General features: G+C 37.8%; 1 long non-coding RNA gene across 1 annotated transcript; it reads right to left on the bottom strand.

The window, feature by feature from the left end:
- Positions 1-29,937: 29,937 nt before the first annotated feature.
- Positions 29,938-68,303, bottom strand: LOC118353745 (uncharacterized). The gene is made up of 3 exons (XR_004813142.2): positions 67,982-68,303; positions 30,458-30,594; positions 29,938-30,224 (listed from the first exon to the last, which is right to left on the bottom strand). It is a non-coding gene; the product is annotated as an uncharacterized LOC118353745 (long non-coding RNA).
- Positions 68,304-72,089: the final 3,786 nt, after the last annotated feature.

Below are 72,089 nucleotides of genomic sequence, written 5' to 3'. Positions count from 1 at the left end.
CTATGTTATTGCTGGGCTCTCCTACCCTCCTTTTCCTTCTCCTTACTCCTCTACCTCTCTTCATATCCCTTTTAGCCAGTGTCTGAGACTTGGCCCCATCCCCATCATGATGAGAGGAGTCTGGATACTTAATTCAGGAAAAAATGATTGGTTGAATTGTTTTGAATCTCAGTTTGACCTGTGAGCCAGTAAGAATAGTGGGTACTGATAGTTTATTCCTATATACTTTTTTCCTTTCCCCTGAGGGAGCATAGGAAAGTAATTTAAACAGAGAGGGTCCAGAAGGTGGCCTGTGGGCTTGGACACTCTTGAGAGGCTGAGAGGTGTAAAGGTAAAGGCTGTACTGAATTTCCAATTCTTGGCAATTGAGGCCCATGAGGGATCTTTGACATTTTCTTAGAGGCTACAGCTGACTTTAGTTCTATTTGGTTGTTTAGATTCATTGAAGGGAATCTGATGTTGGAGGTATAAGAAGGAATGGAATAGCAGACCTGTCCATGAACTGTTGACTCTGGGCCTCTTTGGTGCTGGCCAGCAGAGGTCTGGAGTGGCTGGCTGGCTTTTAGCCCCAGCCAGCCTGCGGCGTTTGCTTTGGCCCTTGGGGGAAAGAGCACTTTGTGGAAAGCCAGCCTTCCCAGCCAAGGGCCTATTTTCATCTTGAATCGGTTGAGTCCAGTCTGAAGTCTGGGTCCAGGATCAACAGAGGCCATGGAAAATGGGACTGGATGCCTGGCAGCCAGAACTGTGGGCTTTGTCTTCCTGACCAGGGCTTTTTGCTGTGAGCCTATGAAGGTAGGAATGATGGGAACCTGGGGTCCTTGTGGTATCAGGGCCAAAAAGAGCTCTTTGTATGGTCATTGAAGCCCAAGATTGACTATAATATATCACTAGGCCTCATCCCTTCTTAGGTCATCGAGTCTAGGAAGGTGGATGTGTAGCAAGAGCTGACATAGCTCCCAAAGTACCTGAGCTCCCTTAAATGGGGTCCTCCACACACTGTGGGACCACTAGACCACTAGATCAATATCCTTACCAACCAACCATATACCACGGGAACATAGAGAGGTATCAATTAGGATCCATTTTTTTCTGAGGTCTTTCTGGAGAAACAAACCATTTTCATGAAGAGTTACTTTTAGTACTAGACAGGGTAGAGTGAGGCTCATGTGAGTAGCACAAAGAAGTGCTAAAGGAGTTCAGAGGAGGGCAAGAGTGCTAGGAGAGATATGGGTTTAGTTGGGTCCTGAAAAGTAAGAATGAGATAAAGATGTTATGGGAGTTTTCTTATGTTCCTAAGGGAGAAATCCTTTGAAACTGACTCAAAATACATCTTTGATTTACTGTAGTATCCTAGTCTCAAATCAGATTATATTCCTTTTAGGATACCAGCATTGAGATGGTTCTGAACCTGAGTGACCAAAAGGTTGTGAACTTCTCAGACACTACAACTTGTCTAGAGCTGGAATAGAACTAGAGTGATGTCTGGAAGCATGAATAATATTTCTCAAGTTCTTCCTTTACCCTGTTGCTCAACTGTATCCTGACCTGAAACTGAATACTGGCTCCTCCATTGCTTTCAGGATGGTCAAGCAACTGTATTTGGCATTCAAAGGCCTTTCACAGTCTGATCTTAACCTTCCCTTCAAACTGTTCTCCCATTCTTTTTGGAGACTCCCAGCAATTTCTTATCGGCTAAATCTCCTTATCTCCTGAAGCCCATGAGAAGTGGCTTAAAGTTATTTATAGACTCAGAAGACTTTGGTACCAGTCCCCTTCATCTCTTTGAGAATTTGGGATTCTTTGTGAGGTCTTTTCATTCTCTCTCATATCTAACATTATCATTACATTCTTACTTAAGCAGAGTCCTATTAAAAACTGATTCTTTGTTTCTATAGATCAGGAGTCAGCACGCTTATTCTGTAAAGGGCCAGATAGTAAATGTTTTAGGCTCTGAGAGCCACAGTGTCTTGGATGCAGCTACTCAACTCTGCCATGGTAAGGAAAGCAGCCATGGATAATATGTACATAAATGAATATGGCTGTGTTCCAATAAAACTTTATTTATGGTCTGAAATTTGAATTTCATATAATTTTTCATGTCACAAAATATTTTTCTTTTGATTTTTTTCAACCATTTTAAACTGTAAAAACCATTCTTAGCTCACACTCTTCACAAAATAGGTGATGGTTGGATATAGCTTGCAAGCCCTACTTTGTTTTTTGTTTGTTTGTAAAGATTTTATTTATTTATTCATGAGAGATACAGAGAGAAAGAGAGAGAGAGAGATAGAGAGAGAGAGGCAGAGATAGAAGCAGAGTGAGAAGCAGGCCCCATGCAGGGAGCCTGACGTGGGACTCGATCTGGGGTCTCCAGGATCACACCCTGGGCTGAAGGCAGCACTAAACCACTGAGCCACCAGGGCTGCCCAACAAGCACTACTTTGATAACCTCCACTCTAGAAGACAAAACTTAGAATACTGGGTGGAAATTATGGGGGAGTGAGTTTGGCCCAAAAATTTTAAAAAGGATCAGAATTATAGCAAAATGTTATAAATTCCCTAAGAAGTTAAAACTACTATTTTTTTCACGGAAGATATTAAAGCACCACTGGTTAGGGATGTCATAGGAGGACTGAAAGATTTTGTAGGCACTTGGACTTGATGTTTTTTTAAGTCCGCAGAACTGTGCTTTTGTGAGTTTTTCTTCCTCCACATAACCAGCATTTCCCAACTACTTGCTGTCTTTAAGTTTTGAACCTCTGTGTGGTTGTCTCCCAGTTTTCCCCACCAAGCATTTGATGATACTGTTTCAATTTGCTCCCCATCGTTTTCATATGTGTGCATATTGTTTCCCTTCCAGAAACCCAGGGGTTAATGTCAAAAGGGCAAGGTTCTTCAGGCAGCAGATATACTGTTGCCTAGAAACCATCAGGGGCAGCTGCAAATTACTGCAGAGGCCTTTTGGGGAAGATGGTTTGACCCAACCTTCAGGGCAGAGTAAAGAGCAAAAGAGATAATAAATGCAAATGTACTTTATTTATTATGTAAACGGAGTCTGATTCCATTTTAAAGAATATAATATCCCTTTTTTTACTTTACTAAAAGGAATCTAAATTTGCTTCAAGAAATTTCAGCTTCTTTTTTGCTCCCCTCCCTTCCACAGTGGTTTGATCCTGCTTCTTAGACTAGCATCTCCTTTCTGCCACTTCACAGTAGTCTGATCCTGTCTCAAATTCTACTAGGCCCTTTATGTTCTTACTTTGCTTTCTCCTTCTTTCTAACCCTACCCCGGAGTGGTTTGATGACACCTTATAGGATAACATCCCTGTTTTGCTTCCTATAGATCTCAGTGGTTTGATCCTGTCTGGAGAACATCAGCATCTTTTCCCCTTCTGTCTCACACCAATAATTTGATCCTACGTCATTGAGCATCAATTTCTTTTAGCTCCTCCCCCGGGGTCTACAGTGGTTTGATCCTACCTCGCAGACTATTAAGTCCTCTCTGATTCCCCCTCTAGCATCGCCACCACAAATGGTATGGTCCTTAGCATCAGGTCCCTTTCGTATCTCACACTGGTCTTCGAAGCAGATTGAAGCTGCTTCATCTCATTCCTGATTCTAATTGATCCCTTCAGTGGTTCGTTCTTGAATTAGCAACATAGAACTGGCCCAAATGGGTTTAAAGTGGTTAGAACTTGCTCATGACCAGTTAAAATCTTTTCTCACAAAGAAAAATCAGTTCTGACCAGTTCAAATCTATTTTGACTAGTTTAAACTAATTCTGCAGAACTGGAGCCTGAGGTCGGTAAACTCAGAAAGATGGCTGAAGACGATGCTGATCCGAGCCAAAGCAAGGAATCAGGTACTTACAAAAGTTGAAATTGGGCTGAGAGCTAGGAAAGAAAATAGATCAAATGAGAGAGGAAAATACAGGAGTCAGGGTTGGTTGAGGAAGGCTCAAAAAAGATTAGTTGCTCCCAAACCTATTTTTTTTTGAAAGGTGAGAGGCCATTTTGAGGAGGTAATGCAGGATTTTGGATTCTTCCTTTGTATGTCTGGGAAGCAGTCTGGAAGCTGATACAATCTAGCAGCCCCATCCAGCTGGAGCTGAGACTAGGTTGTATGTGGCCCCAGTAAAACCTGGTTCTGCTATTCTTTTTGTTTGGCTTCATCTCAAGTTGAAATTATTAGAGTCCCAAACCACAAATGACAGCCTTCTCACCACTATAGCTGTGGATGATGATGATGATTTTTAGCAGTTTAGGGGTGCTATTTAGGTTAGAAGAAGGGATTGGTAAGCCTTGAAGAAAAAAGCTAATTACAGTAGGTAACTCATGAAGTGAATAACTCAGTTAATTAGAATTGAGTTGAGGACTATACCTTGAAATTTTTTAAAGGAATGTGTAAGAGAAGGTGATAGGTTGAAAATAGTATCTAATCTTTCACCTGTGGAACTGGTTATCTATCTCCTTATTGTTGACTGAAGTAAAAATTGGCCTGTGTTGTCTGAATTTCTCCCAGGTGGTTGTCCTGTCCTTTGCGAGGACTAAAGTAGGTATTGAGCAAAATGAAAATTTTATAGATTGTAACATTTCCAGTTTGTGCAAAATTCCTGCAGTGGGACAGTGAGCAGAGGCCAGATGCTTTGATGATGAGTGACAGAATGCTGCAAGATTGAGGGTGGGGCTCTGGTTTGTTGCAGGATATCTTAACATCTTTGGAGATGGATGAGGCTTTATGGTTATTTACTTATAAGGTAAAAAAAAAAAAAAAAAAGAAAGGTTTCTTAGAATGGCATCGGAATTTAGCTGCCAGGGAGGGAAATTGATCCTTTTGTGAAAGAATTTGACTTAGGATCCTGTAATTTGAAAGATGTCTTTTAAGAAGATAGATTCAACTAGCCACTGCCTATTTTTTGACATGGAAGAAAGGTGACCATTTTAGTTAAGGTAGTTGAATGGCACTTCCAAATGTCAAGGTAGAAAAAAAATTGGAAGATCTGGAGTCAGATAACCCAGGCTTTAAATCCTGTTTCTGCTATTTACTATATGGCTCTTGAGCAAATTATTTAAACTTCCAAAGACTTTCCTCATTTGTGGACTAAAGTTAATATCATCTGCCCTAAAAAAAAGAACCTTATTGTTTAATGCCTTTTGGAACAAAGTAACTGCCATTCAGCATTTTTGTATGAGTGAACTAAATTATGTGACATAGGTTATTTTTGTGTGTACATCGGGAAATAATACATATTTTAGCTTGATAAAGACAGTTTTAAAAAGGTTTTCAGCAATGTCACACCCAAATGAAGCTATTGAACTATAATGAGGAGCAAAAGAGAAATTATTCCTTGAAGTACTTTATAAAGTGCAATATAGATGTTAGAAATTGTTATTTTTTATACTAATATACTGATGATCATTAAAGTGACATTCAGAAAAGCCACAGCATAAAATGGCTTCCAGTGTTTCAGACTCATAGATACCTCTGGTTCTAGATTAAGTTCCCACTTCATCCTTGACTATGGCCACTAGAAGCCCTGAGATGTGGTATGCACCATCATAAACTGTGGTGACACACATTGGAATAAGAGATGGAGGAATCATGTCAGAAATATAGGAGATAGGTGTGGCCCCTTGTAAACAGGATGGGGTGTAAACAAACTGTCCTTTAGCCACAAACATCTTGAAATTATTTATTGCAAGGCAAGCCTGGATTACTTCACCTGGATTCTGTCACTTTCCCTGAAAACAGCAGGATTAGGTAAAGGGGCAACAGGAAGGGCAATAATGTGAACTTTCATGAATATGGATATCCTGCCATTCATAGTTGAGGGGAATGGGAGCCAGGTCAGGCAGTAGAGTTGAGCTGGAAAAAACATTAAATTTCAATATACTTTTGGCCCTACTGGCTCCATTAGGGAGCTGTGTCTTGTGTTCAGATTCGTGGGCTTGAAAATATGGCTTTTTTTCCCCAAAGGTTTATTTATTTATTCATGAGAGACATAGAGAGAGAGGCAAAAGCAGGCAGGCTCCCTGCAGGAGCCTGATGCGGGACTCAATCCATAATTCCAGGATCACACCCTGAACGGAAGGCAGACGCTCAACCGCTGAGCCACCCCGGTGTCCCTGAATGTGGCCTTTTGGATAAGGTTGTTTGACTAGTAGATGCAAGTATGTGATAGCTACAGTGTCTCTGTATTACAGCAAAGGTGCATGACAAAGATTTTTATTTTTATGATATCCTGGTTAACAAGATAAAGAAAAGATGAGCTCTAACATTGTTCCTTTAGTTGGAATCTGAAAGTTTTTTTTTTAAAGTATACTATTTATTGAGCACTTACTATATACCAAGCATTGTGCTAAGTACTTTATGCATTAATCATTTAATCCTGACAACATAGATCATACACGTATGATCTATGTGTAATTAGCTCCATCATACAGATGGGGAAACTATTTACAAAGGGCACTAATAATTAATTCTATGTTTCTCTGGAGCAGAAATTCTTGAGAAGTGTGTGTGGAGTGAAAGGGAAGATGAAGGCACATTTTCTGAGAGGTTTAGCAGAATCACCTGGATGAAAGTTTTTCCAAACCACATAGGCCTTTCCCCCATTATAGTACTTCCCTTAGTAGGCCTGCCCCTCCTTGGATATTTTCGATGTTTTGTGAGTTACTGGAATTAATGTGAATGGGTGGTAGGAAGGGCCCTATGGTGTGTTGAAAGCAGGAAAAATGTTGAGCTTCAGAATTTCAAAGGGAGATCCTTGTTGGTAAGGTGTAGGGTTCTGTACCTGGTTATGTCTTGGTTCAAGACATTTTAATTAGTGATTGGATGGAGATGTAGAAAAGTGCACTCATCAAATTTTAAGAAAGAACTGCAGTGGGTGGGGAAGTACATATACTGGATACCAGAACCAGGAATCCAAGAAAAAATTATGAGATTGTAAGATGGTTCAAAAACAACAGAATTAATTTGATAAGAATAAATGTGATATCTTGCATAAATTTGATAAAATTAAAAAGTATAGTAATTCTATAGGATGGATATATGTTTAATATGGCTGCCAGAAAAGTTAATGCAAACTCAATCTACATTAATAGTATAGTAGAAAGTCTACAATGAGGGAGCTTTTCTAGGTTTGTATGAACTACACCTCAAGTACTGTGCTTAGTAATGGTGGCTATCTTTTTAAAGAGGGACAAAGACAAAATAGAAGTTAAGAAGAGAAGCCTGAAGGGTGCAAGTGGGACCTGATTGCTGTCTTCCAGTATCTGCCAAGCTGTCATAAGAAAGAGGATTTTATCTGTACAATGTGATCCTAAGGGACAGAATTAGGATTGTTAGGCGGAAGTTATGGCAGAGCTGACTAAAGATGAAATGGGCTGTGTTGGAAGGGAATAAGTTCCCTATCATAGGGAACATTTAGGCAGAAACTAGCTGACTACTTGCTAGGGATTTAAGTTTTATTACAAAACCTCAAATGCAGCCTTAATTGCTACAGTTCAGTGTATTGAGAGAATTGCCATGAGCATTTTTTGAATATTGTCTGGTTAATGGAGAGGGTGGTGATCAGAAAGGTATAGGGTAACCCTGATAATATCCAGTTAATCTGAGGAAACCCTGGCATTAGCTGGTGTGGCTCAGCCAAGGATGATACTGAAGAAATAAAAGCACCTGGTGCTTTTTCACACATTATTTATTAATTTTCACAACAATCAGGTGAATTATATATCATTAACATTTCTTTTACAGATGAGAAAAAGGAGGCTTAGAAAGGCTAAGTGACTTACCCAAATTCATGCAGCTAGTAAGTGGCTTTGGGGGAGCATGTTAGAACCCTGTACAGGGAAAGCTGTGACAGAATTTCTGCTTGTTACCTGATCACTTCTCCAGTTGAGTAAAGAGTTGGTATTGCCAGAGGCAAGTCAGAACTGTGTGGACAAGTGCGTCATGCTGGGCTGGGTGCCTGGAGTAGATGAGAATATCATAAAGATATACGATCAGCCTCTAGTCCAGCAGGTCCTGGAGGATGGTGTTGGAATGCAGCTGAGCTATTACACAGGCTAAATGGCATGACTGTTTAGTCATAATGTCCATACCTTATAAGGAACTGAATGGCATAGCTATCAAAGGACATAAAGATCTTCAAAGTCCAGACAAGCCTATCTATTTTGAAGAAGAGAAAACTGATCCAGGGAGAGGAAGGACTTTTCAAACCTGTTCCACTTAGTGATTTTGCTCCTGATATTGCCAAGGAACTTATTTTTAAATATTTAATTTATTTTTTTTAAATTGTATTTTAGCAAATTTAGGATTAGAGCTTCTTAGAGCAGATTTGGTTTTCAGAAAGGACCAACCCCCCTGTGAAATGTGCTACTCTGCTTCAGAGCTACAAGATAGATATGTAATGTTCTGGTTTCTATCTGCCCTCCCCCTAATATAGAAATCAGCATCATAGAAGTTGAAAGAGCATAAGCTTTAGAATCAGACAAGTTGGATTTAATTCCTTTACTGGAATCCATGGGAAATTCTTTAGTTTCTTTGAGCCTCAGATTCATTATCTATGAGAATGGAAATAATAATAGCTTGATTTTAACCATGTGGAGTTTGAGGTGCTTGTGAAAAATCCAGGTGGAGAGATTAAGGAAGGGCTGAAGCTCAGGAGAATGACAGGATCCTGAGATACAGATTTGAGAATCAACAGCCAAAGAGAAGATACATAAAGCCACATGCATGGATGGCATTGCCTAGCAGAGGGATTTATTCTATAGGATGACTCTAGCTATTTGAGGTTGACAATCGTGTTATCCTAATTATTCAATTCTCTAGGCTTGATGACCCTAGATCAAAAATATTTCTAAATGTCTTTAACTCCAGCCTCTTTATCAGCCAAACTGTTCTTTTAAGGACATACCATAGTTTGGTTTTATCAGTCTTGAGGTATGGTGTTCTATAACTAAACAGTGCTACTGGTATGTGGAGTAAGAGCAAGACCCTTAACTTCTTCATTCTACGCACTATACTTTTTTGGTGACTCTGATGCAGGTTGTGCTTGACAGTATCCTGAGAAATACTGTCCTATGGCATAGAAAGAACTTCGTTTGAACCATTCTAGTCCTTGGCATTGATTTGGCTTCTAGCTCCCTGCCTGGTCTTGCTTCACTGCAGAATGCAGGCTTGAAGTGTGGAATTCACCAGCCCCATCTCATTTCTTTATATACAACACTTGGATTTAGTGGAAAAGATAAAACATTTTTTCCTTGCTTTTTCATTTTTTTGAAACTTCTTAGATACTCTGGAACTGGCTTACCTGTATTTAGAAGGGTACTTCATTAGGAGCCAAAATGACAGGGCTCAAAAGGTAAGGTTCATTGATGGGTGAGTAGTGGCTTCTTACCAGCCTTCCTCCCCAATTTAATACACTACCCACCAAACTAGATTTCAGGTATTCTAAACAGTTTTATACATAATATTAAACACTTAAAAATAGAAGATAATGTAGGTGAATAAATTATTTCCTTTTTGCATATGCTTAAAATAATATATGAGGTCATGAAGGAAGGGGTTATATATTTTCATATATAAAAAGGAAAATCTCTAAATATAAAACATGAAAAACATTGAAATACAAATGATAAATTGGAAAACTGCAACAAATATAACCATTGCAGTTGATACTCATTTGTGGATTCTATATTTTGAATTCATCTACTCACTAAAATTTATTTGTAATCCTGAAATCAATACCTGTGGTGCTTTTGTGGTCATTTGTGGATATACACAGTGATAACATTTGAATTGCCTGATGTGCCCAGTCCCAAATGAGGTCCAACAAGGTGATTCTCTTTCTTTTTGTCTTAGCTCTCATACTTTAAATAATTGTAATTTTCACAGTCTATTTAGTGCCATGTTTTTCACATTTTTGTGCTTTTTCTTGATGGTTTTGCTGTTTAAAATGCCCCCCAAGTGTGGTGCTAAAGTGCTGTATAGTGCTCTTGAGCACAAGACAGCTGTGATGTGCCTTACAGAGAAAATACATATGTTAGATTAGTTTACTTCAGGCAAGAGTTACAGTGCTATTGGCTGTGAGTTCAATGTTAATGAATCAACAATGCATGTTAAATAAAGTGTCTCTAAACATAAACACACATAAACAATGAATGTATTGATTTATTGACAAAAATGTTGTGATTGGGTCTCATAGGAGCCTAACTCTGTATTTCCCCAGGAACAATGGTTCAGGATTTACTGATTTAGTGTTTACAGTGATTTTATAAAACATAACTACTGTGAATAATGAGAAACAACTGCACATGATTATGATTACTATGTAGCATGCTATATATAATAATGAATGTAAATTGATAAAAAGAGCAAGATTCCAGTCGAAAAAATGGAAAAGGAAATATATAGGGAATTTGCAGACCAGGGAAAACATGTATAATAACATTATTGAAAAATAAACCCTTCCATTTTACTAGTAGTAACCAAGGAAATCAAATTGAAGCAATGATGTCATGTCATTTTTTTGTTGCCTATCAAATTAGAAAGAAATATGAAAGGTAATACTCTATGCTGGCTGGTGAGAGTGTAGTGATATAGCGATTTTTGTATATTGCCAATGGAATAAATTGGTATGTCATTTGGGAAAGTAGTTTGATGATACATATAAACAGCTCTAAAAATCTTAATATCTTACAACTCAGAAATTAAAGTTTTAAGAATTTTCCTGAGGAAATAGACATTCAGATAAAGATTTATTTACCTTCAATATAACATTTGTAAAAATAAGAATGGGAATGAGAATTGAAATGTGCAAGAATAGGGGAATCAATATATTGTGGATAGAAACAGGATAGAAAACTTACAAAACTATTAAAAATATTTTTTATTTTAAAGAAAATCTAATGAAATGGGAAAATGTTCATGATTTAATTGATATATGTATATTATTAAATATATGATAAAATTAAATTATGCTGAAATTATATATACAAAAACTAAATCAACCTGGAAATAATTAAGATTATTTAATAGTAGAGCATATTTTATTGTATGTGTCTTTAATATTTAACTACAAACTAGGGGTGGAGGGGATTGCCATACCTGCTGCCTGGTAACCATTATTTTAACCTTATTCATTTGGGCATATTTTAGGAGATGAGACAATGTTTTTTTGTTAGAAAGGAACTGGGAACCATTGTACTGTACTAGACCAGGGAAGGACAGAAGTTGGGCTCCTTCTCTCCCCAACTCCCTCTTTTTCTCTCCCTCTCTCTCCTCTCCCTCCTTCTACTTCTCTCCCTTTCTCTCCTTCCCTTCTTATTTCCCTTCCTCCACTTTTGGTAATGCAGAGAAAAGAAAGATTCATTCAGATTTGGGTAAAGAGGTAATGTGGGCAATATCTTGGAAGCTTCAAGAAGAAGGTGACATTTGAACTGAGTAATAAAGGATATGTATGATTTTTCTAGATAGAAAATGCAGGGAAGATCTTGACCTTCTTAGCTTCTAAATGTCAATGATACTACCATATATTGTAAAAGTAGTGCCTTTGAGAGTCACTTTTTTATTGATTTTCCTTTGGTATAACTGCACTCAGAATTTTCTAGTACTTTTCCTCAGATTCCAGGTGAGTTGTCATATTCTGATGCCCTGATGTTGGGATCAATAGAGGATGGACACAGAAAAAAATCAAGAATTCTACATCATTTTGATGAATCAGGTATGTAATGTGAAGAATGGATAAAGGATAGGAAGATATATTGGAGAAAGGAGAAAGGAACAGATATTTTTTTAGAATAAAAATTTGTTGTGGTGTTACAGTTCTTTAATTTTAATGATTGTACTCAACCCCATAAAGTAGGCAATTATTCCAATTTCACAAATGACAAGTAATGAGAACCTAAAAAAGGGTAAGATAGTGGAGGTGGTGAGAAATGGATGTGTGTAATTTACATTTTGGAAATAAAATTGAATGTAGTAGTAGCAAGGGTAGAGGAGTTATTAATCAGCTTAACTGTAATGTGCAGATAACCATTAAGGCTCTGCTTACTTCATAGGATTGTGCCAAAGTTAGATGAAATAAGGGCTGTCACAATGATCTGTAAACTTCAGATCATTGTACCAATGGGAGATGCTCAGAAGCTTTGAGCTTTGGCAACTTGGGAGATGGAAAGGCTATTAATGGAGGTGGGGACTGAGGAGGAAGAGTATTTTGGAGGGAAGATGATATTTGCTAATTCTTCAACATCTCTTCCTGTACTTGTCAGTTCACCTTTCTCATGGCAATTCCTATTGTTTTTTTTTTTTTTTTACCATTGTGTATAGAGACTCCATCTATGTAAATATATGTAAATGAATAGATTATTTCTGGAATGATATGCAAGAAACTTTTGACAGTGATTGCCCACAAACTGGGGACCTAGGCAGGAGTGGGAAAAACACTTTTCACTCTGTATCCTTTGTAACATTTTTTTTGTTTCTCAGTTTTATTTTGTATTTTTAAAATTTTTAAAAAATTTTATTTGCATTCAATTTCCCAACATATAGTATAAGACACAGTGCTCATCTGATCATGTACCCTTCTTAATGCCTTTGTACCTTTTGAACTGTGTATCATATGCATGTGCTATCTACTTAAAAAAGGAAAATTTTTTAAAAAGGAAAATTATAAAACAGATTAAAGACAAAATAAAAAAATGTCATACTGCCCCAATACATTTACATCTCCTGCACTTTAATCCCAGAGTTTACTCTGTTGTCCTATGGTCTTACTTGTCCATGAAGCTTTTCTCTGCCAAACCCATATCCTATCCTTTCTGCTCACTTGATATGGAAGTTAGTGAGAAAAGGAAATTTGAGCTAGTAAGTATTGACTACTTCTGTAAAAGGTTAGAGGAGAAAGGAAGGGTATTAGATGAAGTGGGACTTTGGGGTTAAGAGAGCATTTCTAATTTAGATATTTCTTTATTTGCGGCTAGGAGTGACTCTAGTACCTGTTTATAGGTGGAGGGGAAGAAATTTGGAGAGAAGGGAGAGAAGTTGAAGATACAGGAAAGGGAGGGTTTGTAAACAGGCTATTAGCTTACTCAAGCTATCAGCAATATTGAGATAGAGTTGCAAATTAGTGTGTTTCTAGAGAACTGTTTAGAAATGGCTCTTTAAAAAAAAGCTCTCTATAAGGAACAAAATCCCAGAAAGGCCCCTCTGAGGCCATTTACAATAGCAGCTCTTGGGTCTGCTGAGATCTGTCAGGTATTTCTTCATCAAATGTTAAGTGATTACTGTGAATAAGGCACAACATATAGCAAGGGTTGGGTGGCTTAATTAAATGTACTGGCTTGATAATCATTAAAGGAGGAAAGTTTCTGTAAGAATAGGGATGTTTGAATATAATTCATGTGGTGGTGTGGATTCTAACAGAACCGCTACAGTGCTTGGTTCCTAGTAGGTGTTCAGTAAGTGTTTGTGACATAATTCGTTTATTGAGCACCTCCTATCAATCAAGCACTGTGCTAGGCTCTGGGACCACATAGATAAGTTAGGCAAAGTCTTGCTTTTTGAGGTGCTTAGGTTTAGTGGTGGTTACAATAAAGTGATGAGTTTTATGACAGAGGTACAAACAAGGGTAGGTGATCTACTCCACAAACAGAAGCAGATTGCAGCATGTTGAGGAATAGAAATGGATAAAGAAAGTGAAGACAGTGAATGTAGACTGTTCTTTTGAGAAACTTGGCTAAGAAGAAAAGGAGAGAGAGGGCAGTAAACAAGGAGTGTTCAGGGAATATTCTTAAATAATGAGAGGTTTGAAGATATTGTTGTATAGAGAAGAAAGAAACAGCAGAGAGCGAAAGTGTAAAGGTTCAGAAATAAGGGCAGTAATTGATGAAAAGAGATCACTAGTAAGTGATAAAGCTGACCAGGAATTCTTGGAAAAGTTGTTGTGTGGTACTGAGAATTTCCTGAAACAGAAGACCATGAGGTTTTGGGTCAAAATACGGTAGGTTAAGAATATATAAAAGATAGTGGATGAAATAATGGTTTTTGGACCCAGGCTAGCCAGGGAAGAAAATTAGGCTTCAGGGGACCAATAAGTTGGGAGGAAACAAGAGACCAAAGAATTGAAGTTGTAGGAATGAGAAAGTAAAAAATCTTTAATGAGAAAAATGTAGCTAGAGAGTGGGATATATGAATTTAAGATTTTAGGGATCCCTGGGTGGTGCAGCGGTTTAGCGCCTGCCTTTGGCCCAGGGCGTGATCCTGGAGACCCGGGATCGAATCCCACGTCGGGCTTCCGGTGCATGGAGCCTGCTTCTCCCTCTGCCTGTGCCTCTGCCTCTCTCTCTCTCACTGTGTGCCTATCATAAATAAAATAAAATAAAAAATAAAAATAAAATAAAAAAAAAGATTTTAGAGATGGAGCAGTTCTGAGTGGTAATAGAATCCTGGGTGTGGCCATGATTATGGACAACTGAAATGCAGGGGAAGGTCACTGGAATTGAATCAAGAAAGTGGTACTCATGGATTTATCTTCATGGATGTTAAAGTCCCTCCATGAAGATACAAAGACTTTCATCACAAGCCAAACATTCAATTTATGTTTAGAAGAAACCAGGAAGTAGACAGATGCCACTGATGAGACTAATTAGTAGGAAAAAGTTAGTGTTTCAGTTGTCATTCACTTACCCTTCCGGATAAGGAGATAAGTGAGAAAAGATGTGCTAAGCATATATAAGCTTGGTTTCCCTTCCTCCAAGAGCTTCTAAGGGATTGAGATGGTAGACTCAGATGTTTGACCTATGACTGTGAAGTCTAACCTGTCACAGCAGCACCAGCTTCCTAAAGGTCTAGTCTGCAGGGTAAACCAGTGTAGTGGCTAGCCAGAAACATGCAACTCCTCAGAAGCAGTGAGAGGTGTAGGGATGAGGAGGAACTGAATTACGCAAAGGATATGGAAACAATATGTTCTGGGCTGAGTAATTTTCCAGAAAGTGTGGTGGGCTGCCAGTCTGTCCATGCATTTCAAGGGTCTTTATAAGAACAGCAGTAAATTATAACATATAAAAGTTTATCTTGTGATGCCATGAAGGGAACATCAGGTAGTGAGGCTAAATTTTACTTATGTCCAGGACAGCTTTTGAGGTATTGTTTTGGTTATCAGTTGGCTCCAGAGTTTAGATCCTGGAGGGAGAGGTATCCCAGGGGAAGAGTAGTAACAAATATAGAGGCTCCCAACTTTGGAGGCACCTGAGAGGAAAACAGAGAAAATAGGAAATAGCTTCAAGAAACTCCAAGCTATCCTCTCCAAGTAACAATGGCAAACAATACAAATGATGACAGCAGCTAACACTTAGATAGCACTTACTCTATACCAGGCACTGTTTTAAGCACTTTGTGTATATTATTTTTTTCGAGAATTACAACAATCCTGTGAGATAGGTACTAATGTCCTTTTCCTTAGGACAGAAGAAGGGGATACACATTGTTTTCCCAGGATTTATTTTCACTCTACCCCTACTGTGGGTCCTGGGTATGTACATTAAGGTAGAGATTGTTGTGTGGCTGAATCTTTGGAGATAGTTGGCAATATAGTTTAGACCATGCTGTGGAAATCAGATGTTGCTCTGAAGCAAAGCTGACAGAAGCCTTCACAGAGGTTTTTATTACATCTAAAATTTTAATAATATGCATATGTATCCTTATAAATATATAGATTATTTCTGGAAAGCAACACAGGAACTTTTAATAGTGTTTCCCTCTAGTGAGGTTAACTGTGTGCACCTATAACTGTGTACATGTTTATCATGTGCATGGATTATCTTTTAAAAGTTAAAACTAGGGCAGCCCCGGTGGTGCAGCAGTTTAGCGCCGCCTGTAGCCCAGAGTGTGATCCTGGAGACCCGGGATTGAGTCCCATGTCAGGCTCCCTGCATGGAGCCTTCTTCTCCCTCTGCCTGTGTCTCTGCCGTTCTCTCTCTCTGTGTCGCTCATGAATAAATAAATAAAATCTTTAAAAAATTAAAACTAAAACAAAAATGCAGATGATAAATGAGAATAACTTTCCAAATACTCTTTACAAAATTCTATTTCTACTTTTCCATTTCTTCCTAAATAACACTCTAACACTCCATGACAGAACTTAGGGTAGTGGAAGTAAATTTAACAGGAGTAGAGCTTGCTGCCACAATTTTCCCCATTTCTCTTCCTGAGAGGACTTCTTGTATCTTATAACATTCAAAATAGTTCTATAACAAATTTCAAAAATATACATTCTATATTTTATATTCCAAATAGAGAAAAATGTAGAAATTTGCCACCATTCTGACCTGTACCTTTAGTTGAACGGGGTTATAACTAGGTCTGAGGTCTCTTGAGTGTTTTCTTTAATAGAAACATTCTATGTCAATTAGCCTGAGAGACGTAAACCAAAGAAAACCATCATGTAGCTGTCTGGCCATTCAAAAGAATTCTCTGCATCCTTGAAATTCATTACAGAGTCTTTTTAAGTATTAGACCTCTGAGTTCCCTGGGTGGCTCTGCGGTTTAGTGCCTGCCTTCAGCCCAGGGCATGATCCTAGAGTCTGGGGATGGAGTCCCACATCAGGCGCCCTGCATGGAGCCTGCTTCTCCCTCTGCCTGTGTCTCTGCCTCTCTCTCTCATGAATAAATAAATAAAATCTTTAAAAAATGTATTAGACCTCAACATACTGTTGCCCCATATACACTGGCCTAGTTTTGCCTGTGCCTCTTCATTTTTCTTGGTGATATCTTGTCTCTTCTCTTCAAGGTCGTATACCAAACCCACTAAAAAATGAAAATGCTTTTCTTGTTCAACCCTTCCTATACAACATAGAGCTTCTCTCTATTTCCAGTCCAGACCCTCAACCCATTTTAATTGTTAGCCTGAAGGAGCTGTTTATTATAGTTCAGTTTCAAGGTGAATTAAATTATCTCTAAGGTCACATCCACTCTAAGTCTTTGGTTCACTTAAAGCAAGTATTTCACATTCCAAAGGACAATCCTCCCTCATGGATCCCTTTTCCACCTTTCTTAGTATTTATGGTGTCAGAGATTGAAGGTACTTATTTTTCTCAGAGGCATCTCTGGGAATTCACATTGTTTAATTATAAATTGTTAATAGTGAAATATCTGGTCCTAAAGAGGCTGATGTTTGGGTAGAACCCTTTCTAATATCACCATTGCTCTCATAAATGGTTATTCTTTACCAGCTGTAGGCAAGTAAAGAACCAACAAAACAGAAAGTCCATCATTATTCTGGAGCTTCCCTTGATACCTCTGTGCCTCCCCCCCCCACACCCCAACATTACTTTTGCTTTCTTGAAGTTGCCACCCAGAGCTGATTTGCTCAATCTAGTCACTATGTAGATATAGCTACATTGTTGAAAAGGCCTTCAACATACATATCACTTAAAGCCACTATGTTGTTGAACTAGTGGATTCTTCTGGTTCCAGGGCCTGAGTTAAAGGGTTCACCTCATGTGTTTGTATTGCCCCCAAACTAGTTTCTGCTGACCTCAGAAACAGGTTGGGAATTATGGGAAAACCAAACCCTATGCTTTACCCTAACATAAAACTGTTCTTCTTGTTACCTTAAGTGCATTTTATTAGCCACTTTCTTTTTTTTCCTGGGGAAAATTAATACCATATTTAAGGAAGATAAAGTCACATGGTCTCAAGTCCCAAAGCCAATAACAGACCTTGACTGATACATAGTGAAAGCAAAAGAAAGGAAGAGCAGCTCTCTGACACCGTGGAATGGATGTCTACTAGTCAGCAAGCTTCTCCAGGTGAGGGCCCTAGACTGGGAACATCATTCCAAATCAGGCTGGGTTGGAAGAAATCCCTTCTTGGAAAGATATGACATGATTTTTAATGAAATTGTCTCTGGCTTCTCTTCTGAACAAAAGGCATGATGATGAAAGGGAACAGTAGAAGGCTCTGGTAGGATCTATAATGATCTTCTCTCCTCTTCCTATCTCCAAAAGTGATCAAGCTTTACCCTAGCTTACAGAGTCTGCTTGACTCCTGTTGTCACCCTCAATTGACAGGAACTACAAAAGCCTTCAGATGACTGAGTTACATCATTAGAAGGAGACTCAAAGGTCATTTATCACCTCATTATTCTCCTAGCTACCATGCAGGATTATACCTTAAATAAGCTCTTAACTGCTGAACTTGTCAGGACTTGTAAGGAATGGCGGATTGTTATTTCCATTTCGACCCAGAGAAACTGGAGAACAACAAAACAAAGGAATTTGGGGGTCCAGCTTTATCTGACAATTTGGCTACACATGGGGTTAGGCTCAGAATCTAAACAGAGGAAACAGTTAAGATGAAAGCATGAAGACAGAATGGGGCCTTCAACTAAACTACATCTGTTCTTGGTCTTGAGTTGTGTAGCTTTCAGTGTCGTCCTGAGACCGTCTATCTACATGAATATCTCATTTCTTTTTCTTAATAATAAATTTATTTTTTATTGGTGTTCAATTTGCCAACACACAGAATAACACCCAGTGCTCATCCCGTCAAGTGCCCCCATCAGTGCCCAAAACCCATTCACCCCCACACCCCACCCTCCTCTGTTTCCACCACCCCTAGTTCATTTCCCAGAGTTAGGAGTCTTCATGTTCTGTCTCCTTTCTGATATTTCTGAAAAATTTCTTCTCCCTTCCCTTCTATTCCCTTTCACTATTATTTATATTTCCCAAATGAATGAGAACATACAATGTTTGTCCTTCTCCAGTTGACTTATTTCACTCAGTGTAATACCCTCCAGTTCCATCCACGTTGAAGCAAATGGTGGGAATTTGTCAATTCTAAAGGCTGAGTAATACTCCATTGTATACATAAACCACATCTTCTTTATCCATTAATCTTTCGATGAACACCGAGGCTCCTTCCACAGTTTAGCTATTGTGGACATTGCTGCTATAAACATCGGGGTGCAGGTGTCCCGCGTTTCATTGCATCTGTATCTTTGGGGTAAATCCCCAACAGTGCAATTGCTGGGTCGTAAGGCAGGTCTATTTTTAACTCTTTGAGGAACCTCCACACAGTTTTCCAGAGTGGCTGCACCAGTTCACATTCCCACCAACAGTGTAAGAGGGTTCCCTTTTCTCCCCATCCTCTCCAACATTTGTTGTTTCCTGCCTTGTTAATTTTCCCCATTCTCACTGGTGTGAGGTGGTATCTCATCGTGGTTTTGATTTGTATTTCCCTGATGGCCAGTGATGCAGAGCATTTTCTCATATGCATGTTGGCCATGTCTATGTCTTCCTCTGTGAGATTTCGTGGATGTATCTTGCAAGAAGTTACTATGGCCGAGTTCAAAAAGGGTGTTGCCTGTGTTCTCCTCTAGGATTTTGATGGATGCTTGTCTCACATTTACATCTTTCATCCATTTTGAGTTTATCTTTGTGTATGGTGCAAGAGAGTGGTCTAGTTTCATTCTTCTGCATGTGGATGTCCAATTTTCCCAGCACCATTTATTGAAGAGACTGTCTTTTTTCCAGGGGATAGTCTTTCCTGCTTTATCGAATATTAGTTGACCATAAAGTGGAGGGTCCACTTCTGGATTCTCTATTCTGTTCCATTGATCTATGTGTCTGTTTTTGTGCCAGTGCCACACTGTCTTGATGACCACAGCTTTGTAGTACAACCTGAAATCTGGCATTGTGATGCCCCCAGCTACGGTTTTCTTTTTTAAAATTCCCCTGGCTTTTCGGGGTCTTTTCTGATTCACACAAATCTTAAAATAATTTGTTCTAACGCTCTGAAGAAAGTCCATGGTATTTTGATAGGGATTGCATTAAACGTGTAAATTGCCCTGGGTAACATTGACATTTTCACAATATTAATTCTTCCAATCCATGAGCATGGAATATTTTTCCATCTCTTGGTGTCTTCCTCAATTTCATTCAGAAGTGTTCTATAGTTTTTAGGGTATAAAATTAAAAACTTTGGTTTTACTTTGGTTTTCTTTGGTTAGGTTTATTCCTAGGTGTCTTATGCTTTTGGGTGCAATTGTAAATGGGATTGACTCCTTAATTTCTCTTTCTTCAGTCTCATTGGTAGTGTATAGAAATGCCACTGATTTCTGGGCATTGACTTTGTATCCTGCCATGCTACCAAATTGCTGTATGAGTTCTAGCAATCTTGGGGTGGAGGCTTTGGGTTTTCTATGTAGAGTATCATGTCATTGGCGAAGAGGGAGAGTTTGACTTCTTCTTTGCCAATTGGAATGCCTTTAATATCTTTTTGTTGTCTGATTGCTGAGGGTAGGACTTCCAGTACTATGTTGAATAGCAGTGGTGAGAGTGGACATCCCTGTCTTGTTCCTGATCTTAGGGGAAATGCTCCCAGTGCTTCCCCATTGAGAATGATATTTGCTGTGGGCTTTTCATAGATGTCTTTTAAGATGCTGAGGAATGTTCCCTCTATCCCTACACTCCGAAGAGTTTTGATCAGGAAAGGATGCTGTATTTTGTCAAATGCTTTCTCTGCATCTATTGAGAGGATCATATGATTCTTGGTTTTTCTCTTGCTGATATGATGAATCATATTGATTGTTTTAAAAGTGTTGAACCAGCCTTGTTACCCGGGAATAAATCCTACTTGGTCATGGTGAATAATTTTCTTAATGTACTGTTGGATCCTATTGGCCAGTATCTTGTTGAGAATTTTTGCATCCACGTTCATCAGGGATATTGGTCTATAATTCTCCTTTTTGGTGGGGTATTTGTCTGGTTTTGGAATTAAGGTGATGCTGGCCTCATAGAACGAATTTGGAAGTACTCCATCTCTTTCTATCTTTCCAAACAACTTTAGTAGAATAGGTATGGTTTCTTCTTTAAACGTTTGATAGAATTCCCCAGGGAAGCCATCTGGCCTTGGACTTTTGTGTCTTGGGAGGCTTTTGATGACTGCTTCAATTTCCTCCCTGGTTATTGGCCTGTTCAGGTTTTCTATTTCTTCCTGTTCCAGTTTTGGTAGTTCGTGTTTTTTCAGAAATGCATCCATTTCTTCTAGATTGCCTAATTTATTGGCCTATAGCTGCTCATTATATGTTTTTAAATCGTTTGTATTTCCTTCATATTGGTGATGATCTCTCCTTCCCATTTATGATTTTAATAATTTGAGTCTTCTCTCTATTCTTTTAATAAGGCTGGCTAATGGTTTATCTATCTTATTAAGTCTTTCAAAGAACCAACTCCTGGTTTTGTTGATCTCTTCCACAATTCTTCTGGTCTCTATTTCATTGAGTTCTGCTCAAATCTTTATTAACTCTCTTCTGCTGGGTGTAGGATCTATTTGCTGTTTTTTCTCTAGCTCCTTTATGTGTAAGGTTAGCTTTTGTATTTGAGTTCTTTCCAGTTTTTGGATGGATGCTTTTATTGTGATGTATTTCCCCCTCAGGACTGCTTTTGCTGTATCCCAAAGATTTTGAATGGTTGTATCTTCATTCTCATTAGTTTCCATGAATCTTTTTAATTCTTCCTTAACTTCCTGGTTGACCCTTTCATCTTTTAGCAGGATCGTCCTTTACCTCCACGTGTTTCACGTCCTTCCAAACTTCTTGTGATTTAGTTCTAATTTCAAGGCATTATGGTCTGAGAATATGCAGGGGACGATCCCAATCTTTTGGTATCGGTTCAGACCCGATTTGTGACCCAGTATGTGGTCTATTCTGGAGAAAGTTCCATGTGCACTTGAGAAGAATGTGTATTCAGTTGAGTTTGGATGTAAAGTCCTGTAGATATCTGTGAAATCTATCTGGTCCAGTGTATCATTTAAAGCTCTTGTTTCTTTGGAGATGTTGTGTTTAGAAGACCTATCGAGTATAGAAAGCGCTAGATTGAAGTCACCAAGTATAAGTGTATTATTATCTAAGTATGTCTTAATTTTGGTTATTAATTGATTGATATATTTGGCAGCTCCCACATTCGGGGCATATATATTGAGGATTGTTAAGTCCTCCTGTTGAATAGATCCTTTAAGTATGATATAGTGTCCCTCTTCATCTCTCACTACAGTCTTTGGGGTAAATTTTAGTTTATCTGATATAAGGATGGCTACCCCTGCTTTCTTTTGAGGACCATTCGAATGGTAAATGGTTCTCCAACCTTTTATTTTCAGGCTGTAGGTGTCCTTCTGTCTAAAATGAGTCTCTTGTAGACAGCAAATAGATGGGTCCTGCTTTTTTATCCAGTCTGAAACCCTGCGCCTTTTGATGGGGTCATTAAGCCCGTTCACATTCAGAGTTACTATTGAGAGATATGAGTTTAGTGTCATCATGATATCTATTCAGTCCTTGTTTCTGTGGACTGTTCCACTGAACTTCTTCTTAAAGGGGAATTTTAAGAGTCCCCCTTAAAATTTCTTGCAGAGCTGGTTTGGAGGTCACATATTCTTTTAGTTGCTGCCTGTCTTGGAAGCTCTTTATCTCTCCTTCCATTTTGAATGAGAGCCTTGCTGGATAAAGTATTCTTGGTTGCATGTTCTTCTCATTTAGGACCCTGAATATATCCTGCCATCCCTTTCTGGCCTGCCAGGTCTCTGTGGAGAGGTCTGCTGTTACCCTAATACTCCTCCCCATAAAAGTCAGGGATTTCTTGTCTCTTGCTGCTTTAAGGATCTTCTTTTTATCTTTGGAATTTGCAAGCTTCACTATTAAATGTCGAGGTGTTGAACGGTTTTTATTGATTTTAGGGGGGGATCTCTCTATTTCCTGGATCTGAATGCCTGTTTCCCTTCCCAGATTAGGAAAGTTTTCAGCTAGAATTTGTTCAAATACATATTCTGGCCCTCTGTCCCTTTCGGCGCCCTCGGGAACCCCAATTAAACGTAGGTTTTTCTTTCTCAGGCTGTCGTTTATTTCCCTTAATCTATCCTCATGGTCTTTTAATTGTTTGTCTCTTTTTTCCTCAGTTTCCCTCTTTGCTATCAACTTGTCTTCTAGGTCACTCACTCGTTCTTCCACCTCGTTAACCCTCGTCGTTAGGACTTCTAGTTTGGATTGCATCTCATTCAATTGATTTTTAATTTCTGCCTGATTAGCTCTAAATTCTGCAGTCATGAAGTCTCTTGAGTCCTTTATACTTTTTTCTAGAGCCACCAGTAGCTGTATAATAGTGCTTCTGAATTGGCTTTCTGACATTGAATTGTAATCCAGATTTTGTAACTCTGTGGGAGAGAGGACTGTTTCTGATTCTTTCTTTTGAGGTGAGGTTTTCCTTCTAGTCATTTTGCTCAGTGCAGAGTGGCCAAAAGCAAGTTGTATTGGGAATAAGAGAAAAAGAGAGGAAAGAAAGAAGGAAAGAAAAGAGAAAGAGAAAAAAAAGGGAAGAAAAAAAACGAAAAAAAAAGAGAGAAGAAAAAGAGAAAGAAAAAGAAAGGAGAAAAAAAGGGGGTGGGGAAGGAAACAAATCAAAAAGCAAAATAAAACAAAACAAACAAAAAAAAAAAAAAAAAAAGAACCACGGGGGAGTATCTTCTGATTCTGTGTACTTTAAGTCCCTTGGCTTCTCCTGGAAGTTGTCAGTCTAGCTGGTGTTCTGGGGGAGGGGCCTGTTGTGCTGATTTTCAGGTGTTAGCAGTTGGGGGAGCTGCTGTGCCCCTGCCTGGTGCAGGGCTCAGTGGGGGTTGTTTACCCCGTGAGGCCGCAGGAGGAACAGCCCCAGTGGCGGGGCCAGCTCTGGAAACCTGGATTCAGCTCCGGCAGGAACTCCGTCTGCAGGGCCTGGAGGCTCCGGGGCGGGGCCGCTGATCTGCTCAGCTGGGGCAGGAGCGTCCTTGCTGTCCTGGGCCCTCCCGGCCTCTGCCTGTCCCGGGGGAGGCGGGATCCTGGGCTGTGTCCCGGCGCCCTGTGCTCCGGTCCTGCGCTGGCGGATTCGCGCTCCCGGGCTGCCCAACCCCCTCCGCGGAGCCGCCGCCCGAGCCCCTCCGAGCTGCTCCTGGAACCGCGCAGCCCCCTCTGCACGGAGCCTCTTCCTCTGCCCGAGCCCCCCCGAGCTGCTCCCGGGGCCGCGCAGCCCCCTTCGCGGAGCCGCCCCGGAGCCCCTCCGAGCTGCTCTGGGTCCCGCCGTGCGCGCTGCAGCCCTTTGGGAGCTCGGCGCACTCTCCTGGGCGCGCAGTTGCTGTTACTGTCTCAGGGAACCCGAGGGCATCCTTGCCCTCCTGGGTCCTGCTCCAACTCCCCGCGAGCCCCTTTCCGCCCGGGAAGGTCAGTGCAGCTCCTGCTCCTCCAGGACGGGGCTCTCCTCAGCCTCAGCCCGGCTCGCCCCGGCCTCAGCCCGGCTCCTCGCGGGGCCCCTCCCCCTTGGAGGCCTTTGTTTCTTTACTTCTTTTTCCCCGTCTTCCTACCTTGATAGAAGCGCGAACTCTTCTCACTGTTGCATTCCAGCTGGTCTCTCTTTAATTCTCAGGCCGAATTCATAGATTTTCAGGATGATTGGAAGGTTTTCTAGGTAATTTGGTGGAGACAGGTGATTTGGAGACCCTACTCTTCCGCCATCTTGCTCCTCCCCCTGCATCTGTATCTTTGGGGTAAATCCCCAGCAGTGCAATTGCTGGGTCATAGGGCAGATCTATTTTTAACTCTTTGAGGAGCCTCCACACACTTTTCGAGAGTGGCTGCACCAGTTCACATTCCCACCAACAGTGCAAGAGGGTTCCCCTTTCTCCACATCCTCTCCAACATTTGTTGTTTCCTGCCTTGTTAATTTTCCCCATTCTCACTGGTGTGAGGTGGTATCTCATTGTGGTTTTGATTTGTATTTCCCTGATGGCCAGTGATGCGGAGCATTTTCTCATGTGTTTGTTGGCCATGTCTATGTCTTCCACTGTGAAATTTCTGTTCATGTCTTTTGCCCATTTCATGATTGGATTGTTTGTTTCTTTGCCGTTGAGTTTAATGAGTTTTTTATAGATTTTGGATACTAGCCCTTTATCTGATAGGTCATTTGCAAATATCTTCTCCCATTCTGTAATTTGTCTTTGAGTTTTGTTGACTGTTTTTTTGCCTTGCAGAAGCTTCTTATCTTGATGAAGTCCCAATAGTTCATTTTTGCTTTTGTTTCCCTTGCCTTCATAGATGAATCTTGCAAGAAGTTGCTGTGGCCGAGTTCAAAAAGGGTTTTGCCTGTGTTCTCCTCTAGGATTTTGGTGGATGCTTGTCTCACATTTAGATCTTTCATCCATTTTGAGTTTATCTTTGTGTCTGGTGTAAGAGAATGGTCTAGTTTCATTCTTCTGCAGGTGGATGTCCAATTATCCCAGCACCATTTATTGAAGAGACTGTCCTTTTTCCAGTGGATAGTCTTTCCTGCTTTGTCGAATATTAGTTGACCATAGAGTTGAGGCCCATTTCTGGGTTCTGTATTCTGTTCCATTGAACTGTGTGTCTGTTTTTGTGCCAGTAACACATTGTCTTGATGATCACAGCTTTGTAGTGCAACGTAAAATCCAACATTGTGATGCCCCTGGCTTGGTTTTGTTTTCCAATATTCCCCTGGCTATTCGGGGTCTTTTCTGATTCCACACAAATCTTAAGATGATTTGTTCCAACTCTCTGAGGCAAGTCCATGGTATTTTGATAGGGATTGCATTGAATGTGTAAATTGCCCTGGGTAGCATAGACATTTTCACAATATTAATTCTTCCAATCCATGATCATGGAATCTTTTTCCATCTTTTTGAGTCTTCATCAATTTCTTTCAGAAGTGTTCTGTAGTTTTTAGGATATAGATCCTTTACCTCTTTGGTTAGAAAATTTAAAGTAAAATGTGAAGCTAAAAAATATGAAAAAAATCAAAGCTATTATGGCAAAAAACATAGTGATAAGGCAGATTGATAGTGAATACCCTGTTTTGATGGGATGAGAAGAACACTTCATGTCTGTGGTCTTCCTCTCCAACACATTACCCAAGTCTAATTATGAAAGAAATTTTGGGAATATCCCAATTGTGGAGCATTCTATGAAATAACTGACTGATACTCCAGGAGCATCAAGATCACTCAAAAGAAGGAAAGTCTGAGAAACTAAGTCAAGAGGAGCCTAAGAAGATATGACAACTAATTGTAATATGGTACCCTAGATGGAATGCTGAAATAGGAAAAGGACATTAGGTAAAAACTAAGGAAATCTGAATGAAATATGGACTTGAGTTAATGATAACATATTAGAATTTGTTCTTTTTTAAAGATTTTATTTATTTATTCATGAGAGACACAGAGAGAGAGAGAGAGAGGCAGAGACGCAGGCAGAGGAAGAAGCAGGCTCCACGCAGGGAGCCTGACGTGGGACTCGATTCTGGGTTTCCAGGATCAGGCCCTGGGCTGAAGGCGGCACTAAACCACTGTGCCACCTGGGCTGCCCAGAATTTGTTCTTTAATTGTAACACATGTACCATACTAATGAAAGATGTTAATATTGGGAAAACTGGGTGTTGGGTATATAGGAACCCTTTGCATTATCTTTGCAAGTTTCCTGTAAATCTAAAAGATTAAAGAAAAGGAGACAAAAAATGTTAAAGATGCACTTAAATAAGAAAAGAGATAATTTTTTTAAATTAAAGAAACACAAAAAGGGGAAAACTGTAACAGAAAAAGAAAAATCCTAAGTCCCAAAAAAATTTTTTTAAGCCCCAAATATAAAGAAAAACAGAACAAAACTCCAGATCCAAAGAAAGGGAAAAAAGCATAGAAAAGAAAAACACAAAAAAGGAAAGAACCCAAGGAAACAAACAAACAAACAAAAGAATAAAGAACAAAGAAAAAAATACCCAGGAAAAAAGTTAAAATCTCAACAAAAAAGCAAATAAACTAGAGTAAAACACCATAAAACAACAAACTGAACAATTGAAAACAAAAACCCCATAAAACAAATATCTGAAAACACATGAAAGTAAAATAAATCTCCTAAACAGAGAAAGATATTCCCCAAATCACAACAAAAAAGGAAAAACAATGGGAAAGAGAAGGAGAGAACAGCAGCAGCTGCCGCAGCAGCAACAAAAGCAACAAAGGGAAATAAAATACTCAAGCACTAAAAAGGATAAAAAGAAAAAAATCCAAAAGGGCAAAAAGCACAAAAGAAAAAGAAAACAAAAAGTAAAATCTTAAAGGAAAGAGGGAACCCCAATAACTATAAAAAACAAATTTGGGAGAGAGAAGTGATTTGCTTTCTGTGGGTAGTTTTGTAGAATGGAAGTATCCACAAAATGTGGATGTCCACAGCACCCTTTGGGAGCCACTGGTAGGAATATAACATAGGCAGACAGGCATTTAGGTGGCTCATTACCACCATATTAACTTTTTTCCCAAGTGAGTCTGAAAACCTGATCGTCTTACCCAAAGCCCTTGAGCCTTGTTTTATTTTACCAGGGTCTAAGAGATAAACATTTATTGATGGGTCAGGTCTGAGATCTGTATTGGACTGTGACTGTCCAGATAAAGATACTGGTTTCTCTTTCAAGAGTTATTTATTATGATTGATGGCAGTTGCTGGCTGGGCCACAGTGAAGTCAGTACTATGTAGTCCCTCTTGATACTCTGCTGAGTCAAGGCCCTGGAAATTACTAACCACTAACCTAACCAGGAACTAGAAGGCAGTCTTGGTTTTTATTTTTTTTGTTTTTTCGTTTTTTTAAACCAACATATGATTCCACCCATGTAAATGAATACAGAGATAGGGATTGTCCTGAACAGCTAGAATCTCAAATAGCAACAATCCCATCAGTGACCCTGGGTTTGGCATTAGAGTATATTATGTGGTAGTTTTGGTTAATATTATTTGCCCTACCTTTAAAATTCTGTTTGGCTTAAATTGATGTTAAAATATATTTGGATTATCAGATTGCATCTTGATTGAGTGGCAGAAGGTAATAGCTAGGATGAAACACTGAATTTAGTTAATTCTTAAGTCAAGTTATTTCAATGAGAATCATTGAAAATTTGATAATAATGATAATGATGATGATGCTTGTGTGTGCATTCTGATACACCAGTTCTCTCCTCTGGTCCTTATCTGGCTAGAAGTGGTAGCAACTGGTGGCTACAGTGATTGGGCTGTTGGGCCACCCTCACAAGTCATACCAGTGAGTGACCAGGAGCCAGAGGCCTTTATATTCCCAGTGACCATGTAATCCTCCTGGGTCCTGGAGTCTGGTGCTACTTGAGCTTGGCACCTAGAATGGTAATGTTGGACACTTTGGGGACAGATCATGCATACTGCAATGTCATTGGCCAGCTGAAGGGTCATACCTAGAAACTGAGTTAAGATGTACAATGGATAGAAACATGAATAAAAGGAAGGATTATGATATCTAGAATGAAGGCTTTAGTCCTAGCTCAATCCCATGTGAACCAAGTTGTCTTGGGCAAGTCACTTAACCTCTCTTAGCTTCTTCTATATGTGTACTTCATACATATATTGAATGTCTGTTTTTTCCCTCATGATGAAAATTTGAATTGAATCACAAATGAAAAATATATAGTGAAAAAGCTATTCTCTATTAAATCAGGGTAGTATGGTAACTTTAAGTTACCATAACAAAAAACAGGATGATGCATTGATTGCAAACCAGTTTTTTTTCCATCATGTTTTGCCATGTGCATTTTTTTTTCTTAGTTTGTCTTCCACCCCACATCCTAGTCAAATCAGTTTCTTTCTGATACTTTGTTCAGTATATGACACTTCAGGGGCATATTCAGTGGTTACAAAACCTTTTGGGATCAGGAGAGACCTTGGATTGAGTGATGATATCCTGCCTGACACCAGGGGATTGGACTAGGCTAGTAGTCTTCTAGTTCTACTTATAGTTTTCACACACCAAATATTTTCCAAAAATATTAAGGCTTCGCAGGAAGCTGCCAATTTATTATTTTGCCAGTTAAATACATTATAAAATAACAAGTATTCTCTGTGCTTATCATCATTTCATAAAAGAAGGAATATTTTAACATCAAAAAGAATGGACATAGTCTCAAAATTGTAAAAATTTTAACTTTATACTTGTATTTCTCATATTTCCCTTGGACCAGTGATGTTTATTATCATCTGATATTTAGGAACTATGCCATTAGATCTTAGTTCTAGTTTTGACTCTGTCACTAATTTATTGTGTGACATTTGGCCATGTTTTTGCTCCATTTTCCTGTTTCTTCATTCCTAGAATGGAGACAATTAAAGTAGATGAGATCCAAGCTCCTTTCTAGCTCTAATGTTCGATATACTGGGATTTGTAAAGGTTCTTCTAGTCCTTGGAATCAGATTTTGTGTTGAAAAAAAAAGAAGAGTTTTAATTACAGAACCCCAAACCAAGTAGCAAGCAATTCACATTTCTGGCATGCAGATAACAGAACAAATGTTCTGTACCAGCCATGATGGAAGACATCAGGTCTTCCCCTTTTCATATTTTTTTATACTTGGGGGGGGTTAAAGGTTGTTTCTTTGATGTCAAACTGTTGCTCCTCTAAGATTTCTTACAATCACTGTATTATCCTGTTTTGCTTCATTTTTACTTCTAAATAATACAAACTCAAAGCCTTCAGGTCTTCCTCTGGAATTCATTTCTGTTTGGTGTTGGTTGATACAGAAAGTTTTTTTTAAACCTCTTATCTCTTTTTTTTCCTCCCTTCTGCTCCTATCCCCTAATATGAACTTTCCATTTTATTTTTTCTTTCTTTTTCCTCTTTAGACAGAAAGCATGACCTTAGCTGTTGGCATGGTCCATAAATGGCATTATCTGAATTCTTGGCCAAATCCCAATTGAAGTATGTTGGGTTACAGTTGGTTCTAGGTAGCTAGAGGAACTATAAAATTAATTAGCAACATAATTTTGAGCTTTACCTGCCTTGTAAAAGTGTACTAGTATTTGTACTAGAAAGCACTTTCTGGCCCAAATCCTACTCTGCTGTTTTAAGAATATTTGGATTTTAAATGCAACATTTTGAGTAAAGTGGTCATTTTATTGGCAACCTCAACTTCACTAGTCCTGGGCAAGAAATACAAGAGCAAACTCAGGACTTCAAGGCTACTACTGTCTTGGAGTTTAAGGAGAGCTCAGTCTGTACTTGTCTTAAGAGATCCTAGGTCTCCAAAGATGATATTCTGTTTTCTTTCCTCCACTTCTGCCTCCAGTGCCTCTCTTCATAATATGTTTTCTTGGCATTTATTTGTGTGACATCTGAAGGGTGGGTCACTGAAAAAAAAAACATGGCATTCAAGAGGCAACCCAAATTATGGTAGTTTCTTTATATCAAATTTACTTAAAAATAAACCAAAATGATAATCCAAAATTCAATTTGGATTTAATTTCTTTAGTTCATTATTGAGAGTGATGTGTTTTGTCTCTGGGAAGGCCTGAGCTGAGGCCATTTCTCTGTGATCCACAACCTGAGCACCCCCAACCCCATCCGCTGCCTGTGTACCTACCCTAGAGCTTTGCCCAAGAGCTGGGCCTTCACAGCCTGGGGTAGTGGATTGTGGCATAGTGCACTTCTGGATTCTTCCAGCTGTACTCTCACTGGGGAAAATCAACTTTGAAGTGAAGCTGAGGCCCTGCCAGGAAACTGAAAAGGGGTTATTAAAAATGATATTTTTCAAACCATAAGTGATGTTTTGCTAACAGAGGGTAACAGGTTACTTGGAATCTGAACTGCTTTGGGTTTTGGATTAAATTGCAAAATTGGCTGAGATTTCAGACCCCCAGGGGGTCCATCTTGAGGGCTGGAGGACACAATTGAAAGGATATTAAATGCTGGCTGCATCTACACATACCAACCAACTAGTTAAAAAGGGAGAATTCACTAAAATCTGTTTATTTAGTGTTGTGGACAAAGAAACATTTGATTTTAGCCTTGTTCTTTTTTTTTTAACTTAGTTTTATTTTGGATTTATTTATTTAGCTTTATTTTAATAAATTCAGGCTTAAATATTTTGAATATGGAAATAGCTTGTATTTCTCCTGTAAGCATCATATTGTTTAGAATTCCACTATATTCTCCCTCACATTTCTACTCCCAACAGATTTCAATTGTGACGATTCTATCTTAAGAACAGAAAAGGAGCTCTATTGGATTCTTTACAACATCACTATCCCATTGCACTCTCCAACTGTTTCCCCTAACAAACTATGACAATATCTGAAATTTGATTATTAGCTTTAACTTTTTGTTCATTTAGGTCCTTAAAGGAGTTTTAGTTTCAAAGAGTCCTCATTTTAGTATTTGTGGCTTATCCAGGCCTTTGGGCCACTGCAGCATGAAAGGGCTTTCTGTCCTTATGTACTTCTGTTGGGTTCTTAGAAGTATTCCCTTCTATAGTTCTGTTCCACAAAACTTTCCCAGCCTTATGTTCTCTGATTCCCCCTTACTGGACCACTTGTTCTTCCTTTAACATTGTTGGAGTGTATTAGCTGCAGCCTCCATGTGAGCCTTGGCTATGGCATTGTTAAGCCATAGTCTCTAGGGTACCCTTTAGTCACCTGACAAGATTTGCTTGGTAAAATTTGTAGGGAAAAGTTGCTCTTACCTTATTATTAGCTCGTAACCTGGTATTTCTGGACTTGAAACCTGTGGTTTTGAGCTACTCTTACTTTGATCATGGCCACCAGAATTTTGTTGTGGACCTGGCCTTGCATTGCCTCTCTTGCTCCCCATTCTTAGGCCCAGTAGGCTCCCCAAGAAAAATGACTTGAAGAACCATGGCCAAAACCCATTGGAGTTAGTGGATGTTGGGGATAGGGGTAGACGATAATTTCCAAGTATCTAATCCCACTTGAATATTTTCCAAATTCAGGATTTAAGAAGTACTTTAAACTCTTAGGATAGAAGAGGCCCTTAGAGATCTTCTTGTGCAACCTCCTCATTTTTATGATGAGGTGACCAAGGTTGGTGTAGGGATTTGGCCAACATCACAGAGCTAGTCAGTGGGAGAACTGGGATGAGAGTCTTGGTCAGTAAAATAAGTTGTCTAATGTTACAGTTAGTGAGGACTGATGCTGAGATTCAGTCCATAGCCATTTCAACTCTCAAGGAACTCTTTCCAGTTTTCTTCCCAGTCTAATTAATAAGAGAAAATAGCAAGTACACAGAAAATACCAAATCAAGTACACAGAAAGTACACAGAAAATACCTATTCAAGTATTAGAACTTTTTGATGTCCCAGATCTATCATCTTAGGTCCTGCTCTGACCCCCCCTAGCCACCCCTCTCCATGGAATATCGAGGTGGAAGTTCTCCTTTTGATTTCTAAGATAGTCTATGGAAGGAAGGTGAGGGAAGTTTTCTGCCTCTACAGAAGGCCAGTGTTGGCCCAAGGCCAACTTTCCTGTTTCTCCCAGGCAGATTCCACAGTAAATGGGTGTAGGAGCAGGCACAATTGGCCCAGACTGTTTTTATTTGGTCTGCAGTGTGGGAGATCAGACGTTCTGAAGAGAATTGAAAACACTTCTTTCTTTGGATTCCTGGGGCTGTGTAGGGAGAGATTGGGCCCCACTTGGCACAGAGTTGATTACAACATTCAAAAAAGCTCCAGTATTGTTGCTCAAGGCTAAATGGAAAGTTTTCCTTGCAGTCAGGGCCGACTCCTAAACCCCACACCTTCTTAAGCCTCTGATTAAAAGACACCTGCCGCCAAGGAGACCAGCAAACAATAAAGCTGTGAGGGGCTGCTCAGAAAATCCCTGAGGGTGAATCAGCAGTAGTGGAGCCTGGATGGGAAGAATACAATGATTTGGCACCTCTTTTGGGTCCCAGCTTTTTTCCCCCTGAGATTTAAACAAAAACTTTCTTTGAATCGCTGGAAGTAGAGTTTTTCTTTTCTTAACTCATTTATATGTCCTAAGTTTATAAAAAATATCACTTTGCTGAATGCTACTCTGTCCAAAGAGTTAACTATCTCCTTTATTTTTCATTTGAGGTAAGAATGCCAGCCATCTCACCTTTTATCATGTCTTCTTCAAAATGTTTTAAAAAGAAGAGACTAGAGGGGCACCTGGGTGGCTCAGTTTTTGACCTTTGGCTCAGGTCCCATGGTCCTGGGATCCAGTCCCAGGTGTTAGAAGAAAGTTATAATTAGTGCTAAGGAAAAAAATAATGCCTCACAAATAGAAGAACTTCAGACTTATTGAGGAGGAGAGGGCTTTTCAAGACCTCTTGAATGAATCTGCCTTCATATGAGACTATTTCTGGAGATAGCCTCCTGTTAATCAGTGTAAAGAATTATTTTTAAATGTTAATGATTATTTATAACCTCATGTACTTTCAAACAATATTTTCAATTGCTAGGAGTACAAATTTTGATCTGATGGGAAGTCATTGCAAAGAAACTCCTGCAACTGTCCCTGATGAAGTATTTACCCAGAGCAAAGCACATTGTCCTAGTTGTCTTGGTGATAGACAGCTTGGCAGTAAGAGCTGTCTGCAGAGCTCTGAGGTGGGGTTGAACTGTCTATAAAGTCTCCATTCAAGTTTGGCTAATTGAAATTAGGAAGAAAATTAATGTAGAAAGAAGGCAAAAAAATTATACCTCCAGTCAGGTTTTGCATGTCTGTCAATGTACTGGGTAAAAAAAAATTTGAGGAGTTCCTCTGTTATTTTTTCTATGTTATTGTTATGTATTAACTGGCACATTAGCTTATAAGACAGGGTTACCAGTATTGGAAACAGACATTTTCCAAGGACCCCAAATGAAGCTGAACTGTGTCACTATTCACACTTCATCATAGTGATGAAGTTTTGGAATATAGATGAGGTTTGGAGCCAACAACCAAGAAAGAATTCTTGAAACATCTTTGGTGCAAAATGGTGGTTTTATTAAAGCACGGGGACAGGACCTGTGGGCAGGAAGAGCTGCTGGCCCGGTTCTGTGAGGGGTGGCTGATTATATACCTGGGAGTTGGGAGGGGTTTGAGGATAGCGTTCTCTAAGGAATTTTGGAAGCAAGGTTTTTAGGACCTTGAGGGGGCTAGCTATTGTTGGGGAAAGATCACGTATTACCATCTAATAAAATCTGAGTCATGAGACTCTTCAGATGGATATCGGTGGGCCATGTGCTTGGGGGATGATTGCCAACACATATCTTGGGGGTTTAGAAATAAAAGGAAATTTCTAAAGGAATTTTTATATGTTAAAGTAGACTTAAAGGCTCCTGGGAGTTGGGCTAAGATTTAAGATTGCCTTCAGCCCTTAGCAAAGTATGAACATCGAGACAGTTGAGTCTGTAGAGGAATGTCCTCTTGCCTGTTTCAAAAACCTGTCAATGTGCTGCCCCGGGCTCATGCTTTGTCCTCAGCTAGCCCTGTGTTCCCCCATCAATAGTACCCAAGGCACAGAGGAAGCAAGGAGCATGCCACTGGAAAGTGACCTTACTAGCATCCAGGTAAAAATGATATATCTTTAGCCAGGAAAGGAAGCACTGTGCTCAAGGCCAAAAGAAACCAAGAGAGATGCCTTTATCCTCAAGTCTATGAAACTCCAGTAGTTGTGCATAAAAAAAATTTCATGTGTGTATGCATATGTGCATTTTTCTGGAGTCTACCTTTTATTAGTGCTCTAAGAATCTCAAATCCTCCAAAAGTTAAGAAACATTGTTACATAGATTCAGATTTATAAGCTTGGCCTGTAGTTAGTTTCTTTACCTCGTATTTGGGTATTGAAGTGGCAGGGGAATGGTAGAATCTTATGTGTTCACCATATAGACACACTAACTAGACATGCTCTAGCTTAGAATCATTGGGTGTGGAGATCATTTAACATATTATTCTTTGGGTAAAATAAAAACATAAAAAAATCTTTATTTTTCCTTAGATATGCCATAACTCATAATGTAGAATAACATTTACAGAACTACAAACACACACACATATATAAACATATATATAAATATATATATATAAGTATAAATTAAAGCCTTTCTCATCTATTTTTGTGTCATTTAATTTCATTCTATCTTCATTGCTTTAAGTATTTCTCACTTCCATGGAGTATTGAAACACCCCTATTTCTTCATTTTATAAAGTCATTATTTATCTCTCTGTATGATGTTGGCATTAAGTAGAGTCTCAATTGGTGATAGTCTTACTCTGGTAAATGTTCTTAGTTATCATTAACTAATTAGTCTCTTTTATTCTGGTCCCCCGTCTCTTCCAAATCACCTACCATCTCTACTGTCAAAAATCCAGAGCAAAACATTTTGACTTTTAGGGAAAAATCAGGTTATTTGAAGTGCCTATCAAGATATTAAATTCTTGGAAAGTGAGAAGATAGTTTATTGAGTATAATTGTTGGCTCTTTATGAGATGACTACAGGTGGTCACCACACCATTCTTAGTATGTGAAAAACATAAATATGCCAAATTCCCACTCCATTTTTTAAAAATATTTTATTTATTTATTCATGAGAGACACACACAGAGAGAGAGGTAGAGACACAGGCAGAGGGAGAAGCAGGCTCCATGCAAGGAGCCTGACATGGGACTTGATCCTCGGTCTCCAGGATCACACCCTGGGCTGTAGGTGGCACTAAACCACTGAGCCACCCGGGCTGCCCTCCCACTCCATTTTGAACCTCCCTCTTTCCAGGGGTAGAGGCTGGCATTAGGATGAATGTCAGAATGGGGTAAGGTCATTTGTTTTACACATTACCTGGTAATTTATAAAACAGTTGAAAGCGTAATGGTGTGTTGTTTTAGGCCACAACAAAATGACAGGATTAAACTAGTTGGATCAAAAAGTTCCTGGTGTCAAAATGACTGCATAAAAATCTAAATTGATGCTCAAAGTGCTGCCTCTTTCAGAGGGCTTTCTCACAGTGAAGCTGAAAACTCTGAATCAACATGTCAAGATATGAATAATTTAAAAATCTTTTCACACTTATGGACTGGTCTATTAAGGATAAAACTGCTTCAATGTGGATGGAACTGGAGGGTATTATGCTGAGTGAAGTAAGTCCATCAGAGAAGGACAATTATCATATCGTTTCACTCATACGGGGAATATAAGAAATAGTGAAAGGGATTATAAGGGAAGTAGGGGACATGAGTGGGAAAAATTAGAGAGGGAGACAAAACATGAGAGACTCCTAACTCTGGGAAATGAACAAAGGTTAGTGGAAGGGGAGGCAGGCGGGGGGATGGGATAACTGGGTGATGGGCACATTTTACATAAATTTACTCATTGAATCTTTAACACAACCCTAAGAATAGGTACAATTATTATCTCTACTTCACAGACAATGAAAGTGATAAACAGAGAACCCTTGATGACAGGTGGCTGAACCAAGGTTTGAATCCAGGCAATCTAGCTTCAGACTCAGTCAATCCATATAAATTGTTATAACATTACTACTTTACATTAATATAATTATTTGTTTATTGCAACATTTGTGTATGTGGGTATTTATTTATAGTCTATCATATTCTGGAAAGTATGTCAGCTTAGAATATCAAGTAAGGTAAAAAGTATAGGTGGTTATTTTATTTCTTATTAGAGGAAATAGGCAGAGATAAATTCAATTAAGTAGCAGTACAGCCAGGAGTGGAAGCAGAGTTAGTTGATTCATAAGAAGGTATATGCAATTATTGTTTATTTGGCAAATTTTATAAGGGCTATGAAGCACAGTTAAATGAAAGGGAATATTTTTTATTTTTTAATTTTAATTTAATTTAATTTAATTTTAATTTTTTAAAATTTTTTATTGAAGTTCAATTTGCCAACATTTAGCATAACACCCAGTGCTCATCCCTCCAAGTGCCCCCCTCAGTGCCCATCACCCAGTCACCCTCCCCCCCAGTGCCCAACCCCCCGCCCACCTCCCTTCCCACTACCCCTTGTTCATTTCCCAGAGTTACGTGTCTCTCATGTTTTATCACCTTCACTGATATTTTCACTCATTTTCTCTCCTTTGCCTTTATTCAATGAAAGGGAATATTATAAATGAAAATGTGGTAACATCCCAGTGCCACTGGAAGGATCTGGTACATAGTGAATGTTTAGTAGGTATTAAGACACACTGTTTAAGGCAGTGGCACTATACAGATAAATATGACAAGGTTCTTCCTCTCAAGGAACTTACAGTCTAGTTGAAGAGTCAACCATGGATACAATAGTATGGCCCATGCTATGGTGAGAGAAGAGGCAGCCAGGACACATCTTTGATGGCCTTGTGCATGACACTTAGAGGGTTCAGTTTTTTTCCCCAAGCAATGCAGATCCTTTCAGCTATGGCAGTAATCTGATCAAATTTATGGGAAATTTCACACTGATAGAAATACAGAGAGTATATTGGATAAAGATGAGATTAGAAGCTTTCAACCTTGACCTGTTTCTAATTTTGTGTTGTATAATTCATTCGGTCTTACTTGCTAATTCCTTGATTCATTCAAACATTTTTTAATGGCTACCTACTATCTTTGCTGGATATAAAACTGAAAAGAACTGCCCTCCAGGACCTCACAGCCCAGCTGGGGAGACATTCATTGTGAACACAGAGATGACAAAAGAGTTTTAATTGTTATATGGATACAGTGATGGGGAAGCACAAACTGGAGTGTCTGGGGAGAGTCTCCCCTGTTAGATTCTAAGAGCTCCTTGAGGATACAAGACTGTTTTATTTTCCTGTATCTACTGAAATAGTGCAAATACATAGAAAATCTCAGTAAAAATATGTTTGTTTTGTTGTTATTGTTATTGTTATTTAGTGTCTGGCATTTCCACTGGCAATGAGCCCCATGATGGCAGCTCAGATCTTAGGTCTGCTGTTGTCTCCTCATCTCACCTAACCTTTTTCACTCCTTGGTAAAATTAATGTATGAAATCATTGATAAAAATACTTCATTCTTTCATGGATCATTCTTCTCTTCCTAACACAGTAATATACATAGTAGTTGGAAAAATTCACTCACTCATTAGATAAGGTCCCATAATAGATGCCCAAAGCTGTGATATTATTTCTTTTGGTTTTAAGAACATAGCTAGGTAGGATTTTATGCTGCATAAACTCAGAACCATTAAAAATAAAAAGAACAGGCTGTAAGAGTCAAGTTCATTTTTTTTTCTAGTATCAGGATAACATCCAGTAGAGGAATTGCTGCTGGACAGAGAGAGAACTGAGTTCACTATCTTAGACTTAGCAATAGCCTTTTGGGAAATCTTTGGAAAACTGACTCCTCAGGGAAATTTGCTCAAAATCTGTTTCAGAAGATTTTCAGTCGGGTTCAGTTCTGGAAAAAGACCATTGGATATAGACAAGACAACTGCTTTCATTTTGCCCTGATTTTGAGACTTTCACCACAGGCTGCAATTTGTAACTCCAGCTCGTTGCTAATTTATGTCCAACTGGTGATTTCTGACCCCAGATATTTTTTTTCAAATCTTTAGATATGACAGTTGTGTTATATTCTTGGTTTCCTTGCAAGAGAATGAGGTTGATAAAAATGCAGTGTAGGTGAATGTAAATGGCAGAGACCTAGTTTGTTGTTGCTTTTTAAATTACTATTATATCAAGGCTCATTATTAGTGGAGGACTCTGAAGTTATTAAACTGTGGTTGGTCTTTTCTGAATTAATTTATGTTCAAGTAGTAGGAGTTATCCCCTATCTTTCATGTATAATTATAAAAGGAAGTTTGGTTGGTTGACCTGAACAGTGGTATTCTTATAATTTCAGTTGAGGGAAAGAGAGATAGAGACAGAGAGGAGGAGGAGGGGTGATGGGAGAGGTAGGGAAGGAGATTTTGGAAGGGAGGGAGTTTTGCACAACTCATTCAAAAGCAAAAGAAGTAAAAACGAAGAAAAATTATGGAGAAGATCTGAATAGGATAATTCAATTAGGTTATGCTAAGTAAACTAAATTCTGGTGTTATTTCAAAAAACATTACAAATTCTCATCTTGTATTAACTAGAGACTTGCTCTTGATGTTTATTCCAGTCCCAGGTGATAGACCCTAACTAAACCAGATGGTGGAAGGGAAAAGAGATGAAACATGATATTTTTCTTAACATCAATTCAGGCCCAATTCAAGCAATCTTCCTCCATCTAACTGTATAAATCAGAAGATCCATTTTATTAATATTTGTTTGATCATTATATTTATAGCTATGAAACTAGTTAGTCCTGCAGACAGGATGGGGACTCAGAGAGGAAATCAGAGGCTCTATCACCAAATATATTTCCCATAGATGTTTTATAACCAGGGTACAATGATTACCACATGCTGTAAATGTTTATTTTTCTTTGACAGTGCCCAATGGAACACACTAAGAGTGTTAAATTAAGTAAACACAACAGCATTATAAGATTTTTATAGTTCCCAAACTTCTGCAGTGATACCCTTGATATCTTTGATTTCACTTCAAGCAATGGAGGTCCATTTTTCTATAACATTTCTAAATTACTACAGTGATTGAATCAGCTATTATTTGTACATCCAGAGTACATACCAGACAGCCACTTTGCTTGCAGTAACTATGACAACCTGAATTTTGTCAGCAGGATCAACAATACTGAGTAGAGGGTCCAATGATTTCTTTCAGAATAAAGGAAGACTTTTAAGAACTGGCATTTGCCAGTAAGAAAGCATTGTGAATGAGAATATTGGGAAGCTGATATATGTTCCAAGGAAGGATACTTGCAGGGGATTTTGCTGAGAAGGAAAAGTCATTTATAATACAATTAATGTGTGTGTCTGTATCTGTGTTTGTGTTTGTGTGTCTGTGCACCTACTCTGAAAGTATGAGCAAAAATTGCCCTTAAGACATTTAGACTAGATCAGAAATTCTCTGAGTTGGAGGGGATCTTTATATTTTTTCCTTTTCATTCTTTTTATAATATTATTTTATTTTCTTATTTTTTTGTATTTTTTAAATTGGAGTTTGATTTCAAATTTTTATTTAAATTCTAGTTAGTTAACATATACTATAATATTGGTTTCAGGAGTAGAAATTAGTGATTCATCACTTACATATAACACCCAGTGCTCACCATAAAAGTGCCCTCCTTAATACACAACCCATTCCTCCACCCACCTCCCTCCATCAAGCCTCAGTTTATTCTCCATCATTAATGGTCTCTTATGGTTTATTTCCCCTCTTTCTTTTTTCCTTCTTTCCATATGTTCATCTGTTTTGTTTCATAAATTCCACATATGAGTGAAATCATATGGTATTTGTCTTTCGCTGACTGACTTATTTCACTTAGCATAACACCCTCTAGTTCCATCTATATCATTGCAAATGGCAAAATTTAGTTATTTTTGATGGCTGAATAATATTCCATTATATATATAATCAAATATATATATAGATCAAATATATATATATATATATATATATATATATATATATATATATATGCCACATCTTCTTTATCCATTCATCAGTCATCAGTCAATGGACATTTGGGATCTCTTCATAGTTTAACTATTGTTGATAATGGTACTATAAATAACAGGCTGCATGTATGCCTTTGAATCTGTATTTTTGTATCTGTTGGGTAAATATCTAGTAGTGTAATTGCTGGGTCATGAAGTAGTTCTGTTTTAACCTTTTTGAAGAATCTTCATACTGTTTTCTAGAGTGGCTATACCAGTCTGCATTCCCACCAACAATGTAAGAGGGTTCCCCTTTTTCTGCATCCTCACCAACATCTGTTGTTTCCTGTGTTGTTAATTTTACCCACTCTCACAGGTGTGAGGTGGTACCTCATCTTGCTTTTGATTTATATTTCCCTGTTGATGAGTGATGATAAGCATCTTTTCATGTATCCATTAGTCATTTGTACCTCTTTGGAAATATGTCTATTCATGTCTTCTGACCATTTTTTAACCGGATTATTTGTCTTTTGGGTGTTGAGTTTGATAAGCTCTTTATAGACTTTGGATACTAACTATCACATATGTCACTTGCAAATATATTCTCCCATTCTGTAGGTTGCCTTTTAGTTTTGTTGACTATGTCCTTTGCTATGCAAAAGCTTTTTATTTTGGTGAAGTCCCAATAGTTCATTTTTGCTTTTGTTTCTCTTGCCTCTGGATATGTGTCTAGCAAGAAGTCGCTGTAGCTGAGGTCAAAGAAGTTGCTGCCTATGTCCTCCTCTAGGATTTTGATGCATTCCTGTCTCACATTTAGGTCTTTCATCCATTTTGAATTTATTTTGGGGTATGGTGTAAGAAAGTGGTCTAGTTTCATTCTTCTGCATGTTTCTGTCCAGTTTTCTCAACACCATTTGTTGAAGAAAGTGTCTTTTTTTTTCCATTGGATATTCTTTCATGGTTTATCAGAGATTAGTTGACCATACACTTGTGGGCCCATTTCTTGGTTTTCTATTCTGTTCCATTAATTTATATGTCTGCTTTAGTGCCAGTACCATACTGCTTTGTCATATAGCTTAAAGTCTGGAATTGTGATGCCTTCTTCAGCACTGATTTTCCCTTTCAGGATTGCCGTGGCTATTTGGGATCTTTTCTGGTTCCATACAAATTTTAGGATTGTTTTTTCTAGCTCTGTGAAAAATGCTGGTCATATTTTGATAGGGATTGCATTAAATGTGTCAACTGCTTTTATTAGACATTTCAACAACGTTTGTTCTTTCAATCCATGAGCATGGTATGTTTTTCCATTTCTTTGTGCCCTCTTCAATTTCTTTCATAAGTATTCTATAGTATTCAGAGTATAGATCTTTTACCTCTTTAGTTAGGTGCATTCCTAGGTATCTTATGTTTTTGGTACAATTGTAAATGGGATAGATTCTTTGATTTCCCTTCCTGCTGTTTCACTATTGGTGTATAGAAATGCAGCAGATTTCTGTACATTGATTTTTTATTCTGAGACTTTGCTGAACTCATACATTAGTTCTATAATTTTGTGGGGAGCCTTTCAAGCTTTCTACATAGAGTATCATGTCCTTTGCAACAGTGAGAGTTTTACTTCTTCCATGCTGATTTGGATGCCTTTTATTTCTTTTTGTTGTCTGATTGCTAAGGCTAAGACTTCCAGTCCTATGTTAAATATAATGGTGAGAGTGGACATCCCTGTATTGTTCCTGAACATAAAGGAAAACTTTCAGTTTTTTCCCATTGGGGATAATAGCTGTGGGTCTTTCATATGTGGCCTTTATGATGTTGAGGTATGTTCCATCTATCCCTACTTTGTTGAGAGATTTCATCAAGAAAGGATGCTGTATTTTATCAAATGCTTTTTCTGTATCTATTGAGAGGATCATTTGATTCTTGCCTTTTCTTTTATTAATGTTGATTGATTTGCCAATATTGAACCAATCCTGCAGTCCAGGAATAAATCCCATGTGATGATGGTGAATAGTTCTTTTAATGTACTGTTAGATTCAAGTTGCTAGTATCTTAGAATTTTTTTGCAACCATGTTCATCAGGGATATCGGCATGTAATTCTCTTTTTTGGGGGGATCTTTGGTTTTGGAATCAAGGTAATGCCAACCTCATAGAGGGAGCTTGGAAGGTTTCCTTCCATTTCTATTTTTTGGAACAGTTTGAGAATAGGTATTAACTACTCTTTAAATATCTGGTATAATTCCTCTCAGTAGCCATCTGGCCCTGGACTTTTGTTTTTGAGAGATTTTTGATTACTAATTCAATTGTTGTGCTTATTATATGTCTGTTCAATTTTTCAATTTCTTCCTGTTTTAGTATTGGTAGTTGTATGCTCCTAGAAATTTGTCCTTTTCTTCTAGATTGCCCAGTCTGTTGGCATATAAGTTTTCATAATATTTTCTTATAATTGTATTTATTTGATACTGGCTGTGATCTCTCATTTATTTGTGATTTTTTTTTTTAATTTAGGTCCTTTCTCTTTTCTTTTTGATAAATCTGGCTAGGGGTTTATCAATTTTATTAATTCTTTCACAGAACCAGCCCTTAGTTTCCTCATTCTCTTCTGTTGTTTTTTTTTTTTTTTTTGGTTTGTTTTTGTATCATTTATTTTCTCCTCCTCTAATCTTTATTATTTTCCTTCTTTTGCTGGCTTTAGGCTTTTTTTTCCTATTCCCCTTCTAGTTCCTTTAGGTGTAAAGTTAGGTTTTGTATTTGAGGCTTTTCTTGCTTTTTGAGGCAGGTCTGTATTGAATACTTCCCTCTTAGGACCACCTTTCTACATCCCAAAGGTTTTCGACTGTCATGTCATTTTCATTTGCTTCCATGTGTTTTTAAAATTTAATCTTTAATTTCCAGGTTAGCCCATTCATTCTTTAGTAGGATGTTCTTTAACCTCTATGTATTTGTGGTCTTTCCACGTTTTTTCTTGTGGTTAATTCAAGTTTCAGAGCATTGTGGTCTAAAAATATGCATCATATGATCTCTATCCTTTTGTACTTTTTGAGGACTGATTTGTGACCCAGTATGTCATCTATTGTGGAGAATGTTCCATGTGCTCTTGAAAAGATTGTCTCCTTTTATCTCTGCTGCTTGAGGATGAAATGTTCTGATTATATCTGTTAAAGTTCATCTGGTCCAGTGCATCCTTAAAAGCCATTGTTTCTTTGTTGATTTTGTGCTTAGGTGATCTGTCCACTGCTGTAAGTGGGGTGTTAAAGTCTCCTACTATTATTGTATTTTTATTAGTAAGTTTCTTTATGTTTGTTATTTATTGTTTTATATATTTGAGTACTCTCTTGTTGGAGGCATAAATATGTACAATTGTTAGATCTTTTTTTTTTCTTTTTTTTTTAAATTTTTTATTTATTTATGATAGTCACAGAGAGAGAAAGAGAGGCAGAGACACAGGCAGAGAGAGAAGCAGGCTCCATGCACCGGGAGCCCGATGTGGGATTCAATCCCGGGTCTCCGGAATCGCGCCCTGGGCCAAAGGCAGGCGCCAAACCGCTGCGCCACCCAGGGATCCCTTGTTAGATCTTTTTGATAGATAAAAACCTTAATTATGATATAATGCCCTTCTTCATCTCTCGTATAGTCTTTGGTTTAAAATCTAGTTTGTCTCCTATAAGTATGGCTACTTCAGCTTCCTTTTGATGTCTATTAGGATGATTGATGATTCTACATCTCCTCACTTTCAATCTTCAGGTGTCTTTAGGTGTCAAGTGAGTCTCCTGTGGGCAGCATATAGATGGGTCTTGTTTTTTTTTTTTTTTTTTATCCATTCTGATGTCCTTTGTCTTTTGTTTGGAGCATTTAGTCCATTTACTTTGAAAGTGATTTTTGAAAGATGGACTTAGTGCCATTGTGTTACCGGTAAAGTTGATGTTTCTAGTGATGTGCTCCGTTCCTTTCTAGTCTTTGTTGCTTTTATTCTTTTGTCCCCCACTCAAAGCATCCCCTTTAATGTTTCTTGCAGTGCTGGTTTAGTGGTCATGAACTCCTTTAGTTTTTATTTGGGGAACTGTATCGCTCCTTCTATTTTGAATGATAGTCTTGCTGGATGAGATATTGTTGGCTGCATTTTTTTCCCATTCAACACATTGAATATATCATGCTTCTTTATTTTGGTCCAAGTTTCCTTGGACAGATCTGTTATTAACCTGATCTATTTTCTGTTGTGGCTTAAGGACTTTTTCCCCCTTGCTGCTTTCAGGATTCTTTCCTTGTCTGTATATTTTGTGTATTTGACTATGATATGTCTTGATGGCAGTTGGCTTTTGTTGAATTTAGTGGGAGTTCTCTGTCCTTGGATTTCAATGTTGTGTCCTACCCAAATTAGTGAAGCTTTTAGCTATAATTTACTTACATAAACCTGCCCCCGTTTTTTCTCTCTTCTTCTTCTGGGACTCCTGTAATAAGAATGTTACGCTTTAAGGAGTTGCTGAATTCCCTAAGTGTTCATCTGTGATACAATATTTTTCATTCCCTCTTCTTTTTAGCTTTATTATTTTCCATAGTTTTATCTTCTATATCACTGATTGGTTCTTTTACTTCTTCCATTTGTGTTATCATGGAATCCAGTTGGATTTGCATCTCAGTTATAGCATTTTTAATTTTTGTCTGACTGGCTTTTAGTTCTTTTACTTCTGTAGTAAGGGATTCTCTAGTGTCCACTATGCTTTTTCCAAGCCAAGTTAATATCCTCATAATTGTTTTTCTGTATTCTATTTCAGACATCTTACTTATATCTGTATTGATTAAATCTCTGACAGTGACTTTTTCCTGTTCTTTCTTTTGGGGTGTATTCCTCCACCTTATCATTTTGTTTAGATCACTGTTTTTTGTGTGATTGTTAGGAAAGCCTGCTATATTACTGCTCCTGAGAATAATGGCTATATTAAGAAGAGGTTCAAAAAAGGGGTGGTCCTATATGCACTCTGCTGTTGGTTTTGGCTGGTCCTACCCTCAAAACAGTCCTCTGCAGAGTTCCTTCTTGCCTGCAGTGGGGAGTGTTTGGACCCTGTCCACTGTGTGGCAAGTTTTAATTAGGTATATTTTGGTCTACTTGTTAAAGAAGGTAGATCAGAGAGAGAGAGAGAGAGAGAGAGAGAGAGATCCTATTTCCTACAGATCCTATTTCCTACAGAGCTGAAGCTTTGCAGTACTCTATGATGGGTAGACTTGGTGCCTGTGAGGTTTTTGTGGTAGTCTTCTGGGGGAGGGGCCTGTTGCACTGATTCTCAAGAGGACTTGCTCTAGCAGAGATGCACCTCTGGGGTACATGGGAATGGGGCTTGTTGTAAATGGCTCTAGTCTCCACGGGGGGAGGGGGGAGCGCTGTGTTACTCACTGAATTTGGTCAGTGCTGATGGGCCGGGGGGCGGGGAGTGGAGTTCCTTATTTCTTTCATTCCTGGAGTGAGGAGTTTAGGTTTGACACTCTTCAGGAAGCAAACAATTACCCCTCTTTTGTAGTTGGCTTCTGTCAAATCCCTGCCTTCATCTTATCTATGTCTGAGTTTTCTTCCTGTCATGTGGTGAAGTACTATTTTTTTTTAAGATTTATTTATTTGTTTGTTCATGATAGACAGAGAGAGAGAGAGAGAGGCAGAGACACAGGAGGAGGGAGAAGCAGGCTTCATGCCAGGAACCCTATGTGAGACTCGATCCTGGGACTCCAGGATCGCGCCCTGGGCCAAAGGCAGGCGCTAAACCGCTGAGCCACCCAGGGATCCCCGGAGTACTGTGTTTTATCTCAGACACAGCTGGGTTTTAAAACTCCAAATTTTAGAGACCCATGTAGCACAGACCAATCCTGATCCTTTGGGTGAAGGTCTCACTGCGCTTTTGCCATTTGTCACTTTGTCCCAGAAAAATGGTCACATAACTGTACAGTGGTTTGCAGTTTATAGTGAAATGCAACAAAAAGCCAGCACCAAGGTTTGTTTCCTTCAGCTGGTATCTTTGTTCCTATACTAGGAAACAAGCGGCACATTGGCACTGCCAGTTCTTTTGTTCCCAGGGAGGCTGTGACATCAGTCACAAATGCATTCCAAGAAGGGGAACTGTTTCTCCCTTTGTGATCCAGGAGATCCTTAAACCATGCTGCTAACTCCTAGGTTTCCGCCCTTCTTTCCTGCAGGAGCATCTCTAAGCCTGCCAGGGATAACTTCATCAATGATGTGGACTTCTAAAACTTCAGACTTTGTGCTCTGCTGCTTATAATAACTTGCAGTAGTCAGCCCTCCTCCTCTCTCCAGTCAATAGTTTTGAGGAAGTCTTTCTTGTGCACCCCTCTTCCTGCTGCTTCACTCTTTTTCTCTCTCTTTGTCTCTTACTCTTCTCTCCATGATCAGGGCTCCATACCCTTCCTGGCACCTGCAGTTCTTTTCTGTCTGAAATCAACTCTCCACAGCTTCTACCTTCCACAGGTTGGTCATTTTTCTACTTGTAGATGTGCAGTCTTGTTCTCTCAGTCCTCATATTGATTTCTTGGATGTTCCAAATTATTTGATATTTATCTAGCTGTGTTTGAGGGATGAGGCAAGCTCAAGTCTGGTCCTCCTACTCCTCCACCATTTTAACTCCTCTTGGATCTTTAATAGTTAAACAGAAAGTACACCCCATTCCTTAATTTCCATGTTTTAATCATTTCTGTGAAATTTTTCTGATAGTTATCCAGACTCTGGTTACACACTTGGAGGTCAAGGTGGCCAGTCACTTACAAGGTAGCCCATTCCATTTTTGGACTTCTCTTATTTAGACAAAATGCAGTGTTATTTAAATAATAAGATATTTTAAAGTTAGACATATCTGTATTTGAATTCTGGCTCTACATCGTACTGGGTGATACTGAAGAAGTTGCTTTATCTCTTCAAAATTCAGTTAACAAATTCTCCTACATATATGCCTCTCCCTGAGCCAACATAGGAACTTGAGATCTTCTCAATATCACAAAATATCTCCATGTAGCCATACTTAATCAATTCTGAAGAATGTTAATATTTTCAAAACTTTCAAGTCACCCAAGCTTATCCCAATAACAGGTCTTAACAGCTGACAGAATATGTCCCTCAGAAGTGGATGTTTTTTTCTTAACCTGTCTCTGCACTTTTTCTCATGCTGTGCCCAAAATCTGAAATGCCATTTCATTCTCTCAATTGATATAAACCCTATTCATTCTTCAGGGCAAGATTTAATTTCAGCCTCCATCATGAAGCCTTTCTTGATCATCCCAAACATAAGGCTCTCTCCAAACACATGGAATTGATCATACACATTAGAGCATTTGCCTGACTCATTAGACAAATTCCTTTCAAAGAAATTTCCTATTTTCGTCATATCTACTATGTGCCAAAATTTATAGGCAATACAAAAATATAAATAAACAAGGTCTTTGAATTAGTACACAGAAATAATTAATGGACTTGAAACAAAACCAATAATGGAGCAACATAAAATTTTTTATTACTTTCAGGTGAACAGCATAATGATGTAACAATTCTATACATTTCTTAGTCCACATCAAGTTAAGCGTATTCTTAATACCCTTTATCTATTTCACCCATCCCCACCCACCTCCACTCTGGCTACCACCAGTTTATTGTGTATATTGAAGAGTCTTTTTTGTGTGTGTTTTTAATTTGTTTATTTTTCCCTTAAGTACCTCGTATGAGTGAAATCATATGGTATTTGTCTTTCTTTAACCTATTTCATTTAGCATTTTACCCTCTAGGTGCATCCATGTTGTTGTAAATGACAGCATTTCATTATTTTTTATGGCTAATATTCCATTATACATATATATCACATCTTTATCCATTCATCTATCAGTGGACACTTGAGTTGATTCCATAATTTTGGTAGTGTAAATTATGCTGTGATAAACAGGGCTGCATATATCTTATATATTTTTGAATTAGTGTTTTCTTTTTCTTTGGGTAAATACCCAATAAAGCAATACAAATATTTTAATTGTAGCTTCTAGTAGGTGGTAGATATTGTTGGTAAAGCCTGGGCAGTTTTGGTCTGAAAAAAAGATAAGATATAGAGTGAAGGGAGGTTAAAACAGAGCAAGATAGGCTTGAGGGTTTCTTGGGACTAGGGATTCCAAGAACAAACTAAAGAGCTCAGAGCTAAAAGTGGCTGGAACTGGAAAAATAGGATTTTGTATGTTGGGACAACATGAAACTTCTGGTGTCTCCTCTGGCATGTAAAGAGTGGGAGTCATCACTCCTGTTCTCATAACAAGGAAAAAGAAACAAACTAAACATCAATAGACCTTCTTATATTCACTGGAGAATTAAGATCTCAGAGTAAACTGCTACCCCCCTCATTGGATAGTCAGACAGGGGAATACAGAGAATCACAACTTATTAGAGCTAAGACCAGGAGCAGAAACTGCCACTGGAAGTGATACTGGGTTAGGAAAACAAACTGTAATTGACACATGGCTAGAGGCTCAGTGTGGACAAGCTTGTGAGTTAAAAACTCCTGAGGGGACCAGTTTTAGGGGAGCTCCCATATTTTCATTATTTTTATCTCTAGGAGCCCTACCACATTTTCACAGTGAGGATCTAAAAAAAAAAAAATTCCCTTGTGCTTCCAGCAGAGGAAGGGGGAAAGTAACCATTTTAAACTATGCCCAGAAAATTCTGCTCTTTTTAACAAGGCCTGCCCTCAAAGGAAACTATTCTAACAGAGCCAAACTGACTGGGATTTTACCAGAGCCAATGTGACCTGAGGGAAAGGAAATACCAAACTCCAGCCCCCCACCTCTAGCCTTCTTGTCTCACCTAAGGGGAGGTAAAAACTAAGAAGCACTTGTGAAGATTATGGCTTAGTAATGGAGGTTCACTAAAAGACTGAGCCTTAATCATAGGACTATAGAATGCTTCCCTTCTCCCCACACCTTACCATTACATCAATAGTGCATCTGTATAATAACAGAGGAATGCAGCTGAAAGAACTGTGTCTCAGCGCAGCCCTGGTGGCTTAGCGGTTTAGTCCCACTTTCAGTCCAGGGCATGATCCCGGAGATCCGGGGTCAAGTCCCACGTCAGGCTCCCCACATGGAGCCTGCTTCTCCCTCTGCCTGTGTCTCTGCCTCATTCTCTCTCTCTCTCTCTCTCTGTGTCTCTCATGAATAAATAAGTAAAATCTTTAAAAAAAAAGAACTGTGTCTCAGATGTTATTTAAGAAGTATTAACAGAAGAGAGAAGTAAAAAAACAAATTGATCAGAAGAAATTTTAGGCTCTGAGATCTACAGCTAAAGCAAATGGTAAACACAGTCAAACATCTACCAGATAGACATAAAACCTCACACTAAAAGCCTGTTTACCTAAATTCCTTTTACTTAGTAAATCATGACTGACTATTAGTAAAAAATCAGACATTCAAAGAAAAAAACAAAAAACACAGTTGGAAGAGACAGAGCAAGTACCAGAACCAGACTCAAATATAACAGAGATGTTAGAATTATCATACTGAAAATATAAAGCAACTATATTAATATGGTAAGTGCTGTAATGGAAAAAATGGACAGCATGCAAGAACAGATGTATATCAGCAAGTGTTAGGAATAAAAAAAGTAACAGAAATAAAGAAGAATATTTGATAGATCAAAATATAGGCTGAAGAAAGAATGAATTTGAAGGATTGTCAATAAGAACTTGTAAGAGTAAAATGCAAACAAGAAAAATAATGATAAAGACAGAACAGAATATGAAATCTGTGGGACAATTACAAAAGGTGTAAAATATACACAATGCAAATACTAGTAGAAGAGAGAAAAGAGCAGAAGAAATATTCAAACTAACAATGACTGCAAATTTTCTAAAACTAATGAGATAACAATCTGGAGATGCAGGAATCTCACAGAACACCAAACAAGGTAAATACCAAAAAATATATTCCTTGGCATATCATAATCAAACTGGAGAAAATGAAAGACAAAGGAAAATCCTGAAAGAAGACAGATGAACAAAACACCTTACCTATAGAGGAGCAAGGGTAAGAATTACATCAGATTTCTCTTCAAAAACTATGCTAACAAGAAGAATGGAATGAAATATTTCAAGTATTGAAAAATAAAGCCCACAAACCTAGAGTTCTGTATCCAGGGAAATTATTCCTCAAAATTGAAAGAGAAATAAAATCTTTCTAGATAAAAGCTGAGGAATGTATCACCAGTAGATATGCTCAGAAGTTCATCAGAAATAAGGAAAATGATCCAAGGTCAAAAACTTGGATCTCCATTAAGAAAGAGTAATAGAGAAGGAACAAATGGAGGTAAAATAGAATATATTATTTTTTATTCTTGATTTATCTGATATATAACTGTTCAAAATAATAAAGTAACTGCATTTGGTAATTATAGTTTATGCATAAGTGAAATTAATGACACCAATGTTATAAAAGATAGGGAGAATGAATTGAGAATGCTTTGTTTTAAGATATTTGTACTACCTGTGAAGTGGTATAGCATTATTTGTGATTTTTTTGGAGGGTGTGTATTTAAAAGATTTTTTTATTTTAGTTAACAAACAGTGTTGTATTCATTGTGCTTGGATGTACTCTGTACTAGGATTAGTTATAAATGTAAATTGCAACTTCTAGGGCCACTACTAAAAAAGGTAAAAGAAGTACAATTGATATGCTAAAAGGAAAGAAAATGGAATATGAAATGTTTAAGACCAGAGAAGGCTTAAATAGCATAACAAAAAAGAAACAACCAAAGCAACACATAGAAAACAGTAACAAATATGGTAGATATTAATCCAACTATCTCATAATCACTTTATATGTCAATGGTCCAAATACCCCAATTAAAATACAATCTTAACAGTAATTCAAAAAGATATATCCACCCCCTAAATTTGTTGCAGCATTGTTGATAATAGCCAAGAGATGGAAGCAACCTAAGTGTCCATCAATAGATGAATGGATAAAGCAGATGTGGCATATGTATAAATGAATATTATACAGCCATGAAAGGGATGAGATCTTGACATTTGCAATAATATATATGTACCTAGAGGGTATTATGATAAGTGAAATGAGTCTGACAGAAAAAGACAAATGCCATATGATTTCACTCATATGTGAGATCTGAAAAATAACACAAATGAATAAACAAACAAAAACAGAATCAGACCTATAAATACAGAGAATAAACTGATTATTGTCAGAGGGAAGGAGGGAAATGGGCAAAATGGGTGAAAGGGAGTGGAAGATACAGGCTTCCAGTTATAGAATGAGTAAGTCATGAAATAAAAAGCACAACACAGGGAATATAGTCAATAATACTGTAATAGTATTGTATAGTGACAGATGACAGCCACACCGATTGTAAGCATAGCATAAGGTACAGAGAAATTAAATCACTGTGCAGTACACCTGAAACTAATGTAACATTGTGTATCAACTTTAGTCAAATAAAAAAGTTTAAAGACAGTCTTTTAGAGTGGGTTTTAAAAAAAAGACTCAACTGTTACAGGAAACCCACTTTAAATATAAAGGCAAAGATATAATAAAAGTAAAGGAATAGAGAAAGATATACCATGCCAACATAATCAAAAGAATGCTGGAAGAGCTATAATAAAATATATATTTATTAAAATAAAAAAGACAAAGATGACTTCAAAGTAACGGAAATTATCAGGGATAAACAGGGGCATTATATAATGATGAAGGGGTCAATACTCCAAGAACACATAAAATCCCTAATATGCACGCATCTCACAACAAAGCATCAAAATACATGAGACAAAAATTTACAGAACTATAAGGAAAAATAGAAGAATTCACTATTATAGTTGGAGATTTCAACTCCTGTCTATCAGTACGTGATAGATCCAACAGGCAGGAAATCCGTAAGGACACAATTGAATTGAACAGCATTATCAATCAACTAGATTACCAAATTATATAAGGATTTTATAGGATACTTTATTCAGTAACAGAAGAATGTACATTCTTCTCTAGCTCATGCAGAACATTTTCCAAGATAAACCCACATCATGGGTCATAAAACATACCTTAACCAGGAATAAGTAAATATAAATAAAACATACCTTTTCCAGGAATAGAAATTAAAAAAGTATGTTCTCAGATCTCAGTGGAATTAAACTAAAAATTAATAACAGAAAAATGGTTGGAAAACCCTGAAATACTTGACTATTACACAACACATAGACCAAAGAATTTTTATGTACACAACACATAGACCAAAGAATTTTCATGAGACATTTTAAAATATTTCACGTTACATGAAAAAGTATAACATCAAAATTTGTGAGATACAGGAAAAGCAGCACTCAGAGGAAAATTTATCCTAGTGAATTCATATCTTAGAAAAGAAGAAAGATCTAAAATCAATAATTTAAGTTTCCACCTTAGAAAACTAGGAAAAGTGCAAATTAAATACAATATGAGGTGAAGTAATGAAGTAATGAAAATTAAAGCAGAAATCAATGAAATTGAGAATAAGAAATCGATGGAGAAAATTAACAAAACTGAAAGCTATTTCTTTGAAAAAAATAATAAATTTGATAAACTTCTACCCAGGCTAAGAAAATAGAAGACACAAATTGCTAATATTTCAAATGAAAAAGTGATCATCACTACCAATCCAACGAATATTTAAAAGACAATAAGGGAATATTATGAACAACTCTGTGACCACAAATTTTATAAACTAGATGAGATGGACCTATTCCTTGAAAGACACAATCTACCAAAACTCACACAGGAAGAGAGAGAATCTGAATAAGCCTGTGTCTAGTAAAGAAATTGAACCAATAATAAACTTCCAAAACAGAAGGTCCCAGACACAGATGGTTCCACTGGCGAATTCTACCAAATATTTTAAAAAGAACATACACCAAATTTCAATAATAGAAGGTAGACGGAGAAAGAATATCTCTTAATGAATAATGTAACATGATATAATAGAAAGGACACAAGACTAGAGTTTTAGTCTTGGCTTATATTACTTATTAGTACATACAAATCCCTTTCTTCATTAGTACAGTGTGGTTAATAACACTATTGTGGACTGAACTGTATCCCTCCAAAATTCACATATTGATGTCCTAACCCATACCATGTGACTGTACTTGAAGATAGAACCTTAAGGGAGGTAACTAAGATTAAATGAGGCATAAATGCCTCCTAATATACTAGAGGATTGGTGACCTCATAAGAAGAGACACTGTAGGCTACTCTCTCTGCACAAGCACAAAGGAGAGGCCATGTGAGGACATAATAAGAAGGCAGCCATCTACAAGCCAGGAAGAAAGATCTCACCATCCTTGGCACCTTGCTCCTGGACTTCTATCTTTCACAACTGTGTGAAAATAAATTTGTGTTGCTTAAGCCACCCAGTCTGTGGTATGTATGTATGTATGTATGTATTTATTATTTATTTATGAGAGAGAGACAGACAGACAGAGACAGAGACACAGGCAGAGGGAGAAGCAGGCTCCATGCAGGGAACCCGACGTAGGACTCGATCCAGGGACTCCAGGATCACACCCTGGGCTGAAGGCAGGCGCTAAACCGCTGAGCCACCCAGGGATCCCCTGTGGTATTTTTTTTTAATGGCAGGTCCACCAGACTAATACAAATATCTACCTCTTAGTGTTGTGAACGCCAATTAAAAAAAATGATCTTTGAGGATGGCAATAGTTTATATAAATGTTGATTATTCTTATAAATGCTCTTCCTTTTCCTATAATGAGGGCATTTAAAACTGTAATAGTTCACTATGCTATATGCCTGCAACTTACTTACCTTTAATCTTCACTGTTTAATTTTCAACACTGTAGTAAATCAATTGTTTGACAGATATCATCTTGATAATAGACTACAGAAAATTTGGGATGTAGGAAAAGACAAGGAGAAAGGACATAGTCCAATATTTTAGTCTAAAGAGCATTCTTTTTTTAAGTTTTTAATTCCAGTTTACATACAGTGTTATATTAGTTTCGGGTGTGCCATATAGTAATTGGATACTTCCATACTGTTACCAGTGGATTTTTCACAGATGGGCTTTATTATGTTGAGGCATATTCCCTCTAAGCCTATTTTGTTGATGATTTTTATCATGAATGGATAGGTGCTTTTTTCTTCATTGTTCTTATCCTTTCTCTTATTGATGTGACATATCACATTGATTGATTTGCAAATATTTAACGACCTTTGCAACCTAGAAATAAATCCCATTTGATTGTGGTGAATGACTTTTTAAATGTATTGTTGAATTTGGCTTCCTAGTAACTTATTGAGAACTTTTGCATCTATGTTCATCAGGGATATTGAACTATAGTTTTCTTTTTCAGTGGTGTCTTTATCTGATTTTGGTATCAGGGTAATGCTGGCCTCATAGAATGAATTTGTATGTTTTCGTCCCTTTCTTATTTTTTGTAAAGGTTTGAGAAAAATATGTATTAACTTTTCTTTAAATGTTTGATAGATTTGTATTTCCCTGATGGCAAGTGATGCAGAGCATTTTCTCACGTGCGTGTTGGCCATGTCTATGTCTTCCTCTGTGAGATTTCTGTTCATGTCTTTGCCCATTTCATGATTGGATTGTTTGTTTCTTTGCCGTTGAGTTTAATAAGTTCTTTATAGATCTTGGAAACTAGCCCTTTATCTGATATGTCATTTGCAAATATCTTCTCCCATTCTGTAGGTGGACTTTTAGTTTTGTTGACTGTATCCTTTGCTGTGCAAAAGCTTCTTATCTTGATGAAGTCCCAACAGTTCATTTTTGCTTTTGTTTCTTTTGCCTTCGTGGGTGTATCTTGCAAGAAGTTACTGTGGCCGAACTCAAAAAGGGTGTCTCTTGTGTTCTCCTCTAGGATTTAATGGAATCTGGTCTCACACTTAGATCTTTCATCCATTTTGAGTTTATCTTTGTGTATGGTGCAAAAGAGTGGTCTAGTTTCATTCTTCTGCATGTGGATGTCCATTTTTCACGGCACCATTTATTGAAGAGACTGTCTTCCAGTGGATAGTCTTTCCTCCTTTATCAAAGATTAGTTGACCATAAGGTTCAGAGTCCACTTCTGGATTCTCTATTCTGTTCCATTGATCTATGTGTCTGTTTTTGTGCCAGTACCACACTGTCTTGATGACCACAGCTTTGTAGTACAACCTGAAATCTGGCATTGTGATGCCACCAGATATGGTTTTCTTTTTTAAAATTCCTCTGGCTATTCGGGATCTTTTCTGATTCCACACAAATCTTAAAATAATTTGTTCTAACTCTCTGAAGAAAGTCCATGGTATTTTGATAGGGATTGCATTAAACTTGTAAATTGCCCTGGGTAGCATTGACATTTTCACAATATTAGTTCTGCCAATCCATGAGCATGGAATATTTTTCCATCTCTTTGTGTCTTCCTCAATTTCTTTCAGAAGTGTTCTATAGTTTTCAGGGTATAGATCCTTTACCTCTTTAGTCAGGTTTATTCCTAAGTATTCAGGGAAATACAAATCAAAACCGCAATGAGATACCACCTCACACCAGTGAGAATGGGGCAAATTAACAAGGCAGGAAACCACAAATGTTGGAGAGGATGCGGAGAAAAGGGAACCCTCTTACACTGTTGGTGGGAATGTGAAATGGTGCAGCCAATCTGGAAAACTGGGTGGAAGTTCCTCAAAGAGTTAAAAATAGACATGCCCTACGACCCAGCAATTGCACTGCTGGGGATTTACCTCAAAGATTCAGATGCAATGAAACGCCGGGACACCTGCACCCCAATGTTTCTAGCAGCAATGTCCACAATAGTAAACTGTGGAAGGAGCCTCGGTGTCCATCGAAAGATGAATGGATAAAGAAGATGTGGTTTATGTATACAATGGAATATTACTCAGCCATTAGAAATGACAAATATCCACCATTTGCTTCAAGGTTGATGGAACTGGAGGGTATTATGCTGAGTGAAATGAGTCAATCGGAGAAGGACAAACATTATATGTTCTCATTCATTTGGGGAATATAAATAATAGTGAACGGGAATAGAAGGGCAGGGAGAAGAAATGGATAGGAAATATCAGAAAGGGAGACAGAACATGAAGACTCCTAACTCTGGGAAACAAACTAGAGGTGATGGAAAGGGAGGAGGGCGGGGGGGTGGAGTGAATGGGTGACGGGCACTGAGGGGGGCACTTGACGGGATGAGCACTGGGTGTTATTCTGTATGTTGGCTAATTATTAAAAAAATAAATGTTTGATAGAATCCGCCTTTGAAGCTATCGGGCCCTGGACTTTTGTTTGTTTGGAATTTTTTGATTACTGGATCAGTTTCTTTTTTGTTGTTGTTGTTTATTCACTAGAGACACACACACACAGAGACAGAGACACAGGAAGAGGGAGGAGAAGCAGGCTCCATGCAGGGAGCCTAAGTCGGGACTTGATTCTGGGACCCTGGGATCACGCCCCGAGATGAAGGCAGACGTCCAACCACTGAGCCACCCAGGTGTCCCACTGGCTCCATTTCTTTGCTGGCTATTAGTCTGTTGAACTTTTTTCTTTCCTCCTGTTTCAGTTTTGATGGTTTATATGTTTCTAGGAATTTATCCATTTCTTTTAAATTTTCCAATTTGGGGATTCCTGGGTGGCGCAGGGGTTAGGCGCCTGCCTTTGGCCCAGGGCGCGATCCTGGAGACCAGGGATCGAATCCCACGTTGGGCTCCCGGTGCATGGAGCCTGCTTCTCCCTCTGCCTGTGTCTCTGCCTCTCCCTCTCTCTCTCTCTCTGTGTGACTATCATAAATAAATAAAAATTAAAAAATAAATAAATAAATTTTCCAATTTGTTAGCATGTAGATTTTCATAATATTCTCTTATGATCATTTGTATTTCTGTAGTATTGGTTGTTATTTCTCCTCTCTCATTTGTACTTTTATTTGAGTACTTTCTCTTTTTTTCTTGATAAACCTAGCTAGAATTTTGTCAATTTTATTGATTTTTTTTAAAGAAACTAACCCCTGGTTTCATTGATCTATTATTTTTAAAGTTTCTATATCATTTATTTTGGCTCTAATCTTTATTATTTCCTTCTTTCTGTTGACTGTAGTTTTTGTTTGTTCTTTTTCTAGCTCCATGAGGTATAAAATTAGGTTATTTATTTGGGATTTTTTTCTTGCTTCTTGAGGTAGACCTGTATTGCTATAAGCTACTCTCTTAGAACCACTTTTGCTGCATCCTAGAGGACTTGGGCTGTTGTGTTTACATTTTGATTTGTTTCCATGTATTGTTTAATTTCTTCTTTGATTTTCTGTTGGCCTGTTCATAATTCAGTAGCATGTTTTTTAAGCTCCATATATTTGTCATCTTTTCAGATTTTTTTCTTGTGGTTTACTTCTAGTTTCATGGTGATGTGGTCAGAAAATATGCAGGGTATGATTTTGATCTTTTTGAATTTGTTGAGGTTTGTTTTGTGGGTTAATATGTGATCTGTTCTGGAGAATATTCCATGTGCACTTGAGAAGAATGTGTATTCTGCTGTTTTAGGATGGAATGTTCTGAATACCTCTCATCTTACCTACCATCTCTTCCATTGTGTCAGTTAAAGCCATTGTTTCCTTGTTGATGTTCTGTTTAGATAATCTGTCTATTGATGTGAGGTAATAAAATCCCCTTTTATTGTATTACTAATTCCTTTATGTTTGTTATTAACTGTTTATGTATTTGAGTGCTCCTATGTTGAGTGTATAAATATTTATAATTGTCATATCTTCTTGTTGAAGTGTTCCCTTTATTATTATATAGTGTCCTTCTTTGTCTCTTGTTACATTCTTTGTTTTTTTATTTTTTATTATTTTATTTTATTTTTATTTTTTTTAAGATTTTATTTATTTATGAGATTGAGAGAGAGAGAGAGAGAGAGAGAGAGAGAGAGGCAGAGACACAGGCAGAGGGAGAAGCAGGCTCCATGCAGGGAGCCTGCTGCCGGACTCGATCCCAGGACTCTGGGATCACGCCCTGGGCTGAAAGCGGCGCTAAACCACTGAGCCACCCGGACTGCCCTCTTTTTTTTTTTTTAAGATTTTATTTATTTATTCACGAGAGACACAGAAAGAGAGAGAGAGAGAGAGAGAGAGAGAGAGAGAGAGAAAGAGAGGCAGAGACACAGGCAGAGGGAGAAGCAGGCTCTGTGCAGGGAACCTGATGTGGGACTCGATCTCGATCCCAGGACTCCAGGATTACGCTCTGGGCTGAATGCAGGCGCCAAACCACTGAGCCTCCCAGGGATCCCCACATTCTTTGTTTTAAAGTCTATTTTGTTCAATATAAGTATGCTACTCTGGCTTTTTATTTTTCATTCAAGATTTTATTTAAATTCAGGTTAGTTTACATGTAGTGTAGTATTAGTTTGAAGGGTAGAATTTAGTGATTCACCAGTTGCATATAACACCTTTTGCTTGTTACATCAAGTTCCCTCCTTAAGACACATCACCCAATTACCTCAACCTCCTACCTACCTCCCCTCAAGTAACCCTCAGTTTGTTACCTATTGTTAAGAGTTGCTTATGGTTTGCTTCCCTGTCTTTATCTTAATTTATTTTTCCTTCCCTTCCCCTATGTTCATATGTTCTGTTTCTTAAATTCCACATATGAGTGAAATCATATGGTATTTGTCTTTCTCTAACTTATTTTGCTTAGCATAATACACTCTAGTTCCATCCATATCATTGCAAATGCTGATTTCATTATTTTTGATGACTATGTAATATTCCATTATATATATTATATATATAAAACACATCTCTATCTCTTCATCAGTTGGCAGACATTTGGACTATTTACATATTTTGAATAGTGTGGTAGTGCTGCTATAAAGATTTATATCCATTTGCATGATAAATGTTTCTCCATCCTCTCATTTTCAATCTTTGGGTGTCTTTTCATCTATAATGGGTCTCTTGTAGGCAGCATATACATGGGTCTTGTTTTTTCAATATTTTCTATCACCTTATGTCTTTTGTTTGGAGCATTTAGTTTATTTACTTTCAAAGTAATTGATACATAGGTATTTATTGCCATTTTATTACTTGTTTTGTGCTTATTTCTGAAAATTTTCTCTTGTCTTTTCTTATATTTCTCTAGAAAGCAGATATCCTAACCTAGATTGTGACAATGGAACATACTGGCCTGTGGGATCCCCCTAATTTTAAAGTGTCCTTTGTAAGTTACTCTTAAGGTCTCAGTTGGGACCTGTATTAAAGACTAGAACATACTCCGAATCCTTTCCATTTTGTCTTTCTTCCCTCTTTAACTCCAAAGTATCAAAGCTACATGCTGTTTGTTTTTTTCTTCAAAGGCATTATCCAGGCACCAAAAACAGAAATGGAAAGAGACAGGTTTAGTCCAAAGTACCAGTTTCCATTACCTTAAGCTGCCTCAATGGTTTTTCTTAGGGGGTAGAGTTTCTCACACTTGGTCTCAAGCCCACAGTATATGCAATACTTCAGTCAAATTGCTTGCGACATATTAGAGTGATTGCTTAGGAATTATGAGTTCCTCATATATTAAAAGAAGCCTGAATACTTCTTATAGAGGCACTGAACTAAAGAGGAGAATAGTTTTCAAAATTCCTACTTGTCATGGAGTTATACTGCAATGTTGAAAATGTTCTGTTTTACATGACACACGAAGATGCACAGTCACAGACTATATTGAAAATGATAGATTCCAAGAATGTCGCTCAAAGTCCTCCATACTCTGGTCCTGGCCTGTTTTTCTGTTCTAATCTCCTATTATGCTTACTCTTTCAGTTTAGTTCCATATATATTTATTTGAATGTTTGTGATATACTTAATGGACACATCCTAGGCCCTGTAGATAACTCAGAGACTTATATAACCTATAGTCCCTTCTTCAAGAAGCACAAAAACTCATAATCTCAGAAGGGAAAATTCTAAAGTGTCTTGCATGGTTAATGGGATTATAGGAGCTTGCTCCATGTAAAGAAGTCATGCATGAGGGAGTGTGAGCCACCCCTGTTCCATTCTTGGCCACTGGTTTTTCTGACAGGCTTAGGCTCTCTATGGCTTAGGAGGCCATAGAGAATAAAGAGATCTTAGATATGTGGAGTGTAAGTTGTGGGTTCCAGCCCTGTTGTCCTGATTTTGGGTAAGTCACTTCTTGCAAGATATACAAAGTAATATTATTTTCCTGCTTACCCCTAGGGAAGAGTTGAACAAACTTCAAGGAATGAGGTGTAACCATCAATGAATTTTTTCCCTATATTGAATATTTGTTCTAAATAAGAGTTTTGGCCCTTCCAATAATTTTGAAAGAAGCTTGGAAAGCATGAAATGTGCTGACATTCCAGCAGTTTTGGTGTGTGCAACCTGTAATCATCTAGGAATGCAATTCTGGGTATATCAGGTATCCAAATTCCACCTGTGTTTCTCCTGGATGTCCCATTTGGCCCTAAGACATCTGCTATAACAGATGTGTGCGTGTTTTGCCTGATAGAAGGAAAGATGTCTGGGTGAGGGAAGGGGGTACTGCTGCTGTAGGTCAAAGTAATTTGAGATAGCAGGTATTGGAGGTTCTGCACTCTTAGCAGTGTGCCCCATTCCTTCAGGGATTTCCAAGGCAAAGGGTAGAGATGAGATGTAAAGAAGAGAGAGTGGAAAACCTACTGCTCAAATCGAGCTTTGGTATTTGGAAAGAAGATGTTTGGGAGGTCAAGATACTTGGATTCTAGTCCCAGTTCTGTCATTGACTTGATGTGTGACCTTGGGAAATTAATTTCTTAGTTCTGACCTTAAGTTTTCTTATATTAAAAAAAGTAGTTGGGTGAACTGAATTCCAAGGTACCTTCTCACTCTGACCTTCAATACTTTGGGTCCTCAAAGTTCTTTAGAGAGTGAGAAATACCAAGACTGTCAGATATCATAAACAGAAAGTTAAGGAATATAAAAGAAAATAATTTTACAGTACAAAAGCAAAGTATGAATTTGTGCATTGTGTTATAAGTATTTTACTCTATGTACTTTCCAGATTTTCCAGGATAAATATCTTGTCCAATTTTTTCTAGAAACAATCCAAATATCCTGGTAATTGCAATGTTTCACTATTCGAATTAAATCTCCTAAACTGCCTCATTCAATCAGAAAGGATTTCAGAACATCTTTTTTTTTTTTTCACTAGAAAATCAGAGAGGGAGACAAACCATAAGAGACTCAACTATAGGAAACAAACTGAGGGTTGCTGGAGAGGAGGTGAGGGGAATGGGGTAACTGGGCGATGGATTAAGAAGCACTGGGTGTTATATGCAACTGATGAATAACTGAACTCTACCTCTAAAGCTAATGATATATATTAATTAATTAATTAATTAATTAAATTAAAATAAAATAAAATTAAAAAGAAAAAAGCAATGCCTTATATTTTGCATCAGAAAACATGGTTGCCGTAACTCTGTAGCACTCACCTTATCTTTCCTTTCTAGGTTTTTTCCTTATGCATATCAAGTTTTTCATTGGTATAAATAATATTCAAAGCAATTGAAACTTTCTATAAGTATAATCTGTTTGGATCACGTATTACTCACAAAAGACATGTGTTTGGAAATATAAAGAACCATGCTTAAAACTAGACATTTGTGGTGGATGCTTGGAATAGACAAAGAGGCAAACTAGACTTCTCTATTGTAAGATTCTAGACATAATTATAGGACAGAAGAATCTGAGGAGTGGGGAGGAATAGCAGCAGAAGCAGAGAGAAGGAAGTTTCAAATATCTTTTATATATGGCCTCTCCTGGTGGAGATTAGGAGCCAGAAGTTTTGGATAACACGAAGTAGAAGGTAAATGATGCCTGCCTGAATTTTTTTCTGTAGTGCAAACCTTTCCTGAGTCCCAGACTAGAATTTCAAACGGCCTGTTCCATCTCTCAATATGGCACCTCAAACTCATTTATCTTCCCTTTAAAACCTTTTTTTTTTCTCCTGAATTCATTGTTTCTATTACTGGCACCACCATTTTTTTCCCAATCACTAAAACTAATAACTTTGGCAATATCTCTGATTTTTCCATTACCTCACTAAATCCAGTCAGTTGCCACACTGTGTGGATATTCCTCCATAATCTCTCTCATGAGCAAAGATTCCTATGCATATTCACTACCACCACCTTTATTTAGGCTTTCATAACTTCTCATTTCAAACATTTTAATAACCCTTTTATCTGGTCCATTCCTTCTAAACCTTATCAACTTCAATCAATAAAAATCTAGAGAAAACTTCACCTTAGTTTCTTTTCCCACCAGTAGCTCCACCAGTAGTGTTAGATTTTTATGGGATTGTGATATTCTCAATTTATATTGGTACATGTGCATTTTTTAATTGAGAGACATGAATAAAGAAGATGTGGTATATGTATACAATGGAATATTACTCAGCCATTAGAAACGACAAATACCCACCTTTTGCTTCGACGTGGATGGAACTGGAGGGTATTATGCTGAGTGAAATAAGTCAATCGGAGAAGGACAAACATTATATGGTCTCATTCATTTGGGGAATATAAAAAATAGTGAAAGGGAATAAAGGGGAAAGGAGAAAAATGAGTGGGAAATATCAGAAAGGGAAACAGAACATGAGAGACTCCTAACTCTGGGAAATGAACAAGGGGTGGTGGAAAGGGAGGTGGGCAGGGGGTGGGGGTGACTGGGTGACGGCCCTGAGGGGGGCACTTGATGGGATGAGCACTGGGTGTTATGCTATATGTTGGCAAATTGAACTCCAACAAAAAAATAATAATTGTGAAACACATACACACACAAAAGAATGAGAGACATGAATAAGGTATAGCATCAGTTTGTAGGACTTCCTAAAATAATAGATGGAGGAAATTTCAAGAGTTTTAAGTGGACTAAGATAGTTGCATAATTACATTTGTGTCTCACTCTGAAGCACTCCCATTGTATATTTTATCTCCTAATTTGGATGTTAAAACAGACCCAACATCTGTAGCTTTCCTCTTGGCCACAACATAAGATTTTATCTTCTTTGTTTCTTTTTTAATACATCTGTATCAGCTGAATGCTTTCTGTTGCTTTTTGCTCTCTAGCCTCATCTGATCCATATCACAGATGTTGGGAGTTCAGGGATTTCCCCTTAGGTTTTAGTGTCTCCTCATTACCAGCCTTGGCCTCTTACTATAGTCATGTTTCCATCACTCACAATGTACTTGGCCATGTGGCAGCTTTGCTGATGGGCTCTGCAGCCATCTCCCACAAACAGGCCAAGAGGTGACATTCAATCTATCCAGAGTATACTTTTATCCTGCCAAAGCTGTAAAACTGTCTAGAATTGTAGTCCCTTCCAGTTATGTGCACCAAAGCACCTGCCAATATAATTAATCAGTTTCCTAATGATTTCATGGTACATCAGATAGAGCTCAGGTGACTTGTAGTAAGGAAAGTAAGGCCATAGCAGCACTGAGCTGGTTTGGGCTTAGAGATTCTGAAACTCTTAAGCACAATGCATAAGAAGTCCATTGAGTGTTTCTGGAATCTGTCCCAAAGACCAGAAAATATCTAGGTAGAGGCAAAATAAAGGTTAGGAGAACACAGATGTCCTAGCTCTCATGCAAAGGCTGCCTCCTCAGTGAGGGTTGTGGGGTGACCTAGCCCAGTCACCCCATGGCTGCCATTTAGTCAGTGGGCCTGCTTGTCGGGGTCTAGGGGCAGCTCTAGAGGGCTTGCCAGTGTCTCAGGCATGTACAATGTTTTCATCTAACTAAAACCACATGCAGAAGGATCGTGTCATACTTGGCATATAACCACTCAAGAAAGGCATGAGAGGGTGTCCAGACCTTAACTTGTTTGAACAAATGTTCAAAAAACATTTCTAAGGGAATATTCCAGAAAAACATACTCAAGGTCTTAAAACAGATGTTCAGCCTCTAGGAGGATTGTGTTGCTTCACAGCCATTATTATTGAAAGCTATAAGTAGAACCAAATCACTTCAGGGTTTGAACTATGGTGACTTTTCAGATCTTTTCTTGTAGCTTTCTTGTGGGCCAGGAGAAGAAGGGTGGATTAGATAACAGAGGCTAATGCTAAGGCGACAGCATTCTGTTGTCTTTTAGTGCCTTGGCTTCTTTTAGTGCCTTGGCTAGATTTAGGCAGGCAAGGGCATAGACCCCTGACTAGCTGACTTAATCTCTAAGAGCCTCAGTTTCCTCATTTGTAAAATGAGGACAATAACATTGCTCAGTTGGTAGGTTTCTGAAGAGGACTAAAAGGAAATATAATATATGAAGAGTTCGAATAGTGCATATCATGTATTAAGCACTCAGCAAGTCCTAAATAATATTAACATTACTACTAGAAGTACTTTTACCTTTACCACTTCTTCTAATACTATTAAAACTACTACAACTATGCAACAACTACGAGAACTACTACTACTACTACTACTACTACTACTACTACTACTATTGGTAATGAGAGTTTTTCCCAAATAAGTTGAGAAGTTGAATACCTCAAGATAATTATTTTCTAGCATGTGTAGAAGGTAGCAGTATCAAGGAAGATTGCAGGACTATAATTCTAGCTAGGAATAGAATAAATACCAGAACAGTGCAGGAACTTGGAATTATATTTCTCTTATCTCAAACCCAAACTCTTCCACTCTTCATTAGTTTGCTGTGTGATGTAGCCCAACCCACTTTAGATCTCTGGGTTTCAGTAACTACCCTTGAAATTAAAATGCCATTGACACTTATTTGCAAATCACCTGGCCTATACCAGAGGCCTAACCTGTGAATGGAATATGATATAAACAAACTGGTCCACATGGGGCATGGCACCAGCCTCTAAAATTTCACCAAGCTAACTGGCTCCTAATCCAGAGACATGCTATAACCACTACCAGGATTTTTGTTAACCACTGCCAGTGATAGATTGAACTCATTGTCACTGGGAGCCTAGTCTTACTTTCAATATAGCCATCCCTTGTTATTTCACATTTGCCCATCTACATTTGGTCATCCATAATGACTCTTAAAGAAATTTAATTCATCCATCCATCCATTCCACAAGTAATTATTGGGCAACTACAACATGCCAGACATTGTTCTCAGCACTGGGGATATAGCAGTGAATAAGGCAGACAAAAGTCCCTGGTATTATGAAGCTTATAGTCTAGCTACCTAGTCTGGCCAAATGCAATATTCCAAGAAACATTATTGAGGCAAGTTCAGTTTACCTTTTTGAAACAAATTATGGTCAATACTTTTCAACTGAACATGCTTTCTGGGAGGCAGGGTTGGGTAGAGAGGGAGGAGATGGCCTTGAATCTAGCCTGAGAAAAGGCTCAAGAGGGTGGTTTGGGAAAAGCCTTTAATAATAATATGACTATATTTTGATTTATCAGATGAATCTGGTTTATATCAATTATGTATCTAATATATATTGTATAGCTTATGTATATTGAATGCATCACCTTTTGAAATATGATAGAAAGTAATGTGACTTTTAATTGTGTAGTTCATAAACTGACTCTGAAGGCAGCTCCAAAAACATTTCAAAAATATTCTGAACAATAACAGCATAATCATAAATAGGTAGATAGATAGATAGATAGATAGATAGATAGATAGATAGATAGATAGGTCCATCCCCAAGGGGACTTCTTTGAAAAGTACAATATGCATTTGGATGTACAAGTTCTGGTATATTCTTAAAATAAATATTAAATTAGCAGTCAATTTGTTTAAAAAACATTGAAGTAAGAAAATCAGTTAGATTTTTATATGTATTTATTATGTTTGGACTTAAAGTCATACAATTCAGTAAGCAGTTATAAAATTAGCTTACTTTTAAAAACACTGAATCAAATTTTTCTTCTCACCTTGGTTCATTCAGTTGGTTTATTCATAGTTTTTTTGCATATGGGTCTTAAAAAGTACAAAATGGTTATTTGGCCATTACCTATGCTGTGTTACATTTTTAATATGCACATCAACTTTCTGGTTATATGACAAGTCTGAAGAAATACTGCCTTCTGATTTAATGCTAATGTGTGATCAAATTCCTTGTAATTTAACTGGTATTTATGTTACAGGCAGAATGTTAAATCAGGAATTGTAAACAATTCCTAGGCAATGTGTATAATGTTTGTAAGTCATTCCTAGAAATTGTTCACAATGCCTGTAACATATATGCAACTAGCAACATGCCTGAAAAATATAAGAAAACTTCAAGATGCAAACTGGCCATTCCCGTGCCATCCCTGAATTATAACATTTGCTTTAATAATTCTAATTATTTATCTGTTTGTATATCTAGATGTTAATGATAACTCTAGTAATAATAGTGTTTATTTTCATAGCTCTCATGGATTACTAGATTTTTACTAGTTATTGGGTGATACAGAGCTTTGGACAGGCTCATTTTAAGAGGAACTAGGAGTAAAAGAAACAAATAAATAAGAATAAAGGGAATCTTGTTTGCCAGGTATCCTCTGGCCTCATCCAAATATTCTTATTCCTGTTCTCAAGCTCCCTTGCTGTTTTCCCCAGATCATTAGACTCTATCCAAGTAGTTTTTGATACCCTAATGCCATCAAACTTTCCTAGGCCACTCAAAAGAAATCTAATAACTTTACAAACCTCACTGTGTTTACTTATTTATTAATTTTTTTAACCTCACTGTGTTTAAACATGAAACTTTTTGCCTGTTCCTGTTCACTTCCCACTAATGGGCCTCAGTGTCTCTCCATGGCATAATTGTTTAATTCTACATATTTGGTTCCTGTTTATTTTCATATACATTTTGAAATTATCTACATTTTGGTTTATGTTAGCATTGTGTGCTATGGATTATATCTACCCAACTACCCCCAAACCAATTTGGAGGTGAAGAAAAAAAGTTGAATTAGTCCAGCCTTTGAGTATTAAGGTCATATTAAATCACTGATTGGAATTCTTTACCCTAATTGGAGCATTTCTAGTCCATTTAGACAACTAAACTGATTTGGTAAACTTCTGATTGACCAATGGAACTGGAACCCAGCAAGATGAGGCCAGGAAATGAATTGGCAAGATAGGATGTAGGATCAAGAAAGAAACTTCTGAGTGACAGAGCAAAGCCTTCTGATAATTGACCTCAGAATGTAGTATAGGTGCAAAGAAGTTGGTTGGTATGATAAGATGCTCCTAAGTAGGATTTGACAGCCATAAAAATGGGCCCTTTAATCTACTTAGATAATGACCATTATTCCATTTCTATCACCATTGTATCCAGATATGATCCATCTGTATCCAGATATGACCCATCTGTTCTAAACCCCACTCAGTCCTATCTCCTCTGTTGCAGTCCTGCTAGTTGCTTCAGGCCACACTGGTATGTCTTTTGCTTGAACTCCTCTAGCTCTTATTTAAGTTCATTTTGCCTCTAGCACTGAGCTGCACTATATCTAAATATTTACTGTGTGATATTTTCATGTATGCCTTATACTTATGGTAACCATATTTTCCAAACCCAAAATTAAAGCACATCATTTTAAAATTTAGGTAGACTATTTGAAATTAATAGTAACCTAGAAAACAAATGCTTATTTCCTTCTATGTCACTTACCTATTAAATATTAGCTGATATTGATGTATTGGCTGCTAAAGATAAAGAAGAACATAAGTTGGCATCTACTAAGTTACAAATAAAGGACCCTGATATTCTTTGCAGTGTCCAATACAGAAAGGTATTGTACAAATGCCTTATCACTGTGTGTGAGGAATGATATAAGAATCCTGAAAAAGAAGAAAAAACTGGGAAATGAGAAGGGTAACAGAAAGTATCAGTAGCAAAAGATATAAGGATCATATCATATAAGGATAGTCTAAAAAGATGGGAACTTGTTATTCAGAAAGACAGAAATGAAAGAGGTTTCACTGAAGTCTGTAAGGATGTGGATTAGGTGAATTGGATTCCCCAAATTCTAGAATTTGTTTGTTTACAAAATTCTAGAATCCTTCACTGGGCTGCCCATATTCCTGAATACCAAAATTTCAAGTAAATTTAGGAAAATAGGGTGATAAATGCATGGAACTTGCTATTATTTTAAGAGGTAGTACAGGATGAGAACATAGCTTAGAAATGAGTTTAGGTACATACAAGGCTGGCAGGTCCATAAGGGATATTAAACTATTTTTATCCATTAATTTTTAGCTCAATTAGTTATTGAGATAACTAGTTAATTCATTGTGAAGCAGAAAGAAGACATTTTATCTATAGAGTCAGACATGCTGACAGCAACAAGAAGGGGTAGCTTACAATGAGGAGGAAGTAAAAGAATTATTTAAGACTAGTAATCTGGAATCAGTTTAGGGACTAATTTACTTACACACCTTAGCTTCACCTGAGAGTAACAAAGCATAGTTCAGAAATTCATGCTTTTAATATTCCTTTTGAGTCATTAAGATAAGCAAATTATATTCTATCTACTTTATGTGGAATTCATGATTCTTACAAGTAAGGATCTAAGATCCTTATCCTAATCAAATTGGCAAGCCTCACCACAACACCTTGGATTTTTCTCATACTGAGAAAAAAGGTTATAAGATATAAATGATCTGCAAACATAAGAAGCAGTTATTTGGGGAAGTAATAGTCCAGATGATGAAAGGCAAGAGAGGATACTCTTGCTAATAAAGTTTATTGGCATTTTAAAGGTTACAAACAGAAACATGGTGATACAGTGCTCTTTTGTCCTTTCTGCCAAATGATAGTAGCATTTCTTGGCAATTCAGGGCAACTAGAGAGCTTTGAGGTCCAGCACAAAGAGAGTAATGGTTCTAGATATTCTTTATATTGAAATTTATCAACATATCCTGGAATCCTTAAGGAAGCATTTTAAAATTTAGTTTCTCTATACTGGACAATATACATGATTAAGGGCCAAGGAGAGAGTGGCATTTGGAGGCCATCCTTCACTATGATAGTCTGCAAACCAGACACAGAATAAGTGGCAGTATGTTAACAAAAACTGAAATCAGGAGATAAACACTTTTCTTCTTGTGGTGAGCCACTGAGTAAATTTAGAAGATTTATTATGAAGTTGGTTTTGTCCCTTCTCATGAGGCTAAGCCATGTTCCTAATTATGCCCAACTTCGTAAATGATCTTGCACCAAATGGTTTATGTTGTATTTGGCACCAGTGATCTGGTCCTAGTAAATGTTAAGCTCATTGAGGGTAATGTCTATATCTCACTACCCTCTCTATCCCCATTCTGCCAACTTTCCTTCTCCTTGCTCAGTTGCAGCAGTGCCCTGCACATAGTAAGAATTCAGTGAGTATTGCTAAAATAATGAATACTTTATATGTGGTCATTATTTGCTATTAATATATAAACAGTTTGCTATTTTTAAAAAAGATTTTATTTATTTACTTGACGGGGGGAGAGAGATTGAGAGAGAGAGAGAGCCAGAGAGCACAAGCAGGAGGAACAACAGAGGGAGAGGGAGAAGCAGGCTCCCTCACTACCCAATGTGGGGCTTGATCCTAGGACTCTGGGATCATGACCTAAGCCAAAGGCAGATGCTTAACCAACTCAGCCACCTAGGTGTCCCTAAACAGCTTGCTATTAAAGTGGAAAGTAAGAGTTTAAGAAGCACAAAGAACAAACTTTTGCATGCTCAAAATAGTTGCTTTGGCTTCAGAAAATAGGTACACGGTCATAAAATAACTAAACTCCTCTGCCCTTAGGTTCTGAATCTAGTTGCTTTAGGAAGTAGTGGGTAGTCCAGCCTTGGGGAATTTTAGCAGCAAGTGCTGAACTGGATAACACTTGTCAGGGATATTATGGAGGGGGTCCCTGTATTAGTCTGGAATGGGGAGTAGTTAAACTTTGAGGCATGATTTTTCCCCAAGTTTTTATTTAAATTCTATCTAGTTAACATACAATGCACTATTAGTTTCAGGTGTAGAATCTAGTGATTCATCACTTATATACAACACCCTGTGCTCATCATAAGTGCCTTCCTTAATACCCATCACCATTTTAACCCAACCCCCTACCCACCTTCCCTCCAGTAACCATTAGTTTATAGTTAAGATTCTGTTTCTTGGTTTGACTCTCTTCCCCCCCCCATGTTCATTTGTTTTGTTTCTTAAATTCCACATATGAGCAAAATCTTATGGTATTTGTTTTTCTCGGACTTATTTTGTGTAGCATAATACTTTCTAGCTCCATCCATATAATTATAAATAGCAAGATTGCATTATTTTTATGGTTCAGTAATATTCCATTGTATATATATGCCACATCTTTATCCATTCATCAGTAGATGAACATTTGAGCTCTTTCCGTAATTTGGCTATTGTTAGATAATGCTGTTTTAAACATTGGGTGTATGTATCCCCTTGAATTAGTATTTTTGTATCCTTTGGGTAAATAGCTAGGAAGGCAATTGCTGGACTGTAGTTTTTTTTTTTTTTTTTTAACTTTTTGAGGAAACTCCATACTGTTTTCTAAAGTGGCTTCCTCAGTTTGCATTCCCAGCAACAGTGTAAGAGGGTTCCCCTTTCTCTTTATCCTCATTTAAGGCACAATTTTTAAAAAAAAAGATTTATTTATTTATTCATGAGAGACAGAGAGAGAGAGAGGCAGAGACAGAGGCAGAGGGAGAAGCAGGCTCCATGCAGGCAGCCCCATGCAGGACTCAATCCCATGACCATGCGATCATTCCCTGAGCCAAAGGCAGATGCTCAGCCACTGAGCCACCCAGGCATCCCATAAGGTGCAATTTTTGATAAAAGTTACAAAAGGTAATATGGTCCAAGAAAGAAGGTTTCTAGTTGAAAGATGTAGAGTAATCTTTCAAGAAGGCCTTGCAAGCCTTTTTACTAAAGCCTAGTTCTGCCTTATTGGTAGAGAACGTTAAATTAATCCTTTATCAGGAAAACAGGAACTTAAAGTTATCCAAACCAGACTTCTTGACTCACCTGGAGCATCTCTGTGTGGACTCCTCCATGTTTAATTCTGTGTTACCTAAAGTGAAAGTTAGCTTAGAAGGCTTAATAGAGCCATAACTTCCTGTATCTTCAACTTTTGGGGATTAGTGTATCTTATGTCTGTTGTGAACCCAGCAGAGAACTAGGAGTTGTGGGGATGGAAAGGGGTGTAAAGCTTTTTTTTTTTTTTTTTTTTTACCCCCTGGGTGAGCTGTATGGTGAATTTGATATACTTTCTCCAGAAGTACCACCCCATAACTTTTCTCATTCTCTCCTAGAAAGAGAGATTCAGGCTCTCATCACCTTCTGTTTAATTTTTTCCAACAACAAGCCTCTCTGTTTCCAAGATGCTCCCCTCCAATCCAAACATTACAGTATAGCCAGAGCTTTTGTCCTAAAGCACAGATGCAATCCTGCCACTCTCTTGTTTTGCAAATCCTCAGTGGCCACCTACTGAGATGAACCCTATAGGAATTAATTCCTAACACTAACACATTAACCAACACTTGCATTCTAGACCATTCACAATCTGTACCTAATTTGGCTTAGGTCTAACTCCCACCATTATTTCTATATATCCTATTCTTCTGCCTTACCCAACTACTCCCTATTTCTTGGAATATAGCAAATAATACTGAATATTATTTCATATGCTTTGCCTGGAATCTCTTTATAATTTGCCACTTGAAAAAATCCTACTGTCCTCATGTGTTACCTTCTCTGTGAAGATTATCC

The sequence above is a fragment of the Canis lupus genome, chromosome X (genome assembly GCF_003254725.2).
Source record: "Canis lupus dingo isolate Sandy chromosome X, ASM325472v2, whole genome shotgun sequence".
Lineage (NCBI taxonomy): Eukaryota > Metazoa > Chordata > Mammalia > Carnivora > Canidae > Canis > Canis lupus.
The sequence above is the reverse complement of the archived record's forward strand: the minus strand, read 5'-3'. Positions and strand labels throughout refer to the sequence as shown.